At 49.2% G+C, this 66,637-nt stretch overlaps 3 protein-coding genes across 7 annotated transcripts; all 3 read right to left on the reverse strand.

The window, feature by feature from the left end:
- Window positions 1–2,754: 2,754 nt before the first annotated feature.
- Window positions 2,755–7,561, reverse strand: OSM (oncostatin M). 3 transcript variants are annotated; one of them, XM_079151776.1, is made up of 3 exons: window positions 6,081–7,561; window positions 4,863–4,999; window positions 2,755–4,350 (listed from the first exon to the last, which is right to left on the reverse strand). In XM_079151776.1, the coding sequence occupies exons 1-3, from the start codon at window positions 6,310–6,312 to the stop codon at window positions 3,802–3,804; spliced, it is 918 nt and encodes a 305-aa protein (XP_079007902.1). In that variant the 5' UTR covers window positions 6,313–7,561; the 3' UTR covers window positions 2,755–3,801. The 3 variants fall into 3 exon arrangements, with proteins under 3 accessions (XP_079007902.1, XP_079007903.1, XP_079007904.1); XM_079151777.1 differs by having other exon boundaries at window positions 6,576–7,558; XM_079151778.1 differs by having other exon boundaries at window positions 6,430–7,558.
- A 12,372-nt stretch (window positions 7,562–19,933) lies between these two features.
- CASTOR1 (cytosolic arginine sensor for mTORC1 subunit 1) lies at window positions 19,934–25,241 on the reverse strand. Of its 2 annotated transcripts, XM_079151952.1 has the most exons (9): window positions 24,192–25,241; window positions 23,495–23,565; window positions 22,169–22,356; window positions 21,949–22,081; window positions 21,569–21,692; window positions 21,097–21,210; window positions 20,855–20,937; window positions 20,667–20,761; window positions 19,934–20,517 (listed from the first exon to the last, which is right to left on the reverse strand). In XM_079151952.1, exons 1-9 carry the CDS (start codon window positions 24,302–24,304, stop codon window positions 20,449–20,451), a joined length of 990 nt encoding a protein of 329 aa, XP_079008078.1. In that variant the 5' UTR covers window positions 24,305–25,241; the 3' UTR covers window positions 19,934–20,448. The 2 variants fall into 2 exon arrangements, with proteins under 2 accessions (XP_079008078.1, XP_079008079.1); XM_079151953.1 differs by lacking the exon at window positions 21,097–21,210.
- A 1,470-nt stretch (window positions 25,242–26,711) lies between these two features.
- Window positions 26,712–59,080, reverse strand: TBC1D10A (TBC1 domain family member 10A). 2 transcript variants are annotated; one of them, XM_079151951.1, is made up of 10 exons: window positions 58,792–59,080; window positions 38,454–38,553; window positions 33,872–33,979; window positions 30,292–30,398; window positions 29,523–29,637; window positions 29,379–29,444; window positions 28,664–28,853; window positions 28,432–28,586; window positions 27,465–27,543; window positions 26,712–27,303 (listed from the first exon to the last, which is right to left on the reverse strand). In XM_079151951.1, exons 1-10 carry the CDS (start codon window positions 58,998–59,000, stop codon window positions 27,083–27,085), a joined length of 1,350 nt encoding a protein of 449 aa, XP_079008077.1. In that variant the 5' UTR covers window positions 59,001–59,080; the 3' UTR covers window positions 26,712–27,082. The 2 variants fall into 2 exon arrangements, with proteins under 2 accessions (XP_079008077.1, XP_079008076.1); XM_079151950.1 differs by having other exon boundaries at window positions 26,712–27,543; window positions 58,792–59,079.
- Window positions 59,081–66,637: the final 7,557 nt, after the last annotated feature.

Below are 66,637 nucleotides of genomic sequence, written 5' to 3' on the forward strand. Positions count from 1 at the left end.
CACCCACAGCTTCCCAGCAGCCGAGGCCTAGGAAAGCCCCCTTCCTGGCTGCTGAGGCAGGGCAGATGTGAGTGACAGCCAGCTGCCTGCTGTTGGCAAGACCTGGAGTCAGTGACAGCAGGGCATCAGGATGACACCTGTGTAGGAGGGGGGGTCCTGGTGTGCTCACTCCCAACTTCCCCCATTGATATGGTTGCCTCTTCTTCAGCCTGGGAGGCTGGGACCCCCTGTCCTGCTCCTCATTGAGCTCCTACTGTGTACAAGCACCATGCTGGGTGCCAGGACAGATCAGGAGCAAAACAGATGGTGACTCTGCTCTCAGCAGCACCAAGGGAGGCAGTCAGTACTGCAAATACCATCGAAGAGTGGCCCCAGATGGGACAGTTTGGAGAAAACATGTAAACGAGTTGTTGGACTCAGATCACAGACAAGTGAGGAGGAATTGCTGAGAATGCACCCTTGAGCTGACAGCTGAAAAAGAGGGGCGCTAACATGACAAAAAGACAGGGAACAGCATAGAGAGAGGGAATAGCATAGGTGGAGACCTTATGGTAGGAGGGAGGCCCAGGCAATTCAATAGCCAAAAGGTAGCCAGTAGCAAGAATCCTGGGGGGACAGAAAGTTCAGCATGAGGCAGCAGTGGACTCTTACTAGGTACTTGGTAAATAGACTGTAACACATTGGGCTGGGTGACTCAGAGGGAATCAGAAGACTGGAGTTCCAGTCCCAGTTCTGCACTAATACTTTGTGATGTTGGGCAAGATGCTGTCCCTCTCTGGGTCTTTTGATAAATCCTGATGCCCTTACTCACTCTACTCTGATTCTTGAATGCTGAGAGCCTTTGCCCTAGCTGTTCCCATCACCCCTTCAGCACGTCATTCAGACCACAGCATGGACGTCATCTCTCCAGACACTGCTCTGACCACCCACATCGCCCAAATCTCGGTCTCTATATTACTTCACCTCGCTTTATTTTTGCTGAGCTCATATGCTAATATTGGATGCTCCTGTTGGTTCTCTTCTTGTCTCTTCTCCGTCTGCCCCTTGCCCCGGAGCTCAGTGTCTTCAGGGATTCATGCAATTGAAAGCCAAGTTGCAGAGGCAGCGGGTGGAAGGGTACCAACAATATACTCCCGCCCTGGAGTCCAGGGGGCCTGAATTCAAACTGTGCCTACTCCCAGTTAATTTGCATTGCAGACAGAGGCAGGCCACTCAAACTCTCTGACTCTCAGTCTTCTCATTTGCAAGGTAGATCATACAGATTGCAAAGTCCCTCCCAGGTTCTCTCCCACTCCTGATGGCAAGTCCTGTTCCCCTCTTGGCCCCCAATTCCAGGAAGTGTGGGTAGTTGGGACTGATGCAGGTCAAGTTCATCTTTTTTTTTTTTTTTTTTTTTTTAGCAATGCTGGGGTTTGAACCCAGGGCCTAAATTTACACCCCCAGTCCTCCCCCTTGTTTCATAAAACACACACACAAAAGAACACCAAAAATTCATTATATGCCTAAAGTGTGCAGTTATTAAACTCCAAGTTCATCTTCTTTTGTTGGCCCTTCTCTTGTAGCTGCTGCCTCAGCATGTTCTTGGCCTATAGGTATCTCTCTAGAGGAGGGACCTCGGGCATCAATCAGGAGGGGGTCATTTCCTAGGGATCAGATGGAAACCTAATTCCCTGAGGCCCTTTGGGAAGCAGTTTTAAGCACACCAAGTCACTGACTCTGTCTGAAACAAGATCTGTTATGATCTCTCCCATTCCACAGATGAGGAAATAAGGATTCTGAGACTCATTTATTTGTCCAAGGTCACCCAGACAGACGGAAAAAGGCTAAGGAGAGACTTTGAACTCAGCCAGGTCCATCTGATTCATGCTATGGTTCCACCCCCTAACCCCCTCCCAGGCTATTGCTCTGTCCACACTGCCATTCCTTTGTATCTGCAGCATTTGCTGGGCAGGGTGGTGGTAGCAAGGCTGTGGCTGTGAACTCACACAGATTCATTCCATAAATGCTTAGGACACCTACTGTGTTCCAGGCACCAGATGTACCTATGTCCCTTCAGGCATGAGCGGACACATAGGCACATATCTATGCTTGTACCTTTGGACGTGTGCAGAGATACACCCACAGATACACACACACACACACACACACACACACACACACACACACACACACACATATCCCGAACACCAACATCCAGGCTTTAAGATGATTCAAGAGCCAGGCATGTTAGCACATGCTTATAATTGTGGCTCAGGAGGCTGAAGCAGGAGGATTATGAGTTCAAAGCCAGCCTCAGCAACTTAGCACGGACCTAAGCAACTTAGTGAGACCCTGTCTCTTAATAAAATATAAAAAGGGGGCGGGGAACATAGCTCAGTGGTTAAGTGCCCTTGGGTTCAATCCCTGATACCAAAAAAAAAAAAAAAAAAAAAATGTGAGGCAAGAAAAATACACACATATAAAAAATACACACTCTAACACCCATACCATAGTGTGACCATAGTCACACACCCACAGTGGCCCACAGCAGTTCACACACTCCAACCTCCCTCCGTCCTCTCTTGCTCCTCTACCCTAATACCCTCAACCCCAGCATCTCAAGGGAAACTCATTTAGCTATTAAAAATAATAAGAAGAAATATGAAATGTTTCCCTGGTCAGAGCCCCGGGCTGGCTGGGGCATGTGACTTCCCTTCCTGATTGAGCACAGACCTCCAATCCACCCCCAGGGCACGGAGAGACAGAGACGGGAGCTTTAGAAACCAGCAAGTTTTAAATATATGTTAGCACAATATTAACATTAAATACACATCATAAATAAGCCTTATAAATACAAAACTGATTAAAAACTGATAAAAATCAATAAATTAGTCATGTTGCTCCAAAGAATCTGCCCAGCAGCTTCTGGGACCCCCTCCAGGAGGGTAATGGTCTCAGCATGAGAAAATTCCATAACACACCACCAGGGGGAGCAGCCAGCAGCGAGGACCCAAGACTGGGTGCTTCCGGGCACTGGGAGAGAACTCAGCTTGCACTCACCCTATGGCCATTTGCACCACAAGTCCCAATTTACAAAGAATTTGATGTCCACCCTCTGTCACGGAGTCTCAGCAACTGACAGAAGAGGGATTTTTATATAGTCCCCTGGCTCCCCAAAGAAAAAACTAAGATCCTGAGAGGTAAAAATGACCCGCCCAAGGTCACACAGTAAGTTAGTGGCTGGGCTGGGACCTGAGAACCCTTTCCCCAGACTTCTAGATCAGTGCTCCTTCTAGGACACCCCTCCCCAGTCACAGCTGCCTAAAATGAGGTCACTCAGATGTCCAGGTGTCTGGCCTGAGCATCGATGAGGCATCAGAGGTCAGTTCAAGCCCTGACCTCCCTCTCAGAATCCTGCCACCACGGAAAGGAGGAAGTCTGGGGTCAACAGCCCTGCAAGTCATGAGAGGGAAGGGCTGGCTGGCCTCTGGGGATCTGGGGAGAGGGGGGTAGTCAGCCCAGCCATGAGTCAGCTTGTGTCATCAGACCCCTGAATCAATGGAAAGTCGATCCCGCGTGGCCTGACCTGGCCACCCCACCAGGACGGGGAAACTTGAGGCTGGGGGTGCAACGGCCTGACTCTATCTCCTCAGCCCAGAAGAGGTAGCAGGTGCCCAGCCAGTTCCTCTCCTTAAAGTGCGCTTCTGTGTCGTAGGGAATGGAGCAGAGCCGGTTTGAAGACCCAGGGAGGCAGCATCGCTCCATGTCTGGCTTCCAAAAAGAACCTCCTATATCCTCCATCTGCAAGGGGCACCCTTTAGGCTACCAGGGAAGTTGCCCCCGAGGCACAGGCCTCTTGCCCCTCCTGAAGAGCCTGGTCCTGCGGACCCCCTTGTGCAGGGCCCAGCGTGGGCTGTGTCTCCGGCTCCGGCTCGGGCTCTCCCCCCATTCCCTGAATACCCACCCCACTGAGCCCATGAAGCGATGGTAGCCACGCAGGAACCTGCAGCCCTCCAGCTTGGCTTGAAAGACATCCAGGGTAGAAGTGAGCTGCAACCAGGACCCTGGGCCTGTCTGCATGGGCTCAGCCGTCTCAGAGGAGCCACCAAGCAACCAGGACATACAGTGGATGTTGTTCCTGATGCCTTGTATGTTCTGCCTGGCTGTCTCCAGTTCTTTCAAGTCCTGTTGTTCTAAGAGTTGCTTCTGTAGAGCAACTAGTCCTTTCAGGACTCGGTCCAGTGTGGCATTGACAGTCCGCAGGAAGCTTCGCTTGCTCAGTCCCCGCAGTGCATCCTTGCTGGGGAAGGCCCCAGGGTGCTCTGTGCAGGACCCTCTCAGGATAGGTGTGTTCAGGCCTTGGAGGTGTATCTGGGGGAAACAGGAGAATCAGGGGGTGCATACTGGAGCCCCTCTCCCCCACAACCACACACATAGAATAGTCCACCCGGACTGGCTTTGAAATGCTAAAACTGATTCTCCTCTATCTGATCTTCCCACTGGACAAATGAAGAAACTGAGGCCCAAGGGACGACAGACTCTGCCATCACCAAGGGCAGGGCTGGAGGGCTGTTGGGAGCTGGTGAGAGTAATTGGGTGAGGGCACATCAGTAGGGAATGGGGGGCTTCAGGAGGGCAGGATCTGTTTTGCTCTCTGCTGCATCCGGGTGCCTAGAACAAGGTACCTGGCAGGTGTGCAATGAGCATGCTCAACAAGCAGTGGAACAAGGAATGGAATGGGAGCTAGGGTAACTCGGCTTCTCGGGATTAGGCCTGGAATAACACTAGGACTCAGTTTCCCCACCCACTCCTACATTGAGTGGGGGCTTGCTAACCCCCACGATTCTCTGAGGCTCAGAAGCTACAAGGGGTCAGGTGCTCACATAGGGCTCCAGGAGTGAGCTGGTGTCCTCCGTGAGGTGCGCCTGCCTCTGGAGCTGGCTGAGGAGGTGCTGGTAAGGGCCCATACAGCCACGCATGGCTGCAGCAGTGCTCAGGAGCAGGAGTCCGAGGACCAGACCTGGGACGAAGAAGGACGGGGGGGTCACCTGACTTGGAGAGGAAGCCACAGGCAGGACCCTCAGGGAGGGACTCAAGAGCCCCAGAAGGTATATCCCCTCAGCCCGGGGTTTGTGCAGACAGGTGGCACTGTGGGGCCACCGCCACCTTCCCAGTGAGTCACTGCACGGAACTGAAACAGGATGAGAAGGGCCAGGACAGTGGCTGCCATTTACCAAGTAGGTCTTCGAGTGGAAGTTGTAGCACCCATTCCTGCTGGAGCTCAATCCTGCCTACGTCAAGATCCTAACCTCAGGAGCTGACAGCAGATGGCCAAGTTGGAACTAGCTCTCTACATGACCTCTGGGCTAAGGGCTGGCTCCTCTCCAGGACCCAGACTTGTCAGCCACCCTGAGCTCCCTGCAGCAGGCTCTAGTCCTCCACTGCAGGTGTACTTTAGGGTGGCAACCCCAGAGCAGCCCGGTCCCCTATGTACAGAACCTGAAGAGGTTACCTCTCCATCTGAATGGTCAGTCAGAAAAGGATATGGGAGATCATTCAGTGCCTGTGCCCACTTTACTGACAGGTAAACCAAGTCCCAGGAGAAGGGCTTGCCCATGTCACACAAGGCCACAGCTCTCCCCAAACTGCCATGCCTTCCTCCTATTTCCATAACTGACCACTTCTACCTGGGATGCTTCCAGCCTGTTAGAAGGCTGCAGGGGGCTGGTACAGTTATGGCCCGCTGCCCCCACCCCCACGGCCCCAGCAGCCACGTGGTCGGAAGGGGCCTATGGCGCAATGGCCCGGAAGACAGTGACACCATCCTTCCCTTCCTACAAACTGTTCAGTCCCTTGGGGAGGACTGGCTGCTGGGGAGGCCTGAGAGGCCGGCGCCCAAGTGTGCCACCCACAGGTGCCCTCACCAGCTCCCCAGGTATCTGTGACCAGACTCTGGCCGTGGGTGGGGAGGTCTGTGGTGTGCGTATGACAGTATGCACGTGAGACTAGGCATCTGCAGGGCGGGAGGCAGGGACCAGGTGAAGCTCCGAGGAGCACTTGCCCTCTTCAGGTTAAGGCTCTGGTGATGTCACAGGACTCACTGTGCCTGCAGCAGTGTGGGTGTGGCTTGTGTGCTGTGTGATTGTCTGGGCTCCAAGGACCCGGGCCTGACTGACTGGAGAATCCATCCCAGACCTTGAGAATCAAAGCAGGGTAAGAAGGAGGCCCCATCGGAACACATATTGCCCCAATTCTCTGCCTAGCTAGTAACTTCCTTCCCTTCCCGGAACATCTTCCTCTCTCTTCTGCTTCCCTGGCCTCTTCCCAGTTCATCCTCTTCCCTGATGCCTTGTTCCCAGAGTTGTTTCTATTTCACCTTCCCCTGGAAGCCCTCCAGGGATACCCGCCACCTGTAGGGATGCTGGGTTCTCAGTGGACCCCTTCCTTTACCTGACCTCTTGGCTCTCTCCTCTCCTCAGCATCCTTCTGCCTGGTGACTGCCGGCCCCAGCTCTCAGAGGGCAGAGGGTGCCCTGCTACCCACCAGTACCCTGGGCACAGCAAGCAGGTGCTGGTACAGAGGAAGGAAGTACTTACTGAATAGCGTCCTCCTTGTGAGTCGTGCCCGCATGCTGGGTGCCCGCGCTCTGGCCTGCGCCTACTGGGGGTAACACCTCCCTGCTAGGAGCCCTGCGGGCTGCCAGCCACTTTATGCCCGCTGGGGCGATTGGCCAACACCTCGTGAGGTGGGTGGGGAGGGGGTGGGGGGAGGGCAGGCCTTCTGGGAACATGACCCCAAAAACCAAAGTTTCCACGGCGGCCAATGGGTGCTGGGTGCTGTGGCATGCCCGCTCCTCCTCCTGTTTTCTTCGAATTCGTTCTTCGAGGTCAGCCCCACACCCAAGGATGATGCAAACTACAGCCTCGGCCTTCTTGGGGAGAGTGGGAATCAAGGGGGTCCATGCCATCTTCAGGAGTCTGGGCCCAGGGTCAGAGGGAGGGGCCACCAGCAGGCCTGCAGAAGCCCGGGCCAGTCTCTTCCCAGGAGCCATTAGCCTCGCAGGACACTGAGGTTTGGGGCTGAGGGGAGCAAGACATCTTCCTTGTTGAGTGCCCTTCCCGCCCTCTCGCTGGGGCTGTTGGGACATCTGTGAGCGGAAACCACTGGGCTCTGGGCACAGAGCCAGCCCCAGGCTGGCAGCCCCGAGATTGTGGTTCCAGCCCCAGGACTAGCATCCCCCAGCCCAGTTCTCCCTCTTCATTCCCTCAACCGGCACAAGCCTTCCCATCCTAGGTACGCCCAACACACACACAGCAGGCCCTTCTTTGTAGACAGCGACCTTAGGGGAGAACTAGACACCTGGAGCAAGAAACAGAAGACCAGGTTTTAAGCTTTCTGACATGCTGTGTGGCCTGAGATAAGTCACTTAACCTGTCTGGGCCCCAGAAACCCAACCTGTAAAATGAGGAAGACAAAAGCATTTCCCGACCCACCTCACAGGGCTGCTGCCATCATGGACATAAAAGGCAAAACCCTTTGAAGGAAAAAGAAAAGACGAAACTCTAATTCCAAGTACTAGCTGTTGTGGGGGGGGGGGGGGGGGGGGGGGGGGGGGTGGAGGAGATGGGGAAGCTGTGAGCTCAGAGGGGAAGCCAGGGAGGGGTAGCAGAGTTGCGCGGTGACAGTTGGAGACCAGGTTTCACTTTCTCTGAAAGATAGCGATCGTGGGTTGGTCCTCTGCTTCTTGAAGGCATCTGAACATGACAAGGAAGGGGCCCTGGAGACAAAGCCTCTCGAGTAACCTGCTCCTTTCTGTGGGGTAAACTGAGGCCCGGGGATAAGGGTGGACAAGGTAGTTCAGGAGCTAGCCCAGGGCCTGCAGGCCATGCCTTGGCAGCTCCAGCACAAGCACCAGGCCCGGAAGGGGGACAGTTGGGAGGCAGCTCTCAGAAGGCTGGAGAGCTGCCAGTGAGGCCTGAGTTGCAGGAAGCGGGTGCATGGCTCCTGCAGAGCCTTCAAGGAAAGCCAGTGAGGCCCGATCAAGGCTGCCCCACCTGCTTGCCACCTCTGCCCACATGCCCACCGCCACTCCTGTATCCATCAAGAAGCTTGTATTTGGTCCCGCTTTGTGCCAGACGCTCTCAGGTGCTGAGGATTCAACAGTAGGCAAAATCAGACAGTCCACGCCCAAGGGGCTGCTCTACACCCCATCCGCGCCCCACACCCTGTGGCGCTTGCCACACAAGGCCCAATACCCCACCTTCGCCACCCCCACGGGCCAGTTCTGGATCCTCATCCTGAGAATACTGCTTCCACTAAATTCCCCGTCTTCATCCACCCCCACAATGCCTAGGGCCCTGGCCAAGTCAGGATCCTTCTCCATTTCACATCCCTGATCTCATCTTGCAACAACCTCTAGAGGAAGATTCCTTAGCTTGCTTTGATGAGGAGATGGAAGCTTCCAGAAGTCCAGGGGCCTACTCAAGGCAGGAGAGCCAGATGGGGCCACAGAGCTCCTCGCCCCTCTCAGCAACTGTTGACTGCCTGCCACACTTATGGAGTCTCACCCTTGCCTTTTTCTATTCTACCCACAGTCCAAGGAGGCCATGTTGCCTCCCCTGTTGCAAGACCTCTCAGGTTCAGAGAGGGGTGCTTGCTTTGCCCAAGGTTACCCTGCAAACAGTTAAGAGGGCATTCAAACCAGGCCTGTCTAATTTGAAGGACCACACTCTGAGCATGGGGCTAGTCAAAGTGTTGTACCCAGGTCACAGTCCTGAGAGACCAAGGTCACCGAAGGCAAGGACAGCTTGTGTATTAGTTTGCTGGGGCTGCCAAAAGGGAAATACGAACATCCCCTGGCTTCCACAGGGCTTGGTTCTAGCACATCTGAGTTTGTTCAAGTCCCTTAAATAAAATGGTAAAATATTTGCATAGGATTTAAGACACATCTTCCCACATACTTGCGCGCATGTGTGTGTGTGGTGCTGGGGACCGAACCCAGGGACAATCTACCAGTCCAGTTACGCTCCCAGTCCTTTTTATTTTATTTTTTTTATCTTGACACAGGATCTTGCTAAGTTGCTGAGAGCCTCACTATGCGGCTAAACCTTGCAGTCCTCCTGCCTCAGCATCCTGAGTCACCAGAATTAGAGGTGTAGAGCCACCATGTGTGGCTCCTATATACTTTAAGTCATCTCTAGATGACTTATACTACTTAACACAATGCAAATGCTTCCTACACAGTTGTTATACTGTGTTCTCAAGGGAATAATGACAGGGAAAAAAAACCATATATGTTCAGCACAGACAAAACCATTGTAACCCTAACCACATTGCCATCTGCAGGTGGTTGAATCTAATGATGTGGAACCTCCGGATACAGAGGGCCGACTCTACCACAGGCAGGGTGGCTTAGACAACAGAAATTTATTAGCTCTCAGCTCAGCTCTGGAGGCTAGAAATTTGAGCTCAAAGTGTTCATAGGGTTTTTTCTTCTGAGGCAACTTGGTTTGGGTATACCATCTCTCTCTCTCTCTCTCTCTCTCTCTCTCTCTCTCTCTCTCATTGGGATTTAACTCAGAGGTGCTTTACCATGGAGCCACATCCCTAGCCCTTTTTACTTTGAAACAGGGTCTCACTAAGTTGCTGAGGCTGACCTTGAACTTGCAATCCTCCTGCCTCAGACTCCCAAATCATTGGGATTACAAGTGTGTGACACAGCTCCTGGCTCTGTCTTCTTGTCTTCTTACCTGGTTATCTACTGGTCTGTGTTGTTGATGTCCTAATCCTAATCTCCACTTTTTATAAGGACATCAGTCAGATCAGCTGAGGGCCCACCAATAGCCTCATTTTTACCTCGATTACCTCTTCAAAGGCTCTATGAATATAGTCACATTTTGAGATACTGTGAATTGGGATTTTACACACATGAATTCAGCAGGACATGATTCAGCCCATAACAGCTTGTAAGAGGAGGCACCGTGGGAAGGCCACAGGGAGTGGGGACGCTGGCTGAGGGTCCAGCACTGGGAGATGCAGAAGGACAGGGAGTGGCCAGGAGGTGCAGAAGCCTGGACTCAGGACCATTCAAGCAAAGTGTGAGGGAAGGTGCGTCAGCATTTCTGGTGAGGTCAGTGCCCAGTGACGTCCCTCTCGCCAGCAGGAAAAGCTTGCAACATGGCCCAGCCAGTATAAATAGGATCCCCAACCACAGGGCCCAGGGCTGTCCCCTCTTCCTGGGCCACGTCAGGCAGGTCCGCGTGATTTGGAGAGGAAGAGAGGACAGGCTTGGTTCCTCAGAACGGCTGTTTCCCAGTCTTTCCGGCCCACCCTCTAGCTCTGGGGGCCCTGCCCCTTCAGATGCAAGAACAGGACCTGACAAGGCCTGCGGGGAGCAGATCAAAACTGGGGACAGGGGCACGCCACTGGTTGGAGAGAAGGTGGCCCCCCACCTGCCGAGTTGGAGGTGAAGACCAACTCAAGTTCCAGTTTCAATCTGCTTGAGAGCCCAGTGTTCTTGGTTCAGTTATCTGCCCTTTCTGAGCCTCAGTTTCCCCTTAATAAACAGTGACATAATAACAACAAGAGACAAACAATCCAATTTAAAAATAAGCAAAGGAGCTAGGTACAATGGCACATTCCTGAAATCCCAGAGACTCATTAGGCTGAGGTAGGAGGATGGCAAGTTCAAGGCCAGCCTCAGCAATTTATTGAAGCCCTATCTTTAAAAACAAACAAAGAAACAAACAAACAAAACAAAACACAAAAGAACAGACTGGGAATGTAGAACACCCCCGGAATCAATAGTAGTAGTAATAATAATAATAGTAGTAGTAATAATAGTAGTAGTAATAATAATAATAATAATACAGAAGGCAAATTATGGCCAGTGATATGTAAATAATAATAATAATACAGAAAGAAAGCTGGGTACAGTGATGCACACCTGTAGTTCTGGCTACTCAGGAGGCTGAGGCCAAAGGATCACAAGTTCAAGTGCAGTCTGGGCAACCTAACCGACACTCTATTTCAAAATAAAATTAAAAAAAAAAAAAGGATTGAGGATGTGGCTCAGTGGCATAGCACCCCTGGATTCAATCCCTAGTACTGCAAAAAAAAAAAAAAAAAAAAAAAAAAAAATGGGGAGAGTTGAATAGACATTTCTCAAAAAAGTGATATTCAAGCTGGGCATGGTGTCACACACCTATAATCCCAGCAAGTCGGGAGGCTAAGGCAGGAAGATTGCAAATTCAAAGTCAGCCTCAGCAATTTAGCAATGCCCTAAGCAACTTAGAGAGACCCTGTCTCAATATAAAAAATAAAAAGGGCTGGGGATGTGGTTCAGTGGTTAAGCGCCCCTGGGTTGAAATCCCAGTACCAAAAGAAAAAAAAAAAAAAAAAAAAATAACAGGCAAATGGCCAAGAAGCACATGAAAAGATGCTCAATCATGAGCCATCAGGAAAACACAAATCCAAACAATGTTGAGAGACCACATCGCTCCCACTAGGGTGGCCATAATCAAAGACAATAACAAGTGTTGACAAGAATGGGGAGAAATTGGAAGCCTTGTACACTGCTGCTGGGAATGTAAGTTTGGCATTTCTTCAAGTGATTAAACACAGAGATATCATAACGGAACAATTCCACTTAGATCTATAACCAGGAAAACTGAAAGTATACATCTAAAATAAATAATAAAAACAGAAAACATTTATCCACACACAAAATAATTGGTAGAAGCAATTATTTTCAATCACCAAATAGCACAAACAACCCAAATATCTGTCAATAGAAAATGGATTAAAAAAATGTGTCCTGCTCAATAATATGAGGGATGTTAAAAAGTCATAAATAGAAATGAAATGCTGACCTTACTATGACACAGATGAACCTTGAAAATACATTGCTAAATGAAAGAAGTCAAAGAGAAAAGGTAAGGTACCATTTATACATAATGTCCAGAACAGGCAAATCCAAAGAGAGAGAAAGTAGATTAGATGTTGTCAAGAGTTGGGGAATCCGGCATGGGAAATGACAGCCACAATGCATGTGGGTTTTGGGGGAGAGGGGTAAAAAAAAATTCTAGAATTAGATAATGGTGACGATTGCACAACTTTGAATATACTAAAAAACACCAAGTTACATAAAGTTGATGGTATATGAATTGCGTCTGAAATTTTTAAAACATCATAGCAAAGGCTACCGCTTAGGGTTGTCAGTGTCATTCAGTAAGATGACCCTGACCCATAGCAAGTGTCTGGTAAACACTTCGGGGCAGACAAAGGCGTACATTTGCTTATGTCACAGGGTGACTTTGAGGGTGATTGGGAAAGGCATTGTTACATAAACCCCAGAATATACAAGGCCCAACTGGGAGGTCAGCAAGGTCACCCTGGGCCAGGGGCATCCCTCAGCTCACAACCTGATGCCAAGTTCTTCTGGGACTCGGACAGTCCACAGGTACAGGAAATCATGTCCCCGATGTGCCCAGTGGCTTCCCCAAGTTGGATAACTGACCCCCCCTTGGGACATGAACACCTATCCAGGGAAGTACAATTGAGAGGGAGAGAGAGACAGAGAATAGAGAGGGAGGGAGGGAGAAAGGGGGTGGGGGAGAAAAGACCTCCCTTGAACTCCATAGCCTCTTACTGGTCTCTTATTGGTCATGTTCATGGCTCCTCAGACCAGGCCCTGCACAGGGAACCCCCAGGCTGGAAGGAAGTGGGATGACTATAAGCAATTGACTGCATGGCAGGAAATGAGGTGCTACCCTGCCATCGATTCTCAGGGCAAGCCTGGGACACCCCTGCTGCCCTCTCAGGTCCTGTTAGGTAAAGGGACTAGCCAGATGACCACAGAAGGCCCACAGCCCTACAGAGCCCAACAGAGTCCCTTAACTGCACTAAGTACTAAACATCATGCTAAATAAAACAACCCTAAACATTAAAGGGGATGATGGAGTCCAACTATGTCCTGACTTTTCTCACCATGACAACATAAAACACCTATTTTGAAACATCAGATTTTTGCCCAAAATGTTTGGGAACCCCAGATACCAAGTCAGGCATATTTCTGGAGTGCCTTTGTGTGCCAGGCCTAGGACGGCACATTTCCTGTGGAATACACTGTCGAACCCTCGTGACTGTGTTGGGAAGTAGATATCATTGTCTGGGGAAACCGAGGCCTTAGAGGCAGAGTCCTGAGCGGGAACAAAGACTGGCTAGAGCCCAGGCAGCCCTCCTAGAGCCTCCTGAGTCCACCAGCAAGCCCAGCAGACCATTCAGAAGGATGCTGCCAAGTGCTTCAACAGAAGCAAAAACAAAGTTTCAAACAGTAGATGAAGGGGGATTAGATGCTTATAAGGAGAGGCTGGCCTTGGCGAAGCAGGGAGGCACAGGACCAGGTGAGGGAAAGGTGGATATAGCGGAAGTCTGACAGGGATGGAGGAAAATAAGGAGGGAATGGATCATTCACACACACTGGGCTTTCCTACCCTTCTAGTCCCCAGGGAGGGGCTTATACGACACAGCCTTTTTGTATCCCCTTGCTTCAAACACTTCCCTGACTTCCTGTTGCCCAAATCATTACCATGCCACCAGGCTCTGCCCACCTCCCCAGCCTCTCTTGAACCTCTCTTACTTGCCACCTTCTAGGACCCTTCTTGGTCCCTCAGTGGACCTCAGGGCCTTTGCACTGCTGTTCCCATTTCCTGAACACTCTGCCTACTGAACTGCCACACAAACATCGAAATTCAATCCAAGTTTTACTCTTTGGTGAAACCCTCCCTCACCTTCCTCTAGCCCAGGCTGGTTCTTATTCCCTGTGACCCTCCCAGGGTACCATGTGTAGCACTCCGTGTAGCACTCTTCAGAGGTGTACATTTTGAAACTGTGAATTGTCTTTCCAGTGAGACTGTAAATTCCAAGAGGTGGGCACTGTGATTGTGGCTCTCCATTGCCATTTGGGAGTACAGCAAGGGCCCCAGAATGAAGTATGTGCTCAAGAAATTCTTGGTAAAGGGATGAATGCATGGCTATCCAGATGTGGCCTTCTGAAGAAGCCTCAGGAAAGGTGACCTGTGGCTCCCGACCTGTCGGACCCAGATACATCCCTGTCCCATATCCGATGCACCTACAGCCAGGTTTCTAGAATGCAAGGCCACTTGCTGCCGGGTGGAGCAGCTTTTCTGATTGTTCATGTGCTCTCCCGGTTCCCTTTCCCAAGGAAATCGAATTTCTGCCATTCTCCATACACAAAAGCATGTGATCCCACTTCTGGGCAGCCTCAATTTTAAAGACGCTGACTTTTTCCTTTATGATAATTTTTTTTTTTTTTAAAGCAAATTCAAAACATGCTTTTTTGCCCACTGCAGATTGCAACACTTTCCTGGAAAACAAACTAAAGAAGAAAAAGTCAAAGCATTTCTCCTGCTTCACACATGAATCAATACCCAGCACGTGCAAGGCCTGGAAGACCCATTCATCAGATGCCCACTTCACACCCCCGTCCACAGGAAGGGGCTCCAGACACAGCCTGGCCTCTGTCGTATCGCAGAGGTCTACAGTGCATCCCAAGCAGGACCAATCAGAATCCTTCCCTGGGATTGACACTGGAAGCAGGAAGCATACCTCTGTCATATGGCTGGGGGTTTTGACCCAGGATGTCACCAATCTGCCACTATGGAGCTATGGACAGCCAACCTTCCTGCTGAGAAGGAATGAACAGGGCCAGCACAGACAGGGAGGCAGGGCCAACTCCCTGAGCCCTGGCCCCTATCAAAGCAGGCCCAATCCCATGGCATGTCCCAGCTATGCACAACAGGAAGAACTCTCCTTTTTGCTGGTTGAGCTGGTTTTCTGGCACTTGAAGCTGGGAGTCCTTTGTCCTGCACAAACTTGAGGATGGCCACAGGATGGGGGAGGGTAAGGCGGGAGGAAGTGGGACGGGCTCAGAGCCTCCTTTTGGTGCCAGCTGCACAGGCACATTGAGTGCAGAAGAGTCACAACTTTGCTCCACAGAGAAGGCAACTGGAGAAAGACAGTGGGAAGAGGCCAGATTCTGGGGACTGGGACACAGAGGTGGGACTCACTCACAGGACTGCCAATCACTGATCAGAGGAAACGACTTGGAACAGGAGCTGTGGAGTCACCTCCCCCCACCTCCCATTCTTGGGGAGACACTGGGGAAACCCTCAGGTTTGTTTGTGGCACACACTGGTAATCCCAGTGGCTCAGGAAACTGAGGCAGGAGGATTGAATATTCAAAGCCAGCCTCAACAACTTACCAAGGCTCTAAGCAACTTAGTAAGACCCTGTTTCAAAATAAAATATGAAAAGGACTGGGGATGAGGCTCAGTGGGTAAATGCTCCTGGGTAAAAAAAAAAAAAAAAAAAAAAAAAAAATTTTAAACAAAGTGTAGTCAATGCATACAATGGAGTATTATTTGGCCATGAATAGGAATGACACACTGACATATGCTACAATGTAGAGGAACCTCAAAAAAGTTAATGCCGGGTGCTGTGGTGCATGCCTATAATCCCAGGGACTCGGGAAACAGAAACAGGATTACAAGTTCAAGGCCAGCCTGGGCAACTTAGTGAGGCCCTGTTTCAAATTAAAATAAAAAGAGCTGGGCCTTAGCTCGACAGTAAATCATTTGCCTAGCAAGGCCCTGAGTTCCATTCTCTGTCTCTGTCTCTGTCTCTCTCTCTCTCTCTCTCTCTCTCTCTCTCACACACACACACACACACACAAAGCAACTCCACAAAAAACAAGGGGGCTAGAAGGCAGGCAGTCAAGGCCCCCAAAGACCCTTCCTGCTGTATTGCCTAGTGGGCTCTGGTCCAAGAGCTCTCATCTGTAGACTTAGAACAGGCTAACTTAAATTTCAAAGGCCAGGGCATGCCAGCCCAGGACAGGGCCTGATGGCAATCCGGAGGGGAGTCTCTCAGCTGGGTTTTGTTTTGTTTTGTTTTGGTACCAGGAATTGAATCCAGGGATGCTTAACTACCGAGACACATCCCCAGCTCTTTTTAATTTTTTAAATTTTGAGACAGGGTCCCACTAAGTTGCTTAGGGCCTCACTAAATTGCTAAGGCTGGCTTTAAACTTGCAATCCTCCTGCCTCAGCCTCCCAAGTTACTGGGTTTACAGGTGTGCACCACAGTGCCCTGAAGTCTCTCAGCCTTGAGGCAGACAGAGTAAGTATAAGGTGAGGCACTCGAGTGGCAGGGTGGGGGAAGTTGGCAGGTCAGGCCAGGAGGACTTGAAGGTGACCTCATGAGCAGGGAGCTGTGATGGTGGGGGGAAGGGCCATGCACATGCCTGTGCAGTCAAATGAAAGGGAGATGGAGCAGCAAATTATCTACTGATCAGGCAGGGGTAGGCAATGTGGATCCAGGGAAGGGAAGTAGATGGGAGATACATTTGGGTACATATGTGAACACGTGAACATGAAAGGAGCCAACGTGTGCAACACAGGCACTCACAAACACAAACCCCAGCCCCAGCCACATGGAAAACATATGGTAACTGCCCATGTTCAGGTGTGCACACACGGAGGTACAGGCATCCACAGCCACATCCACATGGTGCATGGGCAAGGAGGGAGCCAGGCCCACAGCTGACATCGACATACAGACATGGACATCCAGATGCTCACTCCAGATGTCCAGGTAACAGCCATGCAAGGACACACGGTCCCTTCTACCCAGGTGTAGGCTACTTTTCACACACACACGCACATACGCACGCCCTCACACTCTAATACCAGAAGGGACTCATCTGTGTACACACTGAGCATAAACCCAACCAGCACACGTACACCCATGCAGCACAACACGCGTGCCCACACAGTACACACATCCACGTGGCCTACATCGACCTGCTGGGAAGGAAGCCCTGGGCACTCCCACAAGAGGCAATGTTGGTTCTGGAGCCCCAGCTCTAGGGCCCGCTTGGGAAAGTGAGACTCGAACCGCAGCCATTGCCCAACACAACCACCCTGCCTAGCCCAGGGTCAGGGAGGAGCGAGGGCCAGGCCTCGCGTGCCTGCCCACGCATCCGTTGCCATCAGCAGCAGACACCCGGTCACCAACGCAGACAGCTGGGATTGCAAGGATCTTGCAAAACCTTCCCCATTCCTCAGGGTTCAGCTAAAGTATCTTTTCCCCCAGGGAAACTCTCCAGGCTCCTGTAGGCACATTTAACCTTCTTTTGAAATTCTGGTTCTGCCATGACCAGTGTGACCTTAGGAAAGTCACTTTACCTCTCTGTGCTTCATTTCCACCTGTGTAAAATGGGGATGACAAAAGCCTACGTTGAATATATACATAAATTAACAGTGCACCTCCCACACACAGATAAGGACATCAAGGCAAAAACGGAGCCATCTCCCTCATCCCCAGCCGGTCAGCTTCAAACACTCACTTCCCCCTGCCCCTTCCATCTACCTCCTGCTCAGGCCCTTCCTGAAGGGCAGAAGGGACATCAAAGGGGCATGTGGTTTCTTCTTTCACCTCTGCAGAGGTGAAAAGTAGTATGGACCTACTCAGAATGCACAAGACCAGGTGATTCTTCCTGGCAGGGATGGAGTTGAGATTTTTAAACCCCAAATTTCCTCTCCCATATTTTGAGGAAGCCTTGAGAGTTCACTTCCTCTGTATGGGCAGGAAGATCAGAAAGGGTGGAAATGGGCCACTGCCTCTCTCCAGCTGAGGTTTCCTCATCTCTGTCCTCACCCGCCCAGGCCCACATCCTCCCAGCAAAAGCTGGACCCTGGGTAGGTCACCAGAAGCCTGAGAGCAACTTCCTATTACCTGAGGGACAATGGGCAGGTCCCCGCCCCAGGAAGCTCATCCTTATGAGAATGAGCACTTAGCTTCACTCTTCATGGAAAGTCAAGAATGTGGGCCACAACCCAGTAAGTGTCCCCAATTTTGGTTATGACTGACCCACACTGAGCCCAATCCCAGGCCCAGGTTGACGACACTAACTTTCTTTGCCCTAGGACACCATGGGGGCCTGGGTGAGACAGGAAGTTGGCTGTATGATCCCTTGCCTCAGCATCAAAGAACCCAAGGCCCATCTGTCAGACCCGACTCAAGAGCATCAGCCTAGTGGGCTGGGGAGATAGCTCAGTTGGTAGAGTGCTTGCCTTGTAAGCACAAAGCCCTGGGTTCAATCCCCAGCACCGCAAAAAAAAAAAAAAAAAAAAAAAAAAAAAAAAAAAAGAAAGAGCATCAGCCTAGTGTGAGGTCCAGGGTCACCTCCCTAAAAAGAAGCACTCTCAGCTGCCCTTGGGGCACCTCTTAAGCTTTGCACCTGACCCTAGATGGGTCAGAATCTCCTTAACATTCCCAGAGCAGATCTGTGAATTGCTATAGAACGAGGTCCAGCCCTGTGACCCTCAAGGACCTTATAGCAGCAGAGCTAAAGCCCTCCACATGGACATGGACACACTCAGATATGTGGCAGAGAGACACAGGTGACAAATGGCCTGGGTCCAGGTCAGACCAGCCTCCTGGGTCTTGCCTGTGGCCCTTCCTCAGGTCAGTCCCCCAAACTAGTCAAGGTCATATTGGGACCTGGTTGAAGGGACTTGTCGAGACCTTGAGGTCCTTTAGAGAGCCAGAATGAGAAACACCCAAACCAGACAGTGACTCACAGGCAGACAGACAGAGGGTCAGGCCCCACAATGAACATGAGGCCAGGAACTCTGTAGGTACAGAAGCAGCCCCCAGGAATCCTGAACCTGAAGGCTCTGTCTCAGGTCCAGGACACCTCCCAAGCCAGTGTCCACACCAACTCTCCAGGGAAAAGACTTCACCATCCTACCCCAATGGCAGAGAAACTCCAAGAAAATGCTCCCTTCCCAGGGAGCTGCTTCCTGAAGGAGCTGCTTCCCACCTCTCCATGTACGAGAGGTAGGGACGGACGACTGAGGCTAAGGGAAGGGGCCGGCCAGGTCCCCACCACTTACTTACTGACCCAGGACTGTGCTCTCGGCTAGCCTGATTTGCAGCCTGAGTCCTGAGCCTTGGGGTCCCCAGGGGGAGGATGGGCATACTGCCAGAGCCCTGGTCTCTGTTCTGGCTTTTCTGGGGAGCCACCATGGCCTCCAAATACAGAGAAGTCACACCCTTCTTCCATTCCTGAACACGGGCGGGTCTAGGCTGAGGGCACCTGATAACTTCTCCGGTGCATCTGTGGGGGCCAAAGCAGACTATAGCACAGCCCTGGCCTTGCAGAGTGGGAGGGCAGGCTCTGTGGCAAGAAACCAGCCTAGATGTGCCCAGGCGTGCAGCCCTTGATGACAGAGCAGGCACCAGGTGGCCTCCAGTCCTGTTCTGTCCTCCCAGCCTCAACAGGGACCTCACAGCACGCAGGGACCCTGCCTCCACTGCTCTAAGAAAGCCCTGGTGGCAAGAACTGACTGATCTGTCCACCAACAAGAGGGACCATCAGAACTCAGGTGAGGCCCAAAAGACAAAAAGCCACAACTTGGACGAAAGGGGCTTTGGGGCCCTCCTGGATGGGTTCATAGCAACCCACTCATACTCAAATGGTTTGGGGGGTGCCTAGGCAGAAGGATCCAGGAGTATCTGCCCAGGTTCAGATCCCTGTGCTGGAACATGAGGCCAGAAACTCTGTAAGTACAGAAGCAGCAAGGAATGAAAAAAAGAGCCCAGACTTCAGAGGCAGACAGCCCGGGTGGTAGTCATGTGACCTTCACCGAGTTCTATCACTTGTTACTTCTCAAAGCTTCGGTTCCTCATCTGGAACACGGTGATGGTTCATGTACTGCTCAGGGAACTATCATGAGCAGCAGGTGAGGTGAGGTGAGGCCAGTCTTCAACGGCTACACAGGGAGAAACCAGGGCCTCAGACAAGCGCAACGAGGCAGAGCTATGGCTGAGAATCAGACCCAGATGAGCCCCAAGGACCACAGCCCAGTCTGGTCAATATGAAGTCCTTTATTAACAGGTGATTTAAAAAAAGAGAGAGAAAGGCAGAGATGTAAAAATACTTTTCTTGGAAGCCCCGGGAGGGGGAGGCACTGTCAGATTTTGCCTGGCTAGAGGCAATCCAGCCAGACTTGGGGCCCTGCCCAGAGGGGGCAGCCAGCCCCAGAGGGAGTTGAGGGGGGATGGCTCAGGCCTCAGGCAGGGACTGTGCAAATGCTGAGGCCACAGCAGGGAGTGATGGGTTGGGGGCTTAAGCCCCAGAGCACCATGTTGCCCTGCATGGGTAGACACACGGTGGGGCTAGCACCTGCCCATTCCACCTGTGTGTGCACACGCACCCACAAGAGCCGGTGCCAGCACACAGCTTATATACAGAGAGTGGAATGAGGGTTCCCCAGCCAGAAACAGGGGAGATCATCCCAGAGCTTGAAGAAATAGCTTAGAGAAGTCTCTGGAAACCCAGAAGCCAGAAGAGCTGGGATCCTGCACTGATCCCTACAGGCCTTAGGAAGCCAGGCCCTCTGGCCTTCGCTGGAGGACTGCAATGACACTGTTGATACCATCCTCAGGCACCTAGGAACAGATGGTCAGGAGGGAGGGCCAGCACTGAATCCAACCAGGACTGCCCAGATGTCCTGGCCCAGCTGGGTCTACCTCCTGCCCCCTCCATTCGGGGTCTCCGTTTCCCTCCAGCACCCCTCACCCCAGCTCATGGTACTCACCAGGGCATGGTCAAAATTGAAAGTGCTGATGTAGTATGCAGAGATGTCAGCAGCAGCCAGGGGACCCGCGATCTGGGCCACAATCCCACATTCATCTAAGGGTTAAAGAGGGACACACAAGGCTCACATTGGCCACTGTGGTTACCCTATAGGCCTTCCCTACCCCTCAACACAGGGACTAGCCTTACCAAAGCCCAGGGGCTGTCCACCGATGCGCACCATCCTCCACAGCTCCCCTGAGGAACTGGTCAGCAGGAGGTCACTGGGGAATCTGGGGAGGCATATGGATAGGCAGGGCACCCCCATCTGTCCCTATCCCACTGTGAGCCCCTGGGGCAGGTGTGCATGCTAACTCAGAGAGAGGTGCCCTGCCTCCTCCCTCCCCAGGCTGGCTTAGAGTCTATTGCCCAACTAGGGTTAGGAGTCATACTTTTTTTGTGTCTCAGCATCCATGACGATAGAGATGTAGCCCTCAATGAGGGAGAAGGCGAAGAATGGGATGGAACTGGACTCAGGACTGCCTGGGGCTACTTCCTTGGGGGCACTAGGGAGGGACAGCAGGGTTAGGATTTCTGCCAAGCCCACTCTATCTCCTCACAGTCAGTCTCTAGATCCCAGGGAAGGTGCTGGTGGGGATGAGGTAGGACAATGAGCCCTGTTCATACTGAAGATGAAAGACTAGGGAATGACTGGGAGTGACTCTGTTGAATACAGGAGAGGCCTCTAACTTTGTAGTTAGGACCTTCCCCGAATATCAGTGAAGGACAGGCAGAAACCATGGACTGCCAGGAACCCCAAGACAAGGCCCAGGGAATAGGGTGCAGACGCAACAGATGGGACAAAGGTGAGTCAGAATGTAGGAAATGGTGTGAGGACAGAGACCAAAAGTACACGTGACCCACCTGTGTGAGTAGAAGAGGACATCTATGAGGGTGGTAGCGATGGCGGGCAGGGTCTCAGGGTCCAGTGTGAGGACACAGAAGCGGTTCTGCGGACTCTGAATGGGATGCACTGTGGGGCTGGGCCCTGCTTGAGGTGGACAGGGTGCCAGATGAAAAGATATTTGTGGGCTGGGGCGACCCCTGGTGGTCAGTCTGGGAATGGCCCAGGCTGGCGTAGGTCAAACTCCAGGAAACTGCCTGGGTTCTCCCACTCTTCCCTGCCAGTCCACCTCCCATCTCATGAGGCAGTTAGTGTCTGCTGGTCTTCCCATGCCCCTAGACCCACCAGCACAAGGGAAGAGCCCCATTGGAAAGTTTGAGTACCAAGGGGCAGACCTCACCATGCTGGGCACGAGGAAAGCCATTCCTGGAATCATCCCTGGCAACAGGTACAGGCTCCCCACCCACTTCACGGTAAATGTCAAACTCCTGGGCCAGAGTGTGGATCACCACAGAGAGGTCCTGCTCCCGCACCTGGGCCACAGGCAGATGGGACATCACATGGGTCCCTCAGGCACCCATGCCCATGTGGCCCTGTGCCTATACCTATGGGAAACTCACCAGGATGAAGTCTGTCTGGTAAGTGGACAGCATCAGCACAGATACGTGGTGCTCAGCCAGTGGTGTGATGACCGAGCGAGCAATTTTAGTGACCCCAGCAGCCTGCACTGCTGCACCACTGTGCGACGACACATTCATCACCAGCCATGTGGCCTCAGCCACTTGCAGAAATTCAGATGGGGGCAGTTCTAGATAGGAGGCAAATGCCTCGTAAGGGCTTGCAGGGCTGGCCCTGACCCTTTCTGAGACTTTTCTCGTCTGTGCCTTGGAGGGTTCTAGCAATAAAAGGGCAGATCTGGGGCCTACAGCTGTCTCCTAGTTCTGCTGGTGATGCCCATAGGTATGCAAAGACTGAAAAGTGCTTTGGGTACTATGGGTGGGGGATCAAACCTTCCCATTAAAGATCTGAACTCCAGACTCAACTGGTTTGGAATCTCAGCTCCACCAATTACTTGTTGTATGATCTGTTTCCTTATCTGTAAAATGGGATGACAATATCTATTCCTCATGACTGTTCTGTGCATTAATAGAGGTTTTATACCACATAGTACCACTGGGGGGCGCGAGCACATCAGGTTAGCCTGTGCGTGGGAGGGCTTTTCCCCTTTTGTAGATCCTGCAGTTAAGTACAAACAGGGAAACTAAGGCCTGAAGTGGAGCAGCTAGGAGATAGACCAACCTCCAGTTGGTTAGTCTGAGATCCTGGCCTGTAAGGATGGGCTAACTCTTGCTGAAGTGACAGAGAGAGACGTCAGTTTCAGAGCCCAGGGAGAGACCAGGCTGGCGGCCAGCTCTGAGCAAGGGCCAGGGCCTGGTTGGCTGCTGTTCGGCTCAAGCACAGCCAGGAGGCCCCCAGGACCCTACCCTGGCTGCCTGCTCCAGCATTCCTTCCCCAACCTTCAGACTCCAGAAGTTCCTAGACCAGCATGGGAGGAGCTGACCCGCACAGAGGATTGAAGTCCAAGAGAAAACAATGCCCAGGGGGTTGAAACAGCAGCAGGAACTGCCTCCCCCGACGTCCCCCCCCCACACTCTTGATGGACCTGTAGCTGAGACACTCCCCTTCCTAGCCTAAGGCTACTAAGTGACCCCTACCTCATTTGATACCCTCATAGGACCCTGTTAGATCACCACGTAACTATACCCATTTCACAAAAGAGGAAATATCTCAGGGAAAGTGATTTCATCAAGGGCACACAGCCAGTGAGTAGTGGAGTAGGATTCGAACCCAGATCCACATGCCTTTTAAGGGCCAAGCTCTTGGGATCTGGACCCCAGCATCCGGAAGGAATCCTGTATACAGGGGAGCAGGAGACTAGACCCCACCTTTAAAGCCCTCCTCGTCCACCATGAGCGTGTAATCCTCGGGAGTCTCGGTCAGGCTGAAGAATTTACACCTAGTTGGGAGTAGGGAGGATCTTCAGCCTAGAGAGGTGAACTCCCGGGGGTGGGGGCGTGCGGAATGCAGGCGAACTTCGCTCCACCCGCTCCAAAGGACTCCCTGCCGGGTGCCTTCCTCCCCGCCCCCCTTAGGTCTCAATTTCCTCCCCAGGGCAAAGGGGTGTGGGCCATCTCCCCAGTCTAGGGCTGTTTTCCATCTCCAAATCTCCCTCCCTGGAGCCTCCCGCCCCTCCATTACAGGAGGGAGGGGAGGCTCACATTCGAGACGACAACAGAAGGGGCATCGGACCTTGGGCCCCCAGGCCGGCCCCTCTGACCTGATGGGAGGCGTCTGGAAGGAGCTCCCCGCAGTGGCCAGGCAGGAATGCCCCCACTTCACACCATTCAGATTTAAGCATTGCCCACTCCAGGCTGTTTGCGCCTTGACTGGCCCTGGGATGGGGCCTCCGGGGCCGGATAGGCGGGTCCCAGGGAGGGTAGGCCCAGGCCGGATGGCGGCCGGAGGGGGAGAGCCTCCCTTCCCGCTCCCGCCCGTTTCGCAACGATCCTAATCCTCCGACCCTGGCCCGGAGAAACAGTGAGGCGCCCACCCACATAGACGCCCCCGAACCCGGGAGCGCACCGGCTGCGGCAGGGCAGGAAGAGCAGCTTGATGAGAGGGTGGGTGTAGAGCCAGAGACCCGGGCGGGCGAGGCTCAACACCCGCACCCGGTGCTCTAGGATGTGCAGCTCCATCTCGCTCGCGCGGCTGCCCCAGCCCCGCCGCCAACTAAACCCAGGCCGGAGGCGGGGCGGCAGGGGTGGCGCCCCAGAGTTAAAGGAGCCGCTGTGAGCAACTGTATACAGCGCCCGCTACACAGCGTACCGACCCAGCCCGGCGCTCAGCGGGCGCCCAGCTCCTGGGGGGTCACGCCCTTCAAGATGCGCGTCCTATGCGAGGTGACCACGCCTTCCAACACCAGTGCTTCACTCCGCTCCTTCCAGTACTCAGAGCCCCACCTCGGGTGGCTCCACCCCTCTAGCCCTGGCTCCGAAATCACCACTAGGCCCCGCCCTGACCGCGCCCCCATCCCCGGGCTCCGCCTTTTCCGCAAGACGCCCTCTGTTTTGGATGCTTGGGGTTGTTTCTGTCTTCAGGAACACATGTGGGCATTATGGTTGAGGGCATTAAGACCAGGGGAGGCCTTGAGACAAACCGGAGCTTGGCTGAGGCTGGAACGCTGCACCCAAATTCCCAAAACGTCACGGTGTAGAGGCCTCCATGCAGTGATTAGCTCCCAACAGTGTGATGGTAGGAGGCATTTCTTTGTTCTTCCTCTTCTGGCTCCGTGTGGGGCAAAGCCGCCAGAGCTAACTAGAGTCCCCAAGCAATGGCTGCCCAGGATTAGTATTGATAATATCCCTTCTCCACTTTGCAAGTGGGCCACTGGGACTTGGTGGCCCCATTTTTCTCACCCAATTACAGAGAAGGCTCCCCACCAGGGGCACAGAGATAAGGTGAGTCCTGGACACTTCTGGCAGTGGAGTAGAGCACAGAAGGTGTCCCAGCTTGAAGTTGCTCAATAAAAACGAAACCCCAGAAGTGCTTGGGCTAGGGATGCCCAGGGCTCTGCAGGGACAGACCCATGCAGTTAAGGCTCACTGAGTACTCAGACCTCAGGCCTAGACTTTGAGTTTTAAGACCTCAAGAATGAGCAGGCATCAGCAAGCTCAGGTTGACTCTGTGGTAGAGCTGAGCATGCTCCAAGGGGCCTTTTTTGGCTCAAGCATCCTCTGGCCTCAAACTGAGGTTTGAACCAAGTGGGTTAAAGTAGGCCTGAGTAGGCTTTCTACCTGTTCTGGAACCTCCACCACAAGCACAGAGGTCAGGCTAAACCTGTTCCCTGGATTCTTGGGTTTGGGGGTATTCCCAGGGAACTCTGTGTAACCATGACAATCCTGGCCTGTCCCCTGCAGGAAGGAGGAGTGTTTCTCAAAGATGAGCCCATCTCATCCAGGGCAAGTGAAGACAGGATGGGAAAACAGTGGTAAGGGGCAGGAGCAGGAAGAGGGTGATCTCCCTTGAGTCTCCTGTGGTGGTTCACCTCCCTACGCCTCAATATCCCCAACTGTACCAGAATACGATGTCTCTTACACAGGCAATGCTTATAAGCTCACCAGAAGGCTTTGCTCCTCCCTCCACCACCCCTACCCCCTATGGCCTGGCCCAGCCTCTTCTCCTGCCAGGAACAGCTGCTATTGTTTGACTGGAAAAGCTGCTTCCTCAGCAGAAGGAGGGGGGCCTTTCCCAGGGACACCCTGTCCTCCCCTTACCAGGCATCAGTTGTAACCAAATGCCTGCCTAGCCCCTCAGTGACAGTCAGCTCACCTAGAAACCTGGTTAGGAGAGGGAGCTGAGTGAAAGGCTCTGGGTGCCAGGGTGGCTCTGCATGTGGGAAGGCAAGGATCCTTTCCCACTTGGCTCCTGTTTTCTACTTACCAGGCACACAACACAACCAGGCCTTCCTGCCACAAGGTAATTGCTCAGTAAACATAAGGTAGCATTTTATCAAGGACCCAGACCTCTCCCCTCACCTGTCTGCCTCTTGACAGAGGCCTGGGCTGAGCATGTGAGGTTATTCATGGTTCCTCACCCCTGGTGCCACTACCCAACCTACAATGAGTGCTCAGAAGGTAATCAGGACCTGAAGTGGCATCTGGCTAGGCCTTGGAGGGGGAAGAGCCTAAAGCCACCTCTGCAGGAAGCCCTTACCCTTCAATGATTGGTAGGGATCTAGGCCCAGGAAATCATACCCTGCTCTGCTCCAGTGGTGGGCTCCAAGCCCTGGTGTCCCTCACCCATGGCAGAGGGAAGGGATGGGGTCAGGAAAGATGGGGCCAATAAGAGGGGCAGGTCCTGGATTTGGCAACTTCTCTGCCAAAGGTACTTCTTTCTCAAAGAGGCTAGTTTTGGGCTGGGGAGATAGCTCAGTCGGTAAAGTGCTTGCCTTGCAGGCACAAGGCCCTGGGTTTGATCCCCAGCACCACAAAAAAAAAAAAAAAAAAAAAAAAAAAAAGAGGCTAGTCTTGGGTTGAGGGGTGTGGAGAAGAGATGCTAAGCACTAGGGTGTCACCCCTTCCCAATCTCAAGCTACACACCAGCTCTCTACACAAGCCTTTTTATTTCTGTACAAAACCACATTTCTATTTTACACAAAGGGCACCCCACCCTCTCTACTCACGCCAGCACCCCAGTCCTGGGAGCATCACCCAGGAGGAGGGACTGAATGAGACCCCACCCACTTGGCCCTAGCTTATCTGTCCTGGCCCGGCCAGCCCGAGCTCCACTCTAAAGAAAATAAATAAGGAGACTCAGGCAGAATCTGTGCTGGGCCAGCCAGACTCTTCCCAGCCCAGTGGCCAAGCAGTGGGGTCCTTGGTGAGCAGGGCCTGGAGTGTCAGTCTTCGAACCATATAGGTGTGTGGAGACCCCGCCCTGGAGGCCTGAGCTGCCAGGGTTACAAGTACGTGTCTTCACTCTCCTGGGATGTCAGACTCTCTTGGGAACGGTGGTGAGCTAAGTTCTGGGGTGCTGAGTCCTGGGGGGCTGGGTTCTGGGAAGCCAGGTCCTTCGAGGGCACATCCTGTGAGAGATGTGCATCTCCTGCAGCCGTCACTACTGTGGCTTGACTGGGGGCCAGGGACTTGTCCAGTTGCCCACTTGCTTTTGTCTGCTTCTGCTGCTCCTTCTGGACCTGCTTGGGAGGCTTGGGCTTGGCTTTGGAGGCAGGGAGGGGTGCATCTGGGGGTAGGCGGATGGATGGTGAAGGTTGCAGGGCAAGCCGGGGGCCAGGCTCTGCATCTAGGATGGCCTTGGCACCATGCAACCTGGGTGGGGAGCGACACTGCAGCTCACCCCGAGTCTCTTGCCAGCGCCGCAGCTGGATGAGGTGCTCACGCTCAATCTGGCGCTCTGTCACAGGCAACTCTACCACCTGCAGGGGCAGTAAGGGACAGATGGGCACCAGGAAGAAGGACCATCCCCATCTGTCCCCCAGCCTAGACCCTTGCTCTCCCTTCCGCATCTCCCAGCTCTTGCTACTAAAGGCTGAACCCAACATGGATGGGAATCTGGTCCCAAGCTGTGGTCACAAGTCTCAGAGCTGAATGCCAGGGAAGCTGGGTACATGAGACCCACTGCCTCAGAGGAGAAAGCTGCTTACAACAAACAGGTTGACTCACTTTTCTTACTGGGGAAGAGAAGTAAGGCTCAGAGCAACACCGACTCTTGGCCCACAAGCCCCCACCCCCCACAACTGCCCAGGGCACCCTGGCTTCCTGGGCTCAAATTCCAACTCTGCCACTTTCTGTTTGGTAACTGGGGAAGTCACTTTACAATCCTGCCTCTGTGAGCCTCCATTTCCTCATGTGTAAAATGGGGATAATGGCAGTCTGCAGCAATTGTTGGTAAAGCAGGTACAAAAATGGGCTATTGCTCTTCTATTTCTTCCCCCAACAATGGCATCATCCTTGACCCCTGGCCTCCACCCAGAGAAGCTAGCCACTTATGTGTCACTTTATTACAGCCTGAGAGACTGGTATCCACAAAGAAAAAGAAGGAAAAATAAAGCCAAGGCTATGAATGTGGGACCAGGAGGAAGAAGGGGGTACGGATTGCAGCTGTTCTTCAGTCCCCAGTAGCTTGGATAAAGAAGGTCCTGCAAACCAAGGCCTCTCTGTGCCCCACCCAGATAGAAAGGCAAGGTCCATCTGCTGTGTTCAGGCCTGCTTAGCAGTGGGCTCAGCATGGGTAGCCCATCCTGGAAGGCAGGACCCCACCAATTCCTTCTCCCTCCCGGTCTCAAGGTAGGTATAGGCCGAACCTCCTGAACCAGGAAGGCTTCCTGCATGATCTTGGGGCTGAGGCTCCGCAGTTGCTCGATGGTCTCGTACTGGCCCTGGCAGGCTTTGAGCTTCTCTGCAGAGCCCAGTGCATGCTTCAGCAGCACCAGCCCCACCCGGAAGATGATCTTGACTCCTGCATGGGGGGCAGATGGTGAGTGCCACGGGGCCTCTACCAGGGCTCCGAGATTCCCCTCAGCCCAACCTGATTACCCTCACAGAAGAACATGTCCCAGACACGTAGCACAGAGCTCCAGGGCAGGGTGCGGGCAAAGGCACACATGAACCACTCTGTCATATACAGCAGTGGGTCAATCTTCTGCCGGCTGAGGTGCTTGTGGGCCACAGGTGACACCTTCTGCAGTAATGAGAAGAGGATCTCGCCATCCAGTTGGATTGCTTCCTGCGGGGATACCAAGGCCACAAGGCCATGACCATAGCTGCGGGGTGCTGGGATGTAGCAGTGAGCAAACTAGACAGCTGGTCCTCTTTGTGGAGCTTACAGTGAAAAGGGACTAGGAGAGGAAATGATGGTGCTGAGTTCCTGGGACATGGCAGGAACGGGAATGCTCAGCAAGCATCTTCCAAAGGGTTCTGCCTATTCAGGCCAAGGAAAGCTCCCTACAAGCTGAAAGCTGAGGGAAAGGAGTTTTCAGGGGAAGAAGAGGGAAATGGAGCATCAGGCAAAAGTTTACACCTATGCCAAGGCAGAGGCTGGGAAAACTTGATGCTCTGGAAGAATTTCAATCCCACCAAGCAGCCCAAATGGCTGGAGGCAGAGATGGAGACAAGTATGGCATCCATGACACCAGGGTCTGGGAAGACCTGACCCAGGACTTCAGCCTGGAGTGACTGTAGAAAGAAGAGCCTGGAGGGAGCACAGAGGGCATCCAGTTGCAGACAGATCCCGGGCCAGCAAAGTACTCACCAATTTCTCACTGTAGTAGCCAGGCAGGTACTTCTCACAGATCTGTACCAGACACCAGAAGGCTTGCTGTGGGCAATAAAAACATGAGGCCTTGCTGCTGGGGTTAGTCCCCTACCCACCCACATGCCCAGGGCCTGGTGGTACCTCAGCAGGCATGTGCATGAGTAGAACAGCAGCAATGGGTGCCTGGGCCTGGCAGTAGCCCTCCTCAGGTCGGTACAGTGTATAGGCCTTTAGCACACGAAAGAGGTCCTGCTGGCTGTGGAGAGGTCAAGCAGGTCAGCCATGACAGGTTGATTATGCAGTTACTGCCACACCTGTAACCCACTAGACCAGACCTCCTTCAAAATTTGCACTTCCTGGAAATGGGAGATGACCTGCTTGTGGTCACCAAGGGGCTGGCCTCCCACAATAGCACATGGATTCTCACCTGACCAAAAAGGAAGGTGGGAAGAGGTTCCCCCATGATAGGTAAGGAAAGGGGCAAGACTAGGAAAGGATGCCAGAGAGATACAGAGTAAGGTGTCAGGTTGGAGGCTGGGGCCCCTCACTGACAGCTTTGTCCCAGTCAATTTTGGTCCCCTTGCCTGTCACATTTCTCCCTTCCTGCATAACCACCCAACCTCCACTACCCTTTTTTCCCAACAAAAACCTGTTTCCAGAAGGCTAGGCTGGGAAAGCTCTAGCAGTCTGGGGAATAAATGATGAAAGCTGCCCAGAGGAGATGCTAAGAACACTAGAGATGCTAAGAACACTATCAGACATAAATCAAAGAAGGGAAATACTGACAGTAGAATTTGGGATATCTGGCTTCTGGGTCCCAAAGATAACTCCAACCTCATTGAACCCACTCTGCCCACTGAGAGACAGGCCCTAGAGCCTCTCTTCAAGCCCACAGGCCCAGCCTGCTCACCCATGGCCCCCCCGGGACACAAACATCTCGTGGAAAGGGAACTGTCGGTGCAGGTCACGCTCAATCACATCCAGCCATTTAGGATCCCCAGGAGATGTGTCCAGCTCCTGGAAACAAGGGCAAAGGCACACATAAGGGGATAGGAAGGGTGGAGGGGGGCACTCCTGGCAGATGTGGCTAGTCCCAGGAACAATGCCCACCCAATCCTATCATGGGACCGGGTCTTTCTGAAAACAGGTGAGGAAGCCCAGGTAAGAAAATGGTGGGGGGAGGTAAGGCCCTGGAAAGCCTATGAGGTGATCCAAGCTCCTGGAAGACCCGTGTAGACAAGAGCACCCATCCCAGCTGTGGCTGGAATAACCTCTCAGCACTTCAGTCAGGACTCCGTGTATTTAAGGATGATGTCACATTCTTAAGATGGAAGGCTACTTACGCAATCACTACCACCTGTTACCACAGTTAGGCTCCAGGTGCTGAGCTGAACACAGAGCACCTGTGGATCCCACTGACTCCTCTCAGCCCCAAAGACAGGTCCTACATGAAAGTCACTTGCCCAAGGCTTTGTGTCTAGAAAAATGGTGGAGCTGGAACTGGAAGGCAGGTGTTATTCAGGGCTGCCAGCTCCAGATCCTCTGCTACTTGCCTCCCATGCCAGTGCTGTCACCTTTTCAGGAAGGGTGCAGGTGAGTGTGATATACACAGCATTGTCTGGAAAGACATGATATCTTTCACATCAATAGCCTCAGGTGCTCTTCTGAATGCTGGGATTTCAACAAAGTTTTATAACAAAGCTATAACAGAAAGAAAAATGGCTTCCTGGCCATTAGTAATGTTCTCTTTCTTGAATTGCATGTCAGTTACATGGATGTGTATTATTTGTCAAAGCTCACTGAACAGTACACTCGAGATCTGTACATTTTTCTCTATGTAAAGTTATGCTCCAATATTTAGAAAGAAAGAAAAAGAAATATGAAGGAAACTAAAAGGGTCAAGCAGAGAAACTGAGCCAAGTACAAGCTGCAGCATCAGGGAGGGCACTGAGGAGGAAGGGAGGCTTCAGTAAATACCCCAAGAAGGCACCACCAAGACCTGAACCTAGCTGGCAGGTGACTTCATACAATTCCCTCTCCCTCTCATGCCCCTTAGTGGGAGTGTCCAGTATTAAACCAAAGAATTTAAGATAACTGAAACTTGACCATAGAGTAAGGACTGAAAGGAAAAGTGAAAGAATACTAAAGGTTGGAGGATGGAGAAAGGGGTTGGGGTTTCCACAATGCAGGAAAGGTGTGTCATCCTCTGGAGCCCCACCAATGCTCATGACAGGGCCTGTGTGTCCTGTGTATTCCTAGCACAATTCAGGTTTTCTTTGTTTTCAGAAGGGAAGGAGATCCCCACAAATTCTCCCGGTGGCTCCATGAGGTATAAGGTTCCTGAGGTATAAGGACTGAAAATCAGTTCCTAGGATGTGTTCATCTGGTACCTTGGCAGCCCAAGGCACCTGACCACAGACTGATGAAAAAGTAAAGAGATAACTGCAGCAACTCCGGGGAGAAAGGGGTGGCATGGGCCACCTGCAGAGAAGCTGGGACTGCAGTCACTGGGTCTGCGGCCTCCTTGAACCTGCACAGCACTGGTGCCATCATGAGGTGAAACCAGAGAAGGAAAACAGGTAAAAAAGAACAGGAAGGTCCTGCTTGTCCAAGAAAGATGCAAGAAATAGCAAGTGCAGGAGAAAATGGAGTAGCCAAGTCCTGTAGAACCTATCTTGACTGCCGAGATGGAACCAGCCACCTAGATCACTGTGTTGACTGGAGGACCCAGGAACACCACAACCTCCTTACTAGACCCCTGCCATGGCCCATGCATGTGAGACAATGGAGAGAGCTTCCCATTCCTGTCTGCTTCCTCAGGGAAAAGGAAAAGTCCTTCCAGGTCTGCTAGCAAACCACTCTCTTGGCCCCCATAACTGCTTTAAGGACCCAGTGCTCAGATTCAGAGCATCAGGGAGGGCCTTTTCTCAGGGCTGGGGTTGTGGCTCAGTAGTAGAGTGCTTGCCTGGCATGTGTGAGGCACTGGGTTTGATCCTCAGCACCACATAAAAATAAATAAAATAAAATAAAATAAAATAAAGGTATTCTGTCCATCTACAACTAAAAAAAAAATTTTTTTTAAGGCCTTTTCTCAGCAAATCAACTTCCTTGCACAAGCAACCCACCAGATGCCACAGGGGATAGCCAAGTTCCTCTCTGGACATACTATTCTGTACATATATACACAGAACTCTGCTCTGCTGCACCCACTAAGGACACGCTCACACCTGCTGAACTATGCAACCAGGAGGCTGGCCAGGGCCCCATGTTCTTGGCTCTCAGGCCTGTGCTCTAGCAGCTAGACATAGCTACGGACTTGGTGCAGCGCTCTCATCCCCGAGTTTCCCACCCTGCCCAGAATGCAGTCCCTTGCAATGGAGATGTAACCACTGGGAGGAAGACTCTGGAGTTGAGAGGCCTGGTATTGGTGCTCTATGGGAATAGTTAATTTCCTTGATTCAGAGTTGCCCCCAGCGATATCCCACCAGTACCCCTTTCCCTGTGCTGCCAGTAAATAGCTCTCAGCCTTTTCAGGGCAACAACAGAAACTCTAGGCTGTCCTGCAGTGCTCCTACCCTCCTTTCTCAGAAAGCAGGTCTGGCCAGACAGGAGTGTTCACTGAAGCATGAAGGATGTCAACAAAGAATTAGTGGCTGGCAGTTCTGTCTCACTGCCTGTCAATAGTCCCAAGGGCCTGGGAGAAACCCTCATGCCTGGGGCAAGGTCTGGCAGGTAAGCTGAGGGCAATTCTGGGGACTCCAATTGCCTCCTCACAGTTCTCCAGGGGAACAGGCTGGAGAAACTGCCCAACTCAGTGAATGGAGGGATATTGTACTCCATTGTACTCAATGGACAGCCATTGAGTTGGGAGCACAGGAAAGAGGCAGAGGGCATCCTCTCTAGCCACTGAGTAGCCTCTGACCCCTGAAGGGAGTCTGGCACTGCCACCTCCCGGGCTGATGACCCCTTCATGCAACACAGGTAGACCATGTCTTGCTGGATTTGGAGGCAGGAGGAAGAGAAGATGATGAGCCAGGCAGTGTCCAGGGTCTTATGGTCCTGTTAGGCAGCCCCACAAAGTCCCAAAGCACAGGCCCAGAACAGTCAGGGAAATGATCTGAGTGTCCCGTCCTCATCATGACTAAGAGCTGGGAGGTAGCACAGTAAGCCCCCAAAAGCAAACCTGAGTAATTGTGAAGACAAAGAGCTGAAGTTGAAGGTGTCAAAATCTGTCCATCCCATTAAGGTCTGTTCAAGGCTATAACCTCCAGATGAACAGAGCCTCCAGGAGTCATGGGTCAATCTGGTCTGCTAGTCCTGTGCTGTCAAGCACAAGACTGGAGTCAGTTCTGTCAATTGCCCCCCCCCGCCCCACAGGCCCCCAGCTAAGGTCCAGGTGAGCACATGGGGAACTGCTGCCATGGGAAGACACCCAGCCCAGAGACATGGAAGGAAGGGTCGGGTGAAGAAAGGAAGGAAGGAAAACTCACGTCAAACTTTCCAGGGTTCTGCTGCAGCTTCACCTTGCCTCCCGACAGGTACTGCCAAGCACGGCCCCGCAGAGAAGGTGGGATGCCTTTCTGACACCGCAGGCGGATCTGAAAATCAAAAGAACAACTGTGCCCATTCATCCACCCTGGCAGTTTCTTAAGCCAGACCCCTCTTTCAGGGCTTGGTGGCCCCTCATTGAGCATATCACCAAGAACAGAAAAACAGAGTAGGGTAGAGGGAAAGACTTTCCTACTATTGCTCTAATGCAGATTCTACAGTGGGAATAGGGGGGATTGCAATTAGACATGCCCACCAGGTGATAGCAGAGTGCACATCTCCTGGTCCAGTGACAAAACAGGCATTCCTGGGCTGGGAATGTGGCTCCACATACAGCACTTGCCTAGCACGCATGAGGCCCTGGGTTCAATCCCCAGCACTGCAAACAACAAACAAAAGGGTATTCCTGAAGTCTGTCACAGAATTCTGGATGCCCACAGAATTCTAGATGCCCATAACTATAGTCTCCCACAGGGAATTAGTTCCAAAACCCCCACAGATGCTAGATTCTGCTGGTGTCAAGTCCCCTACATAAAAAGGATCATATAGGGCTGGGGAGATAGCTCAGTTGGTAAAGTGCTTGCCTTGCAAGCACAAAGCCCTGGGTTCAATCCTTAGCACGGCAAAAAAAAAAAAAAAAAAAAAAATCATATATAAAGTCCCCTATATAAAAGGGAGTATATAACCTGTGCATATCCTCCCGTATATTTTAAGTCATCTTTAGATTATTTATAATATCTAATACAATGTAAATACTTGTTATATTGTACTGTTCAGGGAATAAAGATAAGGAAATAAAGTTTACATGTTCAATAGATATAACCACTTAGGCCTAACCATATTTTCCATTTGTGGTTGGCTGAATCTACTGGTGTGAACCCACAAATACTAAGGGCTGACTGTACTTTTTGAATCAAAATGGAACCATACAAGTTGGGCCACCTCATAGTTTGTCACCAGAGAGGGATCTGCATCATGCAAGGCATAGCTACAGCCATAGGGAAAGTTGCTCATCTGATGAACCACAATGCACCCAAAGGTGTGGGCCCAAGCACTGTCATGGAGGGTGTTGGTTTAAGCAGCTGTGTAGCAGGACACAGCCAGCCCAGAGGAGAAATCTCAGTAGAACTCAAAAGGAAGGCAGGGAATGTTTGAGTGGCTCCCTCATTGTTTTGGTCAGGAATTCCCTCTCTTCTTCTTGACCCTGATCTATTGAGATCCCTAGTGAGTGGTAGGGAGAGAGGCAGCTGGCTGGGAGTAAATTCTGATTGCAGTCCTTAATATATCCGGGATGTTGGCAGGAGACTGGGGTACTCCCTCAGTCCCATGCACTAAGCAGTCTGGCCTGGGATAAAGGAGCCAAGTGCACAGGGCATGAGACCAGTTGATGTGGGTCTGAGTCCTGCACTGGCCTTGGGCCAATTATTTCTTACCAACTTTAAAATCTGAATGATGTCACTTACCACTCCAGAGTTGACAAAAGGATTCCATTAGAAGGGGGCAAATATGCTCAGCATGGGGCCTGATGCACAATCTGTGTTCAGTAAGTGATGGCTTCCTCTCAGGCCTCCAGTCCAGAAGGATATTTAACACAGAAGCTCCAGGGCCTCAGCTCACACCTAACTTTCGCTCACCTGGAAACCCCCTCAAACAGTCCTACTGGAAACTCTCAGAAGAGGGAGAACAGAAGACCTGGCCTTCCTGATGATCAGCACAAATAAGAGAAAACTTTCCAAGGGTCAGAGAGAGTCAAGAACCAGGAAGGAGGCAGGCAGGCAGGCTGCAGACAGTGGGGAAGAGCAGCCAGGCTGCTCACAAGAGCCAAGCTTGAGCTGCTGGGATTGCCTGGAAAAGGGGGAGAGGAAGGGAGTGGAGGGGAACTGCCCCTGACAGGGTAGTTTCCTGCTGCTGTGGGACAAGGGTCACCTTAAGGAAGTCACTTTGGCCAGGCTTTTGCAACTGACTGGATGTAGTTCAGCCCAGAGCAACAGATCCCTCAAGCTCCCATACACATTGACTAAGCCAAGACTGAGGCAACTACATCATCACAGGTCCTTGTCACGTGTGGCCTGCTCCAGGGGAGCCTTGGAGTACTTTCAGTCCACTGAGGTTCCCCAAGAGGCTCTGCTGTCATACAGGCCCAAGGCAGGGAGCTAGGGCTGGAAAGTTAAGAGTGCAGCCTAGGATAAAGGAGATGGTGTTCAGGATTTTTCCATCTGGCCTCATACTCTCCTCAATGCAAACGTATGGAAATGGTCATCCATTCTGCCTGCCTGCCTGCCCCAGGGAGGATGGTAGGGATGCGTTAGGACAAGGCACAAGAAAGTGTTCCCAAAAAGCACAAGGATTAGGCAACACCTTGGGATAGGGGGACTCTGATGACAGCTAAGCAAGGTCAGACCCTTGCCTGCTGAACTCTGGGAGGGCAGGGCCACTGCTTAAGCAGAATCAAGTCAGGGGCCTACAGGGAAAGACTGTATTCCAGCTACAGCCCTGCCTGTCCAGATTTCTGTCCTGGACACAGCTGGAGGTGTTGAGGGAAGTCAGCTCCTCTCTGGCAAGAGGAGTCTAGGAGGAGTGTTGGATCTGAGCCCGCTTCCTAAAACAGGTATTGTCCTTTCCTTGTTATGACTTCTTGACCAGAGGGAGATCACAACCTCCACAGCCAGGCAGGAAGAGCTCCGAGGGCTGGATCCAGGGTGACCACAGCCAAAGAGGAAAGAAGGGTACTCTGTAATGGTCCTCGTCTGAAGCAGAGCAGTGGGTCAGGGCCTCCAGGTAGGAAGGGTTGAAGCAGGCCTGTGGAGTCCTCTGCTGGGCATGGGCAGCTCTGGGACTGTAAACACAGTGCCAGGGAAGAAAAGAAGAAAAGGAAGTACTGCTGAACGTCCCACTGAGATAAGTCCCGGGTCCCTCAGGAATCCCTGTTTGCATCAGAGGCTGGGAAGAGAAGGCTAGAGCCACAGTTCCTGACAGCCACCAGTTACCACGATAGACAGCTAGAGAGCTAACTACAGCTCAGAGAAGGGCCTAAGGAAGGATGAGGCAGGAAAACATATCCTAAAGTCAGGCAAGAAACAGTTGAAGAATAACTGCCTTAAAATATATATTTTATATACTTGTGTGTGTGTGTGTGTGTATTTTTTTTTTTAAATAACCATGCATCATGAAGGTGCATGCCTGTAATCCCAGCTACTTAGGAGGCTGATGCAGGAGGATTGCAAGTTTAAGGCCAAGCTTGACAACTTTAGCAAGACCCTGTCTCAAAAATAAAGGTTGGGAATGGAGCCCAGTGGTAGAACACTTGCTTAGCACAAATAAGGTCCTGGGTTTAATCCCCAGTATTGGAAAAATATATATTTTTTAGAGAGATTGACATTTGAAAGATGTTCTAATAAGCCAAAAATGAGTGCCCCATGTAGGAAAGCAAGAAAGAGCCCAGGCCTTCATGAGCCTTTCAAACCACAGTATAGGGCTTTATAGTCTTATGAAGCACCACCTTATTGGAGCCTTGCAATATCTCTCCCACCTGACCAGGGAAACTGAGGCTCAAAGGGTAAAGGAACTTACCCAAAGTTACACAACTAGGCATGGGCATGAAAAGTGGAAAGGCATGCAACTAGGCCCAAGCCTAGCCCTGACTCAATCCTGAGCTTCCCACTAGTTTGCTGAGCCAGTGGTACTAGACCAGTGGGTCAGCTGACAACAGAGGGGCTCTCTGTGGAATGGAAAACTGTGCAGAGACACTGTGGCTATAGGAGTTTAGGCAAGTCTCCATTAGGTCAAGGAAAAAGTAGGTCCTGCTGAGGGTAGCCAAGGACATTGACACGCACACTTCAGAATGGAATGCAAGTGCATACCCACAGATAAGAGATAGTGCCTAAGGATAGCCTAACTAGAAAAGACTTCTAGGAGTTTTCATTTTTATAAGACTTTGTAAACTGGGAGGTTACTTTCTTTTTACTTTGGCCAGGAGACAAGAGGGAAATTAGCAAGTTGACGTAGAGAATAAAGAAGGCCTTTACAGTGGTGGTTAAGATGGCAGGTGCTAAAGTTATACTTCCTAGGTTCAAATCTTGATTCTGCAGGTCATACATCAATGCAGATACTGCCACTACTACCAACTTAATGGGGCAGTGTAAGGATTTTCAGGGTCAAGTGCTCAGCACTCTGCCAATGATCCCCACAAGTTAGCTGTTATTATAGTATTATAAATTCCTCTCTGATTTGCTAAGCATGTTAGGCCTTTTCCCTGCAATTAGAGCATAGTTACCCATAGTGCTATTGGTTACAAGAAACTTTGGAGTTTAACTCCAGGACAAAGTTCTGTGATTCTGAAATCATCTACCAGGGCCCAACCTTCCCCTCTGCTCACCAGCCACCTGTCTGGTGGATGGAAGACACCAAAAGCAGCCTGGCAGTTGGAGAGCCCCTGCTCTCCTAAGCTAATGAAGAGGAGCTATTTCTCCTTTTCCTCCTCAGACAACCAACTTCCAACCCAAGGCCCAAGGTCAGGCTCCTCACCTTTTTGTGTTTCTTGGCCATCCATTTGTCCCAGTTGTTGAGCATATCCAGCCACTTGGACTCCCTCTGCCTCAACACCTCCAGGGGGACTTCCTCCAGCCTGTAAAGCAGAAGGCAGCACTCATCAGATGTGCCAAGAGAGGCCCTGGCTTCAGCTCCAGACACCAGCGTGGCTGGATCTGAATCCTCCCTGCCCTTCATCCCTGAACTTCCCTTCAGGACCATGAACTCATGAATGCAATATTGCACAGGAGAAGGAATAGTGCCCCCCTCTGTGAAAGGTAGAGGTCAGAGAGAAACCAGGTTCAAATACCTGCTCCCTAAATGTGTCAGAATGCCAGGGGTCACCATGCCTCTCTGAAGCAGAGGCTAAGTATACACATCTGTACACCAAAGCCACGCATTCCTGTCTTGGGCCTGCCTCAGTAAATAAGGCTCTTCAGAGGCCCTGTGTGCTAGAAACAGAGTTGGACAAAAACTAGTCAAACAAGTACAGAAATATGCTTACCTCTTCGCCTGAGCCAAACTGGTTAGTCAGAGTTTCCCCAATTACGCCCTGGTCTTTTCCCACATCTTATCCTTTACTCATACTAATTCCTTGGCAGGAATGCTCCCCAATGGTTTCTCCTATTAAAATCTTCATATACTTCAAAGTCCCTTCAAACACCACCATTTATATCTGTGCAACACTTACTAACTGAACAGCTATCACAATTGTGTCAGCACTGACCTGAGGCCAGGGCCTCTGGGTAGACTGAGGGGATGTGTGCTCATGACTAGAACAAACTCTTGACCTTAATGGAGACACTCTAGTGGGCACTGAGATCCACCCAGGCCAGGAGATCAGCACCAAAGCAGGTGAAGGTGAGCTGGGTGGAAATCCCTGGCTTAGCCAGAATTGCATCAACTAAGTGGGCTTCCTCCAAGGAGTAAGTTCTGGGACTTGAGAGTTCACAGAACTCTGAGGGGCAAAGAAAAAAATGAAACTAATATCTGTAGTCTAGGCATTCTACATATATTTCCTATCTAGCCTTGAGACTAATATTTGTAAAGCAAAAAAACAAGCACACAAAATGTATGTATACCCACGCATATACATTGTTATTTTTTTAAGTAGTGGATTACATATATTTTCCATTTCTTTGTTGTACTTTTTAAAAATTTTCAAATAAGAAAGTACTTGACTATGAAATATTAATGAGATAAGAAATAGAGGTTCAAAGATGTAAGATACCCAGGAAGGTAACTTGCTCAGAATCAAACAGCAAACCAGTGGGAAAAGTGGGAGTCATTTTCAAGCCAGATCCTAGCCCAGAGCTGACTAGCACTCAGTTCTGCCTGATTCTCCAGAAAGGGGCACAGGATAGGAAACACTCAAGGGAGCTGAGCTCTCAGGAACAGGACGTGGTGGGGTTGGGGCCTGGCCCAGGCTTGGAGTCTCTGCTTCTCTCTCTAGCGGAAGGAAATGTGCTGCTGTGACTTTTACTGGTTGGAAGAGCAGAGGGAGGGGCCCTGGCAGAGCCGAGGCCTCTGGGACACAAAAGGGCAAGCCCTCTTCTTTAGTGCACTTCATCTGGGGAACTGCTAGAGCCTGAGAGCAGCCTTGGAGCTGAACAACTGAGGAGGGACTACAGCCTAGGGCAAACCAGAACCCTGGATACAGTGACACAAGCTCCAACTGCTGACCTGCTTGCCACCTAGAGACAGAACTAGGTCACAAGGACATTCTTCCTTTCCTTTCCCTTCTTGATAAGAGTAAAGCAGGGCTCAAATCTTTTGGTCAGGTACTTTACTAAGGGCTATGCATCTTCAGCAACCCCCATGTCCCTGGAGGACAGAAACCAAAGGCCCACACACGGTAGGCCATGGTGACTTCCACCACCCATGATGCACTTGCTTATGCAATAAGTAAGGAGATAAGCCTGCAAGTTAACTGAAGGAAGGGGCACTCACAGAGTCAACAGGAAGTTCTGGCCGTTATGGATATAGATAACATCAGATCTAGTCTCCTTGTTGTGCAGATGAGGAAACTGAGGCTCAGAGAGGGCAAGACTTTCATCTGAGATTGTCAGTTTCAAAGAATTGCCACATGATTAAATGCATGCCCATTTGATACCTTAGTCCTTTGTTGATAAAAATCTGATTGCAAGGTCTCCAAGATACCCATTCTCTCAACTATAGATACACAAAGGAACATATTGAGAGTTCTTTTAACTGATGTCAGATAACAGCTCTGACAATTTCAAAGCCTCAATTTCAAACCTCAAACCGGAATTTCAAAAGGGTACAAAACAAATGACCATATTTCCTGGATTCTAAGATACCTCTGATTTTAAGCTATATGATTTAACTGATCATTTGGTAAGACCTTCTCAGGGACAAACAATAAAAACTACCACTGATTTATATATACATGTGAGGTGGGCACCTGTAATTCCAGAGACTTGAGAGGCTCAGGCAGAGAATTGTAAGTTTGAGACTAGTCTCAGCAGCTTAGCAATACGCTGTCTCAAATGAAAAATTAAAAATATTAAAAAAAAATGGACTGGTGATATAGCTTAGTGGTAAAATGCCCTGAGTTCAATCCCCAGTACCAAAACAAACATGTTAAATAAAATATCAAAAGGTTTTTAATTTTTTCTTTCTTTTTTTTTTTTTTTTTTGAGCCCCCTACTAGGGATTGAACCCAGTGGCACTTAACTACTGAACCACATCTCCAGCCCTTTTTATTATGTTTTTTTAAAATTTGAGACAAGGTCTCCCTAAGTTGTTTAGGGCCTCACTAAGTTGCTAAGGCTGGCTTTGAGCTTGGGATCCTTCTGTCTCAGTCTCCTGAGTCGCTGGGATTACAGGCATGCGCCACCATGCCTGGCAATATTTTAATTTTTAAAACCTTAAAAGTTTGAGGATATATGGTCATTTAAATGGCTTCTTCTACAATGACAGAGGAGTTTAATCTACCTGGGAATGGTGAAAAGGAAGGCACTTGAGGTCTGGCTGTATCCAGCACCTGGCATTTTGTGTACGTGTGTGGTACTAAGAATTGAGTCCAGGGGCACTTTACCATTGGCTACATCCCTAGCCCTTTTTATTTTGTTTTTGAGACAGAGTTTAAAAGTTGCCAGACTGGCCTCAAACTTGTGATCCTCCTGCTTCAGCCTTTCTAGTTGCTGGAATTACGGCATGTGCCACCACACCCAGCCACTTAGAATACCCTCTAATTGCAAGTGGTGTCTCTTTCTGCACAAGATATGCTCCTACAGAGTTGCAGACTATCCATTTTTTAAAAAACTGGAGGTTCACATATCCTTTAATCAAATAAGTAAGGATTCCAGAAAGCATCTGATACAACTGCTGTCTGATACAGAAAGACCTTTTACACAAGCAAGTTTCCTTCCTTCTCTGAGCCTCATTTTTCCTAAAGCTTAGACAAGCTGCATTATGAATTGACTCTCAAAGAATGCCGAGAGCGAGGCTGTGAGACAAACCTAAGTCAGTTGGGGGGGGTGCTGCAAAAAGCTTGATGATGTAAAGACCCTGAGGGGGTTTCTTCCTGACAGCAGAGAGAGGGCATGAGCCTGTTGCTATTGAGAGAGAAGCTGACTTCACATTAAGAAACCAAGTGGTTAAGATGTGTATAACAATAAAACAAAAAATGGCAAGAAAGAAAGAAAGAAACCAAGAGGTCCATGGGGGATGCTTCAGGTCAGGAGCCCACTCACCCTTCAGCAAACCCCTTTCCTGAAGGTGTCCTGAGGAAGTTTCTGCAACCAAAGAGCTTACTGATAACAACCTCTAGGGCCAAGCCTCTACTAGAATTCTGGCAGGGATGGGGACTTATTATCTCCTGAAGAAGTCACCAACTGTGGAACAGTTTCTTCACTAAAACTTTCTCCCCCATGTTATGGCAAAATCTTCCTGGTATTTTCTACATACAATCTCAACATCTCCTCCTGAGGGCACACAATTCTTAGACTCCTCACATACCAAACACTGTACATATGCTTATCCCTTGTCATCTGCCCATTCCTTTCTTCTCTCCTCTCCAAGTTTTCTTCTCCCCTCCAAGTCACAGTACCTCTTCAGGGCCCAATCTACCATTAAAAACTCCAACTACAACATTATAACATCAGCAATAGTAGTTACCATTTGTATACCATTTACTACTTACTAATTTCTTTCTCAATGCTTTATATATATTTATCACATGCACATTTCATATTAACCCTTAAAGCATGATATCATTTTCCCCATTTCACAGTAGAATCCAAGACTTAGTAAGGTCAAAGTGCCTTGCTAAAGACCATGTAGCTATAAGGGGCAGAGCTGGGACCAAACCCAGACCTCTCTGACTCCACAGCCTGTTTTTGACCCTTGTTATGCTCTTCCACCCACACAAGCCAAACCCTCAGCCCCCACACAGTCGGCATGCCTGCCAGCCCAGATGTCATTAACCGCCTTCCAATCTGGAGACCTTTATCCTGGCTTAGATCACCATCTCTCACAACCGCCCTCCAATCTGGAGACCTTTATCCTGCCTTAGATCACCATCTCTCACACTTTTTAAATTGAAATACATTCCATTCTGAATGTATACACACATATATATTTCATGAAACAAGTTGCCCTTACATGTACCAATGCACACTGATATTTTCAGTTCAATTTTATATTGTTGTATCATGCTAAGTGAAATAAGCCAATCCCAAAAAACCAAAGGCTGAATGTTCTCTCTGATAAGCAAATGCTGATCCATAGTTGGGGGTGGTTAGGGAAGAATGAAGAAACTTTGGATTGTACAGAGGGGAGTGAGGGGAGGGGTGGAGGGGGTGGGGATGGGAAGGATGGTGGATTGACACGGACATTATTACCCTATATACATGTATGAAAAAAAATTTTAATAAAATAATTAAAATTTTAAAAATTTATATTATTCTATTCTACTTTTACCTCTTTTTTCTTCTTTTTTTAAAATGCTAATCATGATTCCATAAAATTAACTTCAGCTCCAGTTCATGAATGAATTAAAGCATGAAGTCTGAAATGAACACTTCATTATAATTTGCTCATTCCTCAGCATTGCCTCTCCCCAACTGGGTGTTGAACTTTTTCAATAACTCCCACAATACACCTCACAGATGTTCAACAGGTGCCTGCCTGGTTTTTCTCCATGCCATCATTACTTCCACCTGCACTGCATTCAGGACTACAAATCATTTGAGCATACAACAATTTTATTTATCCCTCTAATGCCAAGTGAAGAGGAATCCTCACAGATCATTTCCATATGGCCAATGAGAGACTTCACCCAATCAGTGAGGTTGTATGACTTAGGCAAAGTCACAAAGCTAGTAGGTAAAAGAACAACATCTTCTCCTCTGCCACAGTGACTTGTGTGCTGCCTCTGACTCCCCTGGGAAGGCTGTGAGGAAATTAGGCCCTTCTCCAGATGCTGCTGTGTGAATGGATCTGGAGACAGTCCTGATCCTTGAGACAGTCTAACCCCTTCCTTTGGTTCTGACTGCCCCAGTGAGTGGCTTGTCCATGTCTAGAAATGCTCAGTGAGGCCAATATGCAAGCCCAACCTCAGTTAGAGATGGTAAGCCTGGGCATCTGCCATTTGTCAGCAGTCCCATCTTCTGAGGAGAAAAGGCTCAGAGAAGATAAAAGTGGCATCCGATCACAGATCCCATCAGGCTCCCTGAGCCAGTCTTAGCCATGCTGTGCCATACAGTGGCCCAAGGTGGCAGTAATACTTCACAGACCTTATTCTCCGCAGGCTTCCAAGTCCCTAGCCTTCTCCCCAAACCCAGAGGCTGGAGGCTCCCAAAAGCCCAGAGGAACAAAACTCATTCCCAAGACTGGGGCTTTCTCTTCCTTTGTATATTTTTTCTCAACCCTCTTGGCTCAGCAGACTCAGTAGAGGAGATATCTATGCCTAGGACCTCTGTATCCTAGGATGGAAGGTAAACCCAAAAAAACAGTCTAAACCCCTTCTCCAAACCTCACTCCCAGCTGGGCATGGTAGCATACAACTATAATTCCAGCAACTCAGGAGGCTGAGGCAGGAGGATGGGAGGATCGAAAGTTTGAGGTCAGCCTCAGTATCTTAGTGAGGCCCTAACAACTTAGTAAGACCCTGTCTCAAAATAAAAAATAAAAAGAGCTGGGGATGTGACTCTGTGGTAAAACATCCCTGGGTACAATCCTCAGTACTTAAAAAAAAAAAAAAAAAACGAAAACCTCACTCCCTGAGCCTGCTCCTATGAAGAGAAGCACAGTCCAAGCAGAAACCCCGAGGTCACAGACCACAGTTGATCTTCTCATCTCACTCATCAAGAAGACAAAGTGGGACATGAGAGAGAGTAAACAGAGTAGGGACCTTGAAGTCAATTGACAAAGGTACCTATTCCAGTTCCTTCATCTACTAACTGCGAGACCACAGACAAACACTTGACCTCCTAAGCCTCAACTTCTTCATCTTTAATGAGACTATAATGCACACCACATATTCAAAAACTTCAGTGAGAAATAAATGTATCAATGGTCTAGCCTGCTGGGCGGCCAGTAAGTGGTAGCTATTAGGCAACTAATGCAGTTTAGTTAGAACTTTCACATCCCTTTTCTAATCTAATTGGTTCCCATACACAGCTCTTGGAGGTAGGCAGGGCAGGGTTATCCCCATTTTACCTAGGAAGCAATTGAGGCTCCAAGAGATTGTGTAATTTACTCAATGACACACAAACTATAATTCCTGGCTTCTCATCTCAGCTCTGCCACTTTATAGCTGTGAGAAATGGGGAAGGGTTTCTCCATATTTGGGCTTTCAGTTCCTCATCTGTAACACATGGGCCATGCCATCTCCTCAGAGAGCAGTGGTAAAGATGACATGAGGCAATAAGAGCTGACACAATTTGAGCACTGGCCATGTACTAACTCTGCCAAGCACCACATGGGCATACAATTTGCCAAGGAAGTATCTTTTGTTATCTCCAGTCAATAGACAAGAACACTAACATGCAGCATGGCTGAGTAATCTCTCATGGTTACACAGTCTGGAAGGGGAGGCTGCCACCTGAGCATTAACCTATCCAATAGACACAAAGTTTCCCGCACATAAGAGAGCTTCCCTTTTCTTCTCCACCCTCTGAACTAAGAAGGGCAGAGAAGACTTTGACATTTGGGTTTCCAGGACGAGGAAGAGACCACCAAAGGAAGTCCCACCAAAGTATGAGAAATGGATGTGCAGAGACAACCAATCACAGACCCAGAAGCAATGAAGGTAAAGGAATATTCTCTTCCACACCCAGAACTGGAAAGAGAAGCAAGGATAAACAAAAAGGCTGATATACTTTGCACACTGGACAACATCCTCCAGAGTTCATTACCCCAAGAGGTGGGTGATAACAACCGAAAGTATAAATAGCTTTTACCCCAGTTCCAAAAGATGTGATGATGGAAAACTTGATTGCAGGAGAGGGTAGGCTGGTGGTATGTGAATAGCTGACAGTCAGGCCTGTGAGATCACCCAGTAAGTCTATTCCTTCCCCAGAAAGTTGGGCCGGGGGGCAGGGGCTAGGGCCCAGAGGGTAAATGACTTGCTCAAGACCACACTGTGAGTAGTGTGGAAAGGATGATGGTCTGTAGCTGCCTGGTCACCTGCCTTGGATCTGGCTGGTCATGGCCAGGCTCTTGTCTGGGTAAGAGTCTGACCTGCTTTGCTTTCCTTGCCTCCAGTGCAGAGGAGTGCTAGGCCTGCCTCTCTTTCCCATGAGGCATTCCCTGGCTCTGCTCCTTCCGGTCCTGGGTCAGTGCACAATGGTAAACAGGTTTTTCTCCACCCTTCACTGGCCTTGGTGCCCTGGGCCTCTGCCCAGCTCTCCACTCTGCTCAGCTCCACCCTACTCCATGTAAGATGAAAAAAAAAAAAAGAAAAGGAAAGAAATGGTTCCTTTAGTCATCAGCTTTGCTGGCCCCAAAAAGCCAGGAATCCCTCCTCCTCTGCCTTGCTCAGATAGGGAAGGGCACAGACCACCACAGAAACCCCAGAGCAGCCTTCATTGACAACTGCAGAGAGCTTTGGAGCCCGTTCAACAGAAAACATCACTTCCCCAAACCCCAACCTCTGCCGGCAGAGTGGTGCTTAAAATTCCCTGCTGGTACTGCGTGTGTGCCTGTAATTCCAGTGACTCGAGAGGTTAAGGCAGGAAGATCACAAATTTGAGGTCAATCTGGACAATTTAGCAAGACCCTGTCTCAAAAATAAAATTAAAAGAGCTAGGGTTATAGCTCAGTGATAAAGTACCCCTGAATTCAATCACCAGTAATAAATGAATACATAAATATATAAATAAATAAAATTCCTTGCCAGTGACTGGGTCCTTGGATCACAATTTCATTGCAGGGGTCATCCTGACTCACATATGAACCCTTCACCCACCCTTACCAAATTGCTAGATCTTATTGACAGATCTTATCAAATCAGTCTTGACTCACTGTGTGCATTAAGCCCATCCTCTGCTTAAACCCCTTCATGGCTGCCTACTGTCCTCCTTCACCAAGAAAAGCCTCAGGTTAATGCTCTCTGACTTTCCTGCTTCACCTGCACATCACTCCTTTCACCTCTAGCTGTAGCTCTAAGCGGCCCTCCCCCTGAGCCACCCTTCCTTAGTCTCCCTGTCCCCAGCTTCTTAATTTGGTTTGGTTCCTCTCATCCTAGTAGACCTCATTCAGACCTGCCTCTCATCTCTATCATGCCTCTCCTAACCTTGCATTCCATACACATCTCTTTAGAGCTTTGCTTCTAGGCCTTAAATCTATAAAAGATGAACAAAATGCAGTCCCTGCCCTTGAGGAGGTCAATCTGGCAAAGGAGCTAGATGGGTTGGTAAATAACTAGCCTGCACAGAAGTGCTAGCACAGAAGCTAGTGAAAGGCCAGGCATCACTGCACACACCTATAATCCAGTGGTTCAGAAGCTGAGGCAGGAAGATCATAAGTTCAAAGTCAACCTCAGCAACTTAAAGGGGTCCTAAGGACTTAGTGAGACCCTGCCTCAAAATTTTAAAAATGGCTGAGGATGTGGCTCAGTGGTTAAGTTCCCCTGGGTTCAATCCTTGGTACCAAAAACAAAAAACAAAAAAAAAAAGAAAGAAAAAGAAAAAGCAGGTGAAAGGTGCTAAGAGCCTGCAAGAAAGGCAGTCCCAGGCTGGGGTTGTAGCTCAGAGGTAGAGCACTTACCTAGCATGTATGAGGCACTGGTGTTCAATTCCTAGTACCACATAAAAATGAATAAATAAAATAAAGGTCTTGTGTCCATCTACAACTAAAAAATTTTAAAAAAAAAGAAAAGTCCCCAAGATGAGGGTAGGAGTGTTTAGACACGCTTTAATGGGGAATTGGCTTTTAATTGGGGTTTAAAGGGTGACAGGAAGTGACCAGGCCAAGAAAGGGAAAAGACACACCAGGCAGTAACCCAGTACACACAAGTACAAGTTAATAGAAAAGGGCATGGCCTGTTTGGGGAATGTGGACAGTCCAGTGAAGCAAGCACAGCTTCCCTATCCAACTGTCTGCTCTGCTGAGGCAGCATTCTGTGAGGAGGTGCCTTCCTGGAAGGCAGGAATCCTAGAGGGCAGCGGCTATGTCAGTCTCATTTTTTGCAGTGTGTCTCAGGTCAAGAACAGTGTCTGATAACTAGCTGGTGCTCAATAAATGTGTGTTGACCAATTTGTCATCTCTGTGAGTTCAGGCCCTACTCATTTCAGGATTCTCAGCAGTGAACTCAACCTGAAGACCAGTTGTGTCAAGCACAGCAAGAGCCTGATGCACAGCACTCCCCTCTGGCATGATGCCAAGTCTGGATCTTCCTTAAAGGTCAGCACATAGCTGAGCACACATCTGCTTGATGATGGCCTTTTACAACATTACGATTCTAATAGTCAATTAACTTAACTGAAGGTCTGTTATAACACGTACCAGGCACTTGCTATGCACCAGACACTGCTCAGCACTTAATTTACATTATTTCATTTAATCCTGGCAACAATCCCATGGGATAGGTCCTCTAATTATCAAACTCCCTTTCACAGATGGGAAAACTCAGGCTTACAACTACATAGGAGAGAATTAAATGAGGTGAGGTAGTTGAAAGCCTGATCTAACATACAGGGTTCCTCTGTGAAATGGCATTACCAGGACAATGCTAGAAAGTCAGAGGGAGCCACTCAGAGGCAGGAAAGAAGCCCAGCATGAAGGTCTACAAGGCATGCAGAAGGAGGGTGGTGGTAATTATGACTACCACAACCCAGGAGGGCAGGTTCCAGGTAGTCCTTTGGTTATATGCTGGGGTTGAAGCTTTTAGGAGGCCCACCTCTATCTCACTTCTGCTTTCACTTCACTGGTCAAGGAGAAGGAAGAACAGGCCCTCAGAGTCAGGGTTGCCCTGCTCTAAATGTCTCAATGAGGAACTGCTAGGGGGATTCCCAACCTGCCCTGGCAAACCAGAAAGCTCCTGACTACAAGCTGAGTCTCAACCCCAAGAATGGGTGGGCAGAGCACGTGAGGGAAGCCAAATCTTCACTCCCATGCTACCTTGCTTCCTCACAAATATACCAAAGGCCTGAAGTGTATGGGGTAATACAAGTGTGAAAGCCACCATGTACCACAGACACAGAGTCCTTACACTATGGCAGACTTATGTAGTGGGTGCTTTTTCAACACCACGTCCCTTAATCCTCATAATGCCCCCCCACCCTCTGCCAATGCCACCAGTGGTCCATTTACCTACTCAGAACAGTCACATGCCTAAGAAGAGCCAGAACTAGGAAGAGCAGCTGAATCTGCTGGTGTCTTGAACCTGGGCTCTCCCAGGCCAATTTAGGTTGTCCTTTCTTATGAAGTGAAGTCAGAGAGGGTAGTGAAAGAAGTAGCATCCCTCAAAAGTGGCCGGCCAGGAAGGATCACTTTGGACCAGAGTGCACCAAGGAAAAACAAGAGTTCCCCACACTTCTACTCCCACACCGGGTGCCCATGGCCCAGCTGTCCTTGCCTCATCTTGGTATATATGTGAGGGGCTGTATGAGCAGACCTGGGCCAGGAGTTGTGCCATCTCTCATAACAACTCAGCCACAGAAACAACCTCAGAAGACTGTTAAGAGAAGTATATAAGCTTGGGGCTGGTCTGAGGTCTCAAGGCTCAGGGAAGGGGAGGAAAGGCCATCAGCTTTGGTGAGACAGGAAATTGGAAAGAAAAAGTCCAAGAGTCCAGGTCCATTTCATTACTTGTTCAGCCTTGGTTTCCTTGTCTGTAAACAAGGCAAAACAAAATAAAACCAAAAAAAAAAAAACCTTAGTCTACCAATTCCCCATTGCTCCTATAAGGGTTATTACAAGGTAATGGGAATGAAAGTACATTGTGGACTAAAGAGCCAGGCAAATCAAAGCATCCTTCAATCTGATTTCACCCCCAAAGATGTGAGGGCCACTGATAAGGTACAGAAAAGAGGGTCCACTCAGAGAGGAACACAGTGTGCTGGAAGCACTGGCTTCTATAGGATGAGCCATGTTGACCCCTTACAGTAGAGAAACTACCACATAAACAACCTCTCAAAGCAGTTTTCATATACTCCAAGGTCAGTCTCAGAATGTTCAACATCATGCCACTAGAATAGTCTTATTTTATTTTATGAAGGAACACAATTTAATGAATTTTGATGAATAAATTCACCCACGTTACTAGTACACCCATCAGATACAAAATGAAGGTACAAGCTTGTCCCAGGGAGCAAATCCAGCCCACAGCTAATGTTAGTATTGTTCATGAGCTAAGACTGCCTTACCAAAAAAAAAAAAAAAAAAAAAAAAAAAAATTCAAATCTCAAGCCATAAAAAGTATCACACACCTGTAATCTCAGCAAGATCATTAAGTTCGAGGCCAGACTCAGCAACTTAGTAAGACCTTATGTTAAGGTAAAAGAAAAAGGACTGGGGTTGCAGATCAGAGGTGGAGTACCCCTGGGTTTACCCCCCCCCAGTATTATAATAATGATAATAATAATAATAATAATAATAATAATATCCATGTCTGTTTTTCCTAGAGGGAAAAAAATCGATAGATGCAATAGAGAACCTATGATTCATAAAACTTAGAATACTTGCTATCTGATTCTTTTGTTTTGTTTTCATCTTTTTTATTTATTTATTTTGATTCACTGTACACAAATGGGGTACAACTGTTGTTTCTCTGATACTACACAAAGTAGAGTCGCATCATTTTTGTACATGTACATAGGGTAATGATGTTTGTCTCATTCTGTTATTTTTTCTTCCCCCCACCCTCTCCCCACCCCTCTTTTTCCTCTATACAATCCATCCTTCCTCCATTGAACAGTCTTATTTTATATGAGGGGGAAACAAGTTTAGAAAGACTAAACAAACTTCTCAATGTCACACAGCTAGTTAGGGGGCCAGCAAGGCCCAAGACTTAGGTCTTCTGATCCCTGCACAGCAGTCTTTGTTTACACTATGTTCCTAACCCAGTTATTGTATCTGATCCTCACAGTCCTCTGTACACGACCACACCTGTAATTACTGGTTTCACATCTGAATTCCCTGTTAGGCTGTAACTCCTGTGAGGGCAGGACAAGTATCTACCCTGAGCCTGGCACAGGACTGCACACAAAGTGAGGGCTAGTGGTTGGATGAGAGGATGAGCATAAGTCACAAACCACAAAGGTCAGTGGGGAAGCTGGTACTGGAAGCCTGTGCCTGATTCAGAGAGTTTCCCCACACATCAACCTGAATCCACATTTTTAGATAGAATCTCTCATCTCTAAGAGTCACTTGTGGTACCCCTAAGTGTTGAAGAGTTTGCCTTCTCAAAGGTGTGGGACTTGTTTCCATTTGTCTCAGTGAAAGCACAAGTTCCAAGAACTGAATAAAGATACCAGGTGAGGTCAAGCCAAGCATCAGCTATTATCAGACTCCCATTGACCAGTTTATGCTATGTCCAAAGGCCCAAACCTACCCTTTCCAACTGTCACAACATTCTAAGGTTGTTTTCCCAGTTCTTGGGCCTCATTCTTCTCTCCTTGGAAAGGAGCCTAGCACTCCTTGCAGTTTTCCTTGCCATCCAATATGTTTACCAGGCAGAGACCACAGAGCTCAGTACTCACCCCATTCTATCCCCATCCAGGTCTGCCAGCCTGCTCTGGAGACAGAGAGTCCCTTAATGTGTCCTGGGCATGCCATCCAGGTCAGGTATCTTTGGGGAGCCCAGAGTTATGGCAAGACGAAGTCAGTATTAGCCCACTGCCCACTGCAGAGGAAGGTGCAGCTGGTCTTGCCTCCCTGTAGTCAGAAGGCTCTAGGATGGGATATGTGGAAGGACTTCCCACCTCCCCAGTCCACGCAGCCAGTTATAGACCAAGTTCTAATGTTTTGTCAGATCTGTCTCCTCATGGCTCCAGACCTCTCCCAGGTGTCACTGGAGCTCTTGGCCTATCGTGGATTCTCTCAACAGGTCTTACGACTTGCCATCTTCCACACTAGACCTAGACTAACCTTTCTGAAACACAAGAGGCCTCAGTCTGACATTCAAGACTAGCCTTGTCAGTTCATCTCTTTTCCTAGCCCACCCTTACTTCTATTCTCCTGCCTGTCTTGCTTCTTAGCACCTCTGTTCTTGGTGTATATACAATTCCCAAACTGTTGATTTTTAAGGGAAACATTGCACATGGGTCCGTTCCCACCCAAATGGACTGCCCTGGCTTGTCCCTTCTGAGTCCTACATCAAATGCCAATTCTTTCTAGGCTTCTGTGTGTGGAGCAGGCTGCTTACACACACAATAGGCTAGTAAGAGGGGCAGTGCCATGTACCTGGAGAAGTATCAGACTGAGAGTCAAACACCTGAGATCCCTCTCTGGTCTGTCTCCACTGTGAACTAATGGAAGCGTTCTCCCAGGTTCAGATTCCTCCTATATACTCCCAGAGCAACCGCATACTCAATTACAGTCTTTATCACTCAACACTGTGAAGATTTGTTTGTGGTTCTGTTTTCTAACCAATCTGTGAACTCCTTGAGGGCAACAAGACAGATATTTTGTTCACTTCTGTATTCCCTGTTCTAGTCATGGGGTCTGGCAGAATAGGTGCTCAAAAAATGTTTGGTAAGTAACCTTACTGCTGAAATGTCTAAGCCAGCAAAAGTAAACCTTGGCTTGCTTTCCCAGGCTGTTGTGTCTACTTCCCTACCTGAAGAGAAGCAAAGAGCTAAGACAGGGCATAGAATGAAATGGGTTGGAGTGGGGGTAAGAAAGAGGGGGAAGGGGAAGATGAGACAGAAAGCTGAAGTTGGCAGCTACCCCCAAATCCTGGATAGGATACTTCTAAAGCAGGTTTAAGTATCAGGAGTGTTGGTTTGCCAGTAGGACAGCCAGGACAGTTTTCTCCCTGCCAGGGAAGGTCCCTTGACCCAGAATAGTAGCTGATTTGCCATGGGCAGATTAGTCGGCTAAAGGTGACCTCCTCTCCATCAGTGTGCTGCCAGGAGCATAAAGAAAATGATCAACTAGGACATGACTGCAGAAGAATGGTGGAGGGTCCTGGTCTGGTGGCCAATGCATCCTGGGCCTGGAGGCTCAATAGGCCAGTAAGAGGGGCAGTGCCATGTAGCTGGAGAAGTATCAGACTGAGACCACAGAGCTCAGTACTCACCCCATTCTATCCCCATCCAGGTCTGCCAGCCTGCTCTGGAGACAGAGAGTCCCTTAATGTGTCCTGGGCATGCCATCCAGACTGAGAGTCAAACACCTGAGATCTCTCTCTGGTCTGTCTCCACTGTGAACTAATGGAAGGGTTCTCCCAGTTTCAGATTCCTCACAGGCACAAGAACACAATTCCTGCCTTGCCTACAAACACTACAAATACCTCTTCCAAAAGGTACAAGATTGGATATCAAAATGAGATGGCCATTTTGTAACACTCTGGATCAAGACCAATATCATGCAGACTCTGGTTTGTGGGAGGGCTAAGTCACACTTCCAGAGCCTCCCCATGGATCCTCTCTCCAGGCCTTTCTCCTGCTTGGAGAGTCGTGAACTTTCACCATACTAAAACCTGCCTTGCCCTCCACACTGGGATGGGGAGGTAGCCAGGTTTCTGTTAACTCCTTCCCTGGGTTTGGGGGCCTCAGGGATGAGGAGGACCTGGCACCCTGCCTACTGTAAAGTTAGCAAGATTTAGTCACTGGATTCAGTGTCAAGAAGCAGGTTCTGGTCCCAGTTCTGCTATTTATCAGCTGGCAAACTTTGGGCACTTTGTTCTCAGGTCTTTATTGTGCTCATCCATAGAATGGGTAATCACCCCTTCTCAGGGGAAGTGAGGGGTTATCTGGGTTAGAGTTACTCTTGCCCACAGGGGCTGGGCCTTATTCATCATCATGGCCAGAGATGGAAAGTAGAAAATGGAAAGACAGACCACTAGTTACTCCAGTCTTTAAGAGGGGGGAAAACATACACTGACCACCTACTCTGTGCCAGGATTTGACATTAGTGAATTTAAACCTCACAACAATCCTTCAAAGCCAGTATTATTGTAACTATTTTGCAGGTGAGAAACTGAGGCTTAGAAGTGAAGCAACACATCCATGATCACACAGACAGACAGACTCAAGAGCTCATGTGAGGAGGGAACACCTCTTTTCTCCCTCCTCAATGTACACAGATTGGGTGATTGGAGCCAAGCCAGACCTCACTGTCCCCTGGAGGTCCTGTTTCAAGCCAGATGCTGGGAGGACAAAACATCAAGCAGGTCCCACCCCTATCTTTTTCCCACAGCTTAAGGTTTCCTAGCAGGTGGACACACAGGCACCTTCCCAGGGCAGCAGTTGGTGCCTAGTTCCCTCTTTACCAAGTCAGGTCTTGTCTGAGGCCCTAGAACACCCACAGGGCCACCGAACCAGATTTTCTTTTGAGGCTGAGAGAAAGGAAGGAGGAGGGAAAATGGGAGGGCCTGTGATCTAGAGTCACAGACCAGGGCCCCACATGTATAGCTGCCTCCTTCCAGATGGGCCACCCAAGGACCACTTATTGCCAGCTCCATGCTCTCCCAGGACCTGTAATAGTTCAAGAAAAGCAGATTCTCTGAGCTTAAAAACTAGAGAAGGTGGTGGGAGAGCAAGGAGGCAAGTTCTGGCTTGCCAGGAGGGCCCTGACCCCACCTCAACCAAAACTAGTACAATCTATAAGGGATGCCAATTAAGCCAATTCTGATTTCCAGAGTCATAGAGCTGCCACAGTTGGCTAGAAGTAAAGGGCCCAGGGGACAGGGAAATTGTAGAAGGCAACATTGCTGTTCCAGATGTTTTTCCCTGAGCCTAGTTTAGATCCCTCGCTCCCCTAACAGGAAGCTAACACCCACGGGATGTCAGAGAGCATAGCTCCTCACTTCATCTGGCCTGCAGACTGAGCACAGTCTGGGTGGGAGGTCTAGCCTCAGGAGGCCATTCCTGACAACACATTGGAAAAGGAGAAAAAGTAAGGGATCCATCTTTCATTATCTCTTTTGGCCAGGACCTGACATTCAATTTGTATACTTCTTTTCCTTCCTGGTCACCTCCTCTAGAATGCAGAAGGGACACTTAACAGGTTTGCTCTTCCTACCAGTCAAGTGACAGGAAGGATAACAGCACTCCCCCCACCCTTCCCTGCTAAGAACACTTCTTTCTCCTTACCTGGGCCCACCCAGGTTTCCATGCCCAATTCAGCCTCTAGTCAAACCACAAGAACTAATGCTGCTAGCATCTTGGTCTGTGCCTAGGCCACCCACAGGGTCATTCACTAGCTGGCTGCTTTCTGGCCTCTAGCTACTGCTCAAGAGCAGGCAGGAACCCCTCTGTCTCACTAAAGCATCCCTCCACAATAGGTTCATATGACAAGGTAAAGAATTGGAGGCTAATCACTTCTCTTAGACTTTATTTTACCTATCCATATGATAGTGGCCATCTCTAGGGTCACTTTAGCTTTCTGACTTGGAATGTCTATAAGTAAATAAATATTGAGCATTTACTCTACTGCAGGCCTGAGGAGAAAAGGTAAATAAGCCTGATCCCAGTCCAAAGCTGATCAAGCTAATGTACTAATGTACTAGTAATGATAACACACTCTCACCCTTCCTGTTTGCCTTGTACACTGCTGATGTAGTAAAAAAGTGCTGAACGAAGCCAGGGAAGGAGAGGGCAGGTTGGTATCTTCAGTTCTACTCATCTGATACCTGATTTCCTTCTGGGGTCACAGGACACATTTATGAATGGTGAAGGTTGTGGAAACTAGCCCGTCCTGGGAGTCTAAAACCCTCGGTTTAAGTTCTGGTTCTGCCACTAATATACTTGTGATTTTTCTCATTCTTTTTCGGTACTGGAGGTTGAACTCAGGGGTACTCAATCATTGAGCTACATTCCCAGCCCTTTTTAGTTTTATTTTGAGACAAGACTCAAAGCTTGCTGATGCTGGATTCAAGTTTGTGATCCTCCTGTCTCAGTCTCCTATTTGCTGGGATTACAGGTGTGCACCACTGTGTTTGGCATATGTTTGTGATCTTAAGCAAGTTATTCTCCTCTCTGGGCCTCAATTTTCTCTTCTGTATAAGTAAAGGTTAAGCTGACTGATTTCTTAAGATTCTTTCCAGCCCAGTGTATGATTTTATGATCTACTTAGACCTGGTACCTAATAGCTACCTAAACAAGGAGTCTCTGATCTGTTTTCTTCCCCATTCCCCCAGGCCCTGGCAATTACCAAAACTTGACTTTTCTTGAGACAACCTTTGGTCCAGGGTGGCTGAAATGGACCTTTAATCTGAAGCCAGAGTCCCCACCATCTCCACCATAGTCATCAGTGCTAATGTTTCACTTCTCTGGGACAGCACATGAACTCCTAGCCCTCAACCACGAGACTTGGTTCAGGGCAGTCACCCTGAAACTTCCCATAACTTCCCCTCTTATGGCCTTGGGCGGGGACTTACTCTTGGCTTTTTTGGAACCACAATTCAAACTAAACAAGGAACACCCAAGCTTTCTGATACACAGATTTTATTGACCCAAAAGCTCAAGCAAGCAAGGCAGAGAGGAGTAGACCTGGGATCCCACATCAGCTTCAGCCCTACAGACACCAGAGATGCAGAGGGTGTCTGCAGAGCCACATCCCGGGTTTGTGGTTAGGGGGGTGGGGAAGACAGATGTCTGGCTGCCTGGTTGGGGACTATAGCCAAAGGGAGGTACTCCCACTGGGGCCTCTCTCTGCCCACAAATACCAGACATACACCCTCATTTTTCTCATTTCTCAGACGCTTACAAGGAAAAGAAAGAAAACTAACATTTTCTGGGCCAACACTTGTGCCAGACACTGTGCTAGGCAGTTTTGTATATTCAATTCTCATTTAATTCCCTCAGTAATGTTGGAAGTAGGTGTTATGACTGCCCTTTACAATGAGTAAACATGCTCAGAGATCTTGCCTGAGGTCTCATAGCCAATAAGTATGATTTCTAAGTCCGACCTTTTCCCACTATATGGTACTATTCTCCATCCTGAGATCTGATTAACAGACTAGTAAGCATGTAGTAGGAATTCTCATGTTCTATAATTCACCAACAAATATTAATTTTTCCTTTTCAGTCCCCACAAATGAAACTGCAAACTCCTTTCGCAGCTCTCAAGATCGCACCCTTCCCTGTACCCTGGTGACTGCACCCCAATTTAAAGCCACACCCTAAATTCCCTTTGGGTTCTCACAGCAAACCCCTGAGAAACTGGGACAAAGCCATCAAGTCAGGGTGAGGGATGAAAATGAGGGGCACTCTGAGTCTTGAACTGAACCAGCAACTAGACCAGTTGCTGTGAACAACTGGGGAAAAGCTGGAGGAGACAGATCAAGTGGGTAAAGGAGGAAACTCCCCGTATGGGAGGGGCCTAAATTTCTCCTAGAGAGGAGGAGGCCTGGTGAATAAGAGGTTTGGGGCTGGAGAAAATCCCGGAAGTGACTTTTGGGGGCTGCTTGTGTGGTGTGGGGTCCTTAGTCAAGGCACTAAAAGAAGTTGTAAGAGGGAAGGAGCCTTGGGCAGTCATAACTGGTCAGAGAAAGGTAGAGAGGAGACTTTCTGGAGTAGAGTCATTGCTGGAGTAGGGCCTCCAACAGGTGCTGAATGGCTCTCTGTTGAATGGGAGGCACATTAGGAGGGAGGCTTGTCAGTTCTGTACATGGCACTAGTCTTGTGTGACACAACAGGTGGGATGACAGTGGGGTCTGGAATCCACCTTCCCTAGAGACTACCAGACTATACATATGATCTCTGGGAAGGCTGGGTTAAGGTGGTTCTTTGGGGATAGCCAGCCTGCCCAGGTTGGAGGAAAGGTGGTGCTCCACTGCTTCACCTTTCTCTGCCTGCCAGCTGGATGCCTGAGTGTTCTAGGGTAGGGCATCTTAATGTAGTACTACATGAGCAGATATCTTGTTTTCTCCCTGTCTACCCCCGGTGGGTATTTATGTTCCCACAGCATCCATGGAGCCTGCCTCCTGGCTCCTGTGGCTGTTGGAGTTGAGCATCCGCCTAATAAAGTGAGGTTCTGCTACCCTGTAGGTACTGGAAAACAGGAGTGTCTGCCCACCTGTTGCCAGTGACAATGTAGAAAGCTATCTTTGATGGAGTAGGGGAACACTCTCTGACTCTTCCATGAGGGGAAGGGACAGTTTGTCTCAGGTCTGTATTGACTGTGAAGGAGCTGACCAGTGTCAGTGCAACCAGAAGTCTGTGTCTTGAAGTAAGAATCAGTCTGTCCTGGAATGGGGCAGGGGCAAGGCAATGGGTCCTTTCGAGTGGTGACACAGGGGATCTGTGGGCCTGTGGGGGAGGGGAGAAATGAAGAACATCTGTCTATTTTGGGGGGCCCCGGATCAGTGAGCCTGTCCAGGGTTGGCAAAGTCAATCCGCCTTAAGATCAGAGAGGCGGAGGTGGATCTGAGGCAGGTGTTGGTCGCTGTTCCGCAGTTGGGAGGGCACTGTGGGTCCTTCCTGGGGGCGGGTCAGTCTGTCTAGGGGCTATGAATAGGGGTAGGGGAGAAGGTAAGTGGGCTTGTCTGCTCCTAGGTCGAAAGTAGAACTGCCCAGAGGGGTGGGTCTGGGGAAAAGGGACGAAGTGGGGTGGGGCAGGGAAATAAAAGGGTCCAGTGTCTCGGGAGGGACAAGTCGATGGGTCCTGAGGGCACCTCTGCCCACGTCCAGGCCCATCTCCGCGTGAGTCCCGCGCCTGGTCCCAAGCCCTGGCCCAGATCCCAGGAGCTACTCACGCGCCCTCGGCGCCCTGTGAGCCCACGATGAAGCCGAACTTGTCGATGCGGCGCTCCGCGAAGCCGTTGGCCTCCGAGTCCGAGCCGAGAGAGCTGAGCTCGTCAGCGGTTGCGGCGTCGGGGCCCTGGGCCAGGCTCTCCCGGGTCCCGGACAAGCTCCCACCGGCCGCGGGCGCGCGCGGCCCATTCTCTCCGCTGCTCTTCGCCATCCCGGCCGCGCCCGCCGCCTGAGCCACAGCGGCCACCTCAGCCACCTCAGCCGCCTGGCCTCCGCCGACGCCGCCGACGCCCCGCCCACGCTCCGCGTCCATTGGCCACCGCAAGGCCGGGGGCGGGGCTACAAGCCCACCGGGAGCTCCCCCCAGGCCCAATGGGCGCCGCGGACCCGGAGCCCCGCCCACCTCCCCCAGGCTGGCGCCAACAGGCCCAACGTGAGGGGGCGGAGCAGCCGTCAACCCGACTTCTCCCCGCCAGGCTGCCAATCACGAGAACTCACCTGGAGTAGTTCCTCTGGCTTTTCCGGGTTGGCGCGGGTTGGGCCTGTCACCTCCAGACCTTGCAGGCAGAGAAGGCCTAGGTCTTCCTCCAGGGATTCCGCATCTGCATCCTGGGGCCTACTCCTAGAGAGACTTCAGGAGCATGGGTGGGGATTGTTTTACATTCATTTATGAAGAACTCTGAAAAGACCCAAATGGGTTCAGGAACACAGAGAAGTTTAAAGGCATAGTCTGAGCCAGGAGTTCAACTTACTGCTTCTGGGACTTCAAATTAGCTCGCAGGAAATCTATTTATTAAGAGTAATGGCCAGAATAATAAAATTATGGCATTTGCTGGTAAATTGATGAAGTTGGAAAATATCATGCTAAGCGCCAAGCCCAAAAAACAAAAGGCCGAATGTTTTCTCTGATGAGTGCATGACAATATATAACGGGGCGGGGGAGTGATGGGGGGAAGAGAAGAATGAAGGAACTTTGGATGGTGTAGAGGAAAAAGGTGTGGGAGGGGGTGGGGATGGAAAAACAAAATGAAACACAGTATTACCCTATATATATATGTATGATTACATGAATGGCGTGTATATTGTGTACAACCATAGAAATGAAAAGTTTTACCCCATTTGTATACAATGAATCAAAATGTGTCTGTAAAAATAAAAAATATTTTAATTTAAAAAAAAAAAAAAAGAGTAATGGCCAATGGCCAGGCGCCGTGGCTTACACCTTGGAAGGCCGAAGTAGAAGGAGCGAAGCCAGCTTGAACAACTTAAATTTTGTCTCAAAATTTAAAAAAATAATAAAAAAAAGACTGGGAATTTAGATCAGTAGTAGTCAATCCCCAGTAGGGTTGGGGGAAGAGTGTGGGGAGGCTACATTTACTGAGTCAGGCACTACTTTTTTTGCCGGGTGGGGGATGGGACTGGTATTTGAACCCAGAGGTGCTTTACCACTGAGCTACATCCCCTACCCCACCTCCTCACTTTTGAAGACAGGGTCTAAGTTACTCAGGCTAGCCTCTAGCTTGCTATCCTCTTGCCTCAGCTTCCCTAGGGGTTGAGATAACAGACATGCACTTCCATGCCCAGCTCTTGTAAAACTATTTTTCAGAACTTTTATTGAGCTATAATTAATATACCATAATTCACGTTTACATCATACAAATCCATGATTTTAGCATATTTACAGAGTTGTACAACCATCAGTTTAATTTTAGAACTTTTTTTTATCATCCCCAAAACAATTTGTCCCATTAGCTTCCTTCCTCAGTCCCTGGCAACCATTATTGTACTTTCTGTCCATAGATTTGCCTTCTTAGAACATTGCACATAAACAATCATATGTAGATTTTTGTACCAGGGATTGAACCCAAGGGTTTCACTAGGTTGCTTACAGCCTCACAAAGTTGCTGAGGCTGGTTTTGAACATGCAATCTTCCTGTCTCAGTCTCCGGAGCTGCTGGGATTACAGACATGTACTATGCTATCATGCCCAGCTCGTGTGGATTTTGTGTTCAGATTCTTTCTCTTTTTAATGTTTCCAAGGTCTACTCACATGTAGCACTTATCAGTACCTCATTTATTTTAATTTTATTTATTTGGTATTGGGGGTAGAACCCAAGGGTGCTTTATCACTGGGCTACATTCCCAGCCCTTTTATTTTTATTATTTTATTTTGAGACAGGGTCTTGCTAAATTGCTTAGGGCCTCACTAAGTTGTTGAGGCTGGCTTTGAACATGTGATCCTTCTGCCTCAGCCTCCCTAGTCTCTTGGATTACAGGGAAGTGCCACCACACCCAGAAGTACTTCATTCCTTCTTGTTGACTAATAATATTTTATGGATATTGTACATTTTATTTACCAATTCTTCAGTGATGTTCATTTAGTTGTTTCTTTTTCTGGTTACTAGAAATAATGCTGCTTTGATCATTTAGGTACAAGCTTTTATGTGGACATATATTTTCAGGGTCTCATTGAGTTGCTTAGGACTTTGCTAAATTGCTGAGGCTGGCTTTAAACTCTCGATCTTCCTGCCTCAGCCTCTGGAGTCACTGAAATGACAGGTGTGTGCCACCATGCCTGGCAAGAGACCAATATTACCTATGTAGTCTTACTCACCCCACAAGTAGCCAACATCTAACCCCAGAGATTGTCTTGGGTAGAACTTCCTAAGGGAGGCATTTCTGGTTTATAACATTAACTCTATTTAACCATTGAAGAACTGGAAAACTGTTTTCCAAATTGGTTGCACCATCTCTAATAATCTTTTAGCAATAAGATATATACTATTGCTGGGTGTGGTGGTACACACCTTAATCCCGGTGACACGGGAAGCTGAGGCAGGAGGATCAAAAGTCTGAGGCCAACTCATCATCTTAGCAAGACCCTCAGCAACATAGAGAAACCCTGTCTCAAAATAAAAACTAGAAAGGTCTGGGATGTAGTTCTGTAGTAAAGTGCCTCAAGGTTCAATCCCCACTACCAAACAAACAAAAAAGATGTATACTATTATTAATCCCATTTTACAAGAAAAGGAACTGAATTTCTCAGAAGTAGTCCATTAAGCTGGGTGTGGTGGTACATGCCTATAATCCTAGCAAGAGAATAATAGCAAATTGGAGGCCAGCCTCAGCCACTTAGGCCCTAAGCAACTTAGTGAGACCCTGTCTCAAAAAATAAAAAGGACTGGGGATATAGCAAGTGATAGAGCAACCAGGTTCAATCCCCAGTACCAAAAAAAGTAGTCAGTTGCCTAAAGTCTCAGGATTAACTTGTGGTAGAGACAAGATTTGAATCCAGTTCTCACTGCTTATATTGATAGAGATATAGAGAGACACCAATTTTTTGTTTGTTTGGTACCAGGCACTTAATCACTGAACCACATCCCTAGCCCTTTTTTTTTTTAACTTTACTTAGAATCAGGGTCTCATTGAGTTGCTTAGGACTTTGCTAAATTGCTGAGGTTGGCTTTGAACTCTCGATCTTCCTGCCTCAGCCTCTGGAGTCACTGGAATGACAGGTGTGTGCCACCATGCCTGGCAAGAGACCAATATTACCTATGTAGTCTTACTCACCCCACAAGTAGCCAACATCTAACCCCAGAGATTGTCAACTCTTAGAGTTGTAATGATAGTTCCTCACTTAGGTCTAGTATTTTGTGGTTTAAAAATTACAACCATAGTGTGATATGACTCTTCCCTAGACCTGAGGGGGAGACAGGCCCAGAAAGGGAGACTGGAAGTTAGCTCTAAGAGGCACCGCCCAAGGCAGGAGGCAAAGGCAACCAAAGCAAACTCCAAGTAGTCTTAAGCCTTGATTTTATCAGCTGTTTCCTTGATACCACATGGCCCAGACATTCTTGAAGAGTTTGCTGTGCAGTTTTCACATTTCATGGGCTTCTGGTTTTCCATAAACAGGACAATGGCAGACATGGAAATGGGCATAGGCTATTTTCACCTTAAATCCTCAGTCTGGAAGGATGTATCTTCTAATGGCTCTAGATAGAGTGGTGGGCTCCTGATCCCAGTTTCCAGGAGAGGTAGAGTAGGCCTTACATGGGGGCATGGGCCCATTCCAGAAGGGAAAGGAACCAGATATGCTTGAGAGCAGATGTGAAACCCCAAACATGGCAAAAAATCTACAACCCCTGCCCTCATAATTCTGGCCTTAGGGTCACATCCCAAACATCTTATTTAGCTCATACAGATGTATATACAGAGACATTTACCTAGCAATACTTGGGATGTGGGTTGAAGCAGGTTAGACACCTGGGTGTCCATCTTTGAGAGACTAGTTATACATTATTCCAGTTAAGATCTTGATGCCCCCTCTTCTAATTATCTTACATCAGCCCACTCAGGATTCAAATTCTGTGTCCTTGAGCAAATCACTTCTCTCTGAGGACGTTTTCTTCTTTTTTTTGTGTGGGGTGTAGGATACAGGGTCTGCTGCCTAGACTGGCCTTCAGTGACTCCTGGGCTTCAGTGACTCTCTTGCACGTCTCCTAAGCAGCTGAAACTATAGGCATACACTATTGTGTCGGGCATTTCTGAGGCCATATTCTCATTTGTAAAATGAATTACTGAAAAAATACTCCTTTGGAGGAGTCATCCTGAAACCTCAGTGTGACAATATATGCTAAGCACATGGAGTTGCCCAGTAAGTAGCAAACAGGAATGATATTTGTAGTTTGCAAAGTACTTGCAAATTCAGTTATTTCCTACTACAGCCCGTGGCCATAGTATGGAAGTTAACTCAATTTAATCAATGGTACATGGCTTGGGAGGCTGCTTCATGGCTGTACCCTTTACTACTGAAGTGTTTTTATATAAAATTGCTTAACTTTTCAGAATCTCATTTTCCTCTTCTGAAAAACAGGAATATTAATAATTACTTTGTGTGTCAAGGACTGCCTCCAAAGCCTTCAGGATATATTAGTTCCTTTACTTCCTTTAAACTCTATAGTTTTTTATATAGGTGTGTTTATAATGGGCCAGACTTTGCTCTAGGGAACAAGAGATAAAGCACTGGGGAAGGAGCATAATGGTAGTGCACTTGCCTAGCATGTGTGAAGCCTGGGCTGTGATCATCAGCACCATTAAAGAGAGAGATATGAAAAGTCCTGGCCCCCAAATGAACTTATGGTTCAGTAGAAGAGGGAGAACATGAATAAGTACAGACATTTGTCAGTATGAAGAAAACTAAGCTGGGTTAAGACACAGAGAATGCTGGGGCAGGAGTGGGAGTGGAAGCAGATGGAAATGAGAGAGCCCCTCTGTAGGGAGCTGGGAGAACAGTATACAAGAAACAGAACAGCAGTTACAAAGCTTCTCCTTGAAGGAGGCTCAGAAGATGATGTGGTTAGGTTGGGAAGGGGAAGGACTGAATAAATGAGAGCCCCAAATACAGTGGCACCTGCAATTCCAGTTCTTAGGAGACTGGAGGTAGGAGGATCACTTGAGCCCAGGAGTTCAAGGTCAGCCCAGGCAACAAAGTGAGACTACATCATGTCTCAGAAAAAAATGAATAAACAAATAAACAGTCATGTGGTTCACTGGAGTACAAAGTACAAAAGGCTTTAGGCAATGCTGTGAGACCTAGTGGCCCAGCTGCTGTGGACATTCTTTTGAAGATAAGAGATACTTACTAAGGATACAGGAATTTGTTGATATCTTGAAGTCTCTTCCTGCAGAGGTCACTCCTGCAAGTTGGGCCCAAGGTGCTCACGTAGGTCCCTTTTCCTACATGCTACAATGTGCAGTCTACAGGTGCTCATGAAACCTGTTGGTATGGGCCATGAGCTCACACCAAGTGTCATAGCCTTTGTTACCTTCTGAGGCTCAGAAGGCAAGATGATCAGTACCCAGGAGCCGATGAAGAGCATGCAAACTCTAATGCTTGTCTATTCCAATGTACAGGATACTGTTGAGAATTTTTTGGTACAAGTGGTATGAAACACAACTCAAACAAGCTTAAACTACAAGTATTTAGTGGGTCCCAAATTAAAAAAAAAAAAAAAAAAAAAATTCACAGGTAGGGTAGGCTTCAGAAGTAGTTTAATCCAGAGATTATGTCACCAGAGATATGGCCTCATTTTTCTTTTTCCTCTTTGACCTCCTTATGGTTGCTTCATTCTCAAACTAAAGCCCTTCATGGCAGCAACTCTAGGCTTCACATCCTTCATACATCAACACAAGTCTTCTGGTAGTTATTGTTCAAATGGAGAGGAGGTTGCATTCCCTGGTGTGTCGACGACCATTAATACTGGGTCACATGTGGTGATTAATACTAATCACCACAGCTCAGGGATAAGGAACACTGATGGCTTAATTTAACTCAGCTTAAGGTAACATCAGTCTCTTCTCCATAAGACAAGTGTTTATCTTGTGTTGGTTCTTGGACTATAGAGCCCAGAAGTACCTAGAACTGTTTGTTTACCTATATTTTTAAAAATACAGTAATGCAGAATATTTAAGAGCAATTACCCCAAATAAGGTAGAGTTAATGATCAAGTCCTTTTATTTTTAAAGTAAATTTCTAAAAATCCTATGTATGTATACCTGTTTACCCTTAAATATGACCTGTACTATACTTACCTGGTTTTTTAAATAACAGGGACAAATAACATATGACTGCTATAATTATAATATGTATCTCCATTCAAGGATATAGTCTAACATTTACCTAATATAACCATTGTACATATTCTCTAATATATAAAGTGAAATGGGAGTGATGATTAGTGGCCTCTTCTGGGATATGTGTTGAATACTTATTTCAAGCATGAAGTAGAATTGAAAATGAAATTCCGTAATTTCTACTGCTCCAACAGACCCTGAATGCAAATCTTTAAAATTAAAAAGACCCTAGTTACTTGGAAGGCTGAGGCAGGAGAATTGCTTGAAGCCAGGAGTTTAAGGCCATCCTGAGTAAGGTAATGAAATGGCTATGACTTTAAAACAAATAAACAAAAAGGTACAGCAACTTTTTAAAGAGTCCAGTGCTGCCTGGGACTCTTTTCCCAGTAGTCCCAAAACAGAAACATTTCTTCCTATTTCACAGTCTGTTCTGGTGGTGCAGCACAGACAGGGTGGTGACCAGGAATGCACGGGCTGCTTTGGTGTTCCAAAGTCTTCACTGGCTGTGTATGTTGGACATTCCATCTCATGTTAAAAAACAGGATGAAGATCCTCAGACAAGTGCAGTGAGAACTAGAATAGTTCTGCAAGCAACTTTGTAAACACAAGGGGCTTCCTACAGAATGTAGGCCCTAAATAAGAAGTGCAAAGCCAGATTACGCACTGGGTCTACAGTCACTGATGGTCACAAGGACTCCTGATCAATGGGGATTCCTGCGACTGAGGGAGCCAGGACAGATGTTCATTCAGGAGCTCCGGGAAACTGGGTTCATTCCCTGCAGGGCAGCTCAAAGGGCCCATTCACTCACATTCTGCCTAGCAGCATTCCTGGACTCCTGTCACAGCCTCAGCTACAGAGGCAGTACATGATCTGCCAATCTTTGCCTGAGCTTCCAGAAAGGAGAACTTAGGAATATGGGACTCCCCCAGGTCTCCTGGTCCCCTTTACCTCTTGAAATGAGACCCAGCTGGTAGTGTTCAAGGGGATTTCTGGCTTTGCCTGTGGAGAAGAAACTACCAGTGGGCTAAGTTTAGGCACCAAGCCATGAAGCCCGCTTCAGGAAGCCAAATTTTGGCACTGGCCCAAAGGGCAAACTTCTAGCAACTGGGTTGGAGGCAAATGTCAGAGGGGAAGGAATGACATCGCACTGACCAAGTTAAAAATCTGACACCAGTTTGTAATGGAGCCACATGAATGATGCTGTTGAGTGGCTG

The sequence above is a fragment of the Sciurus vulgaris genome (genome assembly GCF_902686455.1).
Source record: "Sciurus vulgaris genome assembly, chromosome: 8".
Classification (NCBI taxonomy): Eukaryota; Metazoa; Chordata; class Mammalia; order Rodentia; family Sciuridae; genus Sciurus; species Sciurus vulgaris.

Excerpts from the sequence above, each read along its gene's own strand:
- OSM (XM_079151776.1), bottom strand. The coding sequence starts at position 6,312 with ATGAACTGGGAAGAGGCCAGGGAAGCAGAAGAGAGAGGAAGATGTTCC. Across the intron at positions 5,000-6,080 it reads CCCACACTGCTGCAGGCACA|GTCTGGTCCTCGGACTCCTG; the intron begins GTGAGTCCTGTG and ends TCTTCGTCCCAG. Across the intron at positions 4,351-4,862 it reads GCTCACTCCTGGAGCCCTAT|ATACACCTCCAAGGCCTGAA; the intron begins GTGAGCACCTGA and ends TGTTTCCCCCAG.
- TBC1D10A (XM_079151950.1), bottom strand. The coding sequence starts at position 59,000 with ATGGCGAAGAGCAGCGGAGAGAATGGGCCGCGCGCGCCCGCGGCCGGT. Across the intron at positions 29,445-29,522 it reads TCATGCACATGCCTGCTGAG|CAAGCCTTCTGGTGTCTGGT; the intron begins GTACCACCAGGC and ends TATTGCCCACAG. Across the intron at positions 28,854-29,378 it reads GCTACTACAGTGAGAAATTG|GAAGCAATCCAACTGGATGG; the intron begins GTGAGTACTTTG and ends GTATCCCCGCAG.
- CASTOR1 (XM_079151952.1), bottom strand. The coding sequence starts at position 24,304 with ATGGAGCTGCACATCCTAGAGCACCGGGTGCGGGTGTTGAGCCTCGCC. Across the intron at positions 20,762-20,854 it reads TGGACAGCCCCTGGGCTTTG|ATGAATGTGGGATTGTGGCC; the intron begins GTAAGGCTAGTC and ends TTTAACCCTTAG. Across the intron at positions 20,518-20,666 it reads TCAATTTTGACCATGCCCTG|GTGCCTGAGGATGGTATCAA; the intron begins GTGAGTACCATG and ends ATCTGTTCCTAG.